The sequence below is a fragment of the Aegilops tauschii genome, chromosome 7 (genome assembly GCF_002575655.3).
Source record: "Aegilops tauschii subsp. strangulata cultivar AL8/78 chromosome 7, Aet v6.0, whole genome shotgun sequence".
NCBI lineage: Eukaryota > Viridiplantae > Streptophyta > Magnoliopsida > Poales > Poaceae > Aegilops > Aegilops tauschii.
In genome coordinates this window covers 7083931-7156019 of record NC_053041.3, presented here as the reverse complement: position 1 = coordinate 7156019, position 72089 = coordinate 7083931, and the positions used below count along the sequence as shown (strand labels likewise).

General features: G+C 41.8%; 3 protein-coding genes across 4 annotated transcripts; all 3 read left to right on the top strand.

Moving 5' to 3' along the window:
- Nucleotides 1–38132: 38132 nt before the first annotated feature.
- LOC109740158 (TSL-kinase interacting protein 1) lies at nt 38133–42000 on the top strand. The gene is given in 9 exon segments (XM_040396540.3): nt 38133–38433; nt 39518–39718; nt 39883–40079; nt 40191–40429; nt 40675–40840; nt 40936–41326; nt 41440–41534; nt 41642–41719; nt 41721–42000. Coding segments are annotated over 8 exon segments (1323 nt in total). The 5' UTR covers nt 38133–38433; nt 39518–39606; the 3' UTR covers nt 41766–42000.
- Nucleotides 42001–42726: 726 nt separating this feature from the next.
- Nucleotides 42727–44701, top strand: LOC109740160 (large ribosomal subunit protein uL6). Its single transcript, XM_020299201.3, has 3 exons — nt 42727–43173; nt 43298–43420; nt 44333–44701. Exons 1-3 carry the CDS (start codon nt 42811–42813, stop codon nt 44414–44416), a joined length of 570 nt encoding a protein of 189 aa, XP_020154790.1. The 5' UTR covers nt 42727–42810; the 3' UTR covers nt 44417–44701.
- A 525-nt stretch (nt 44702–45226) lies between these two features.
- LOC109740162 (F-box/kelch-repeat protein At1g22040) lies at nt 45227–48961 on the top strand. 2 transcript variants are annotated; one of them, XM_040396538.3, is made up of 3 exons: nt 45227–45552; nt 46074–47507; nt 48503–48961. In XM_040396538.3, exon 2 carries the CDS (start codon nt 46102–46104, stop codon nt 47470–47472), a length of 1371 nt encoding a protein of 456 aa, XP_040252472.1. In that variant the 5' UTR covers nt 45227–45552; nt 46074–46101; the 3' UTR covers nt 47473–47507; nt 48503–48961. The 2 variants fall into 2 exon arrangements, with proteins under 2 accessions (XP_040252472.1, XP_020154793.1); XM_020299204.4 differs by lacking the exon at nt 48503–48961 and having other exon boundaries at nt 46074–47734.
- The last annotated feature ends 23128 nt before the right edge of the window (nt 48962–72089 follow it).

Below are 72089 nucleotides of genomic sequence, written 5' to 3'. Positions count from 1 at the left end.
CATGTTGCTCTGTTATGTTCTTGGCATGTATGCAAGCTACACTTGCTCGGTGTTGACTGGCATGGCACTCTTCCCTCTCAGCTCCATCACATCCTGGGAGTGGCTTTGTAAACATAATTTCTTAGTGTCTTGTGCAGAGAACATTGATTTTCTTCGCAAAGACAAACTATTGTTTTATTATTAGAGATTAAAGTAAAATTAGAATTGTACCTGTCTAAGATATGGCTTAAAATAGTGGTTGCCTAATGCTCAACTTTGATTGACGTTTGTAACTCTCGCGCATGTTCTAACATGTTTCTCTTTTATTTTGGAAGCTTCTTTTGCATACTATGGTCATAAACTTGTGTTCTATGCTCGATTCTAGTGAAGCCAGGGCATAGACAAGGTGTAAAGGTAAGCTTTGGTAATGCAACTCCAACTGTTTGTGTGATGAAGCCCACTTCCTGAGATAAAGATGAGTTGAAATGTCTCATATTCTACTGCCATTCTTTTTTCCCCCACACTTGAACAAGCCTAAAGCCTGGAGAAGAACAGCTATAAATATTGGCATACCTCCTAATATGAACATGGAACTTTTACGTGTCTTACTATTTCAACTGATTCTGCACGCATGGGCATTTTTAGCATATCTACAAGTTGAGATAATTTAATATATTGATACTTTTTCTAGGTGAAACATCTTGGGAATCAATTTTCATTTTTCTGATACTTTGAAAATACTTCTTTTGCCCCTGATACCAACACACACACACACACAGTTTGCAACTTGTATTGTTTCCTTTTTTGAAATATCTCAGGCCTCAATTGTATATATGTCTAAAATATTTATTATGACAAGTAGAGAGACAGTGCAAGTAATGTTAGTTCAATCCAAACATGAAGATATATTGTTGAGTTGTTGGTAATGGAAACGAAGGGCTCCATCAATATCTTCAATTTCAATTTCTTTTTCCTTCTATTGTTTGGCGCCTTCTCATACATGATCATTGCAAAGAGCTGACAAGAGAATACACAATATAGCCATTTCCAGATTTGGAATTCTTTATTTCTTGAATTGACTACCATTTTTCTTGCTTTATTTTGATTTTTTTTCCTTTGGGAAAGCAACTGGGTCCATATCATTGACTTTGTTCATCTAGGCAGCAAAGTTACTAGCTGAAAGATTATGGCCTCTTTTGTTTTTGGGGTCGTTTGCATGAATAACATGGTAAGTAGTTAACGATGCAGTGATAACTTTTTAATGCGTATACATTGGCACCAGTGCAACCCGGCATCTGCTCAATGTGAGTATAAGATTGACCTCTCTAAAGATTTTTGGCTGGGTTGATTGGGAATTTTTAAGAAGCCCTTTCAACTAACTGAGTTGCTCACACATTTGGGTTTCTTAAATATGGAGTGTGTTCATCAGTGTGCTATTCAGTTAAACTTAATATGAAGCTTTTGCAACAATTCACTCATTTCCCGTGGATTGCATCAAGGTGGCCCATTATCTCCACTTTTTTTGGATGATGGATGATGCTTTATCTGGTTTGTTCCATTAGATAGTTCTGGACACAGGCATGTACCCCATTAGAGGGTGTCAAAGTGCGATTCACATTTTATGTCGAAGCGATCTTCTATAACTTCATCGAGAGGAGATGGTGATTTTATTGCTTGGTTCCCCAACAAGCACGCCAGATTCTCAGTAAAGAGTGCTTATAACTTGGTCGATTTTTTACCAATTTCTAGCACATAGGAGTGGGGTGTCAAGTTCACGGCCAACTGGTGAATGGTCGTCATGGAATTAGGTGTGGTGTTCATCCGTCCCGGACGAGATGAAGATCGCCGCATGTAAAGTTATTGCGTGAGGTATGGCAGCGAAGGAGAGTCTGAATCACTAGCACCTCGACATTATAGTTACGTGTGATCTTTTTGGATTGGAGAACGAATAAAGCTTCAATGCATTGCTTTCCCACCCTTTACACAAAAATCATGTCTATATTTTTTTAGGTGGAAAAATAAAGCATGTGTGTATTAAGCATACATGAACACACATGAGATCTAAAGTCGCATCTCTCATCTCCCACATCTCACAATAAAAAAGGCGCCTACGTTTCCAGTATAACATTTGGTTGCATCCTGGTGCCAGCAAGTTGCGGGAGGGGGGGGGCTGCTTGGGGTTGGATGCATTGAGACCGCCCTAGTTCCACCGAGGGGTAGCCTAGCTACCTGGATAGTGGTGGCAAGGTGATGGCATCAGTGATGGGGTGGAATAAGATCTCCACATGAAATCCTTGTTCCAGCAATTGGTGAAGGTTGTGTGGACCTTCAATCAGGGCAAGATCTTGGGCCCCATTGTTTTCTATGTTTCATCTAGGTGGTCTTGGACGGCGTTGTTCATCGAAGTGGACGGCGATGGTTCATGTTTCGGTCTTTCGGCTTCTTCTCCATTCGGTGATATGCGACCATTTTCGGCTTCGGCGGAAAGCTAGTTTGGTAAGGCCTACTCAAGTATGTTTAGTCGGATCTGGGATGATTCCCAATCATATTCGTGGCCTTCTTCCTTGACAATGATCTAATACTTAATTCATTATTGTTGGCTTCTTCTAGCTCCGATCAACAACTTCCTAGCCCCTATGTCAACAATGTTACCCTTGTTCTGAGAATGTTCCGGAGATACAGAGGCGGCATCGAGCCATGCTCACGACGCGCCACCGATGGGTGTACAAGGAGGGTGGCATCATTATGCCTAAGAATCGATTTTTTTTATTTTCCTTGTCAGTATAGTTTCTCTTGATCTAGCCTCCTGCAATCTCTTCAGGTTTGCAAAAATAGTTTCAGTACATCGGTGTGATGTCACAGTGTTGTCTGCGGAAAAATGTCATGAAACCAAGTCCTCGGGTTTCTAAAAGTGTTGCTCATTACAGTTATTAAAGTATTGTTTAACAAAGCATTTTATTCCCCTATGAAATCATTCACCATATTCATAGTGTGAAGGAACGAACTCACTGTTTTCATATATACTTGCCAATTTACCAGTTGTTTCAAACAAGCCAACGATTATCTTCGGTGCCGATGTTACTCAACCTAGCGCTCTAGATGATTCTTGCCCTTCAATTGCTTCTATAAAAAAAATTACAGTAAGTAGAAAGTACATACTATAGTTTAATATTTATAACCGTTTTGATTTGTGGGCTTTCCATTTAGGTCGTTGCATCCGAAAACTGGACAAGGGTAAAAAGTATCACAGCAATGTTCGCGCCACTGAATAAAATAGCGCGCTATAGCATGTAGAGAATTGTCTTGCTAAGTAAATCAGTGTACAATGTCTCACTAATAGCATGCTATAGCGCGCTATAGCACGCCTAATAGCGTAATTTAAGGGGTGACGCTATTTTGTATAGTGCGCTATTTTTTCCTTGGTTCGCGCACAAGGTCACTATGAACATCACATTCAAAGCCTTCCATTGTTTACATAAGATCTATTTTCTTTAATAAATAGAAAGTACATATCGAGTTTAATTCTGAATCACTTATATATGTGATTCATGGGGTTTCCTTTCAGATTGTTGCCAACCAAGACTATTCGGAGGTGACAATGTTGATGTTGGCGCACATGGTCAGAGTAGAGAGCTCATTCAAGGCCTTCCGTTGTTTCTGTAAGATTTATTTTCTTCAGTAAATAAGTAAGGTAAATAGAAAGTACATGCTCTAGTTTAGTATATGTAAAAAAATCCATTAGTGGGGTTCCCATATAGATTGAACAGGTCTTTTTTTTGGAAAAGGCGATTGAACAGGTCTGAGGTGGCAAGTATGTTCGTGGACAAGGTCACAATGAAGAGCTCATTCAAGGCCTTGATTGCCCTCTTTAAGATCTATTTAAAAGTCCATCCTCTAGTTTAATTTTGTAACATTTTTACCATTTGTGGGGTTTCCATATATGTTTGTGGACAATGTCATCATGAAGAGCTCATTCAAGGCCTTGCATTCCCTCTTTAAGATTCATTTTAAAGTTCGTACTCTAGTTTATATTTGTAACATTTTTACCATTTGTGGGATTTCCATTTAGCTTCTCGTCTCCCAAAACTGGTATGAGGTGACAAGTATCTTCGCACACAGGGTCACGACGAAGAGCTTAACGCATTACATTGCCTCTGTAAGATTTATTTTCTTTGGTAAATAGAAAGTAGGTGCTCTTGTTTAATTTTTTAACACTTTTGTGATTTGTGGGGTTTCCATTTCATTTTTTGCCTCCCAAGACTTTCCAGAGGTGAAGAGTATCATGGTTATGTTCGCGCACAAGGTCACTATGAAGATCTCATTCAAGGCCTTGAGAACATCGTCAAGTAACGTACTTTCTGCAGTGCACCAAAATTTTAAATGTCCATAGCACATAAGGCATTTGTTAGCTCTTTCACTCTCAGGAAGCTCCTCCTTTGATTACCAGAGCAATCCAAGCAGAGGCCACATCAGCTGATATTATATAGGTTCATAATTCCCACTTGTTCTGATTTGTGCTCTTTTGATGATCATTCCAAAACTCTTATACTTGATTCATTCTGTTGCTAGTGATGGTGTACGCGAGGGTCATTGCAGCAAGGTTTTGGAGAGGTAAATCCCGAAGATAGGAAAGGTTGTACTAATTTGCCGACCAACAATGCTCATTGTCCCCGATCTCTTAGTAATATAATCCATTAATTGTAACTCATTGTTTCAGACATGGAAGATGTTATACATAGAGAAGCCACAAAAATACCTTCATATGGGTGCAGAAGAGGCACCATACAAGACCGTTCGGTCGCAAATACCATGACAAGAGTGGAAATGTTCTACCTGGTCTTTCACAAAGCATATTGGTAAAATGTGTGATTTGGATGTGATGGATTTTCTCACATCGATAGGAAGATCCGCTACACAACAGAGTTTGATTTCTTCCTATGCAACCATGCTGGGATCAAGGTAATATTACTAGAAAATTCATTACATGTAGTTGTATCTTCCCGGCGATAGCATCTACATGAATGGTGAACTTATCAAAAGTGCGGGACAAGCTGTCTGCACATTACCACGTCTTTCAAGATGACTTCATCAGGTTCATTGATGATGCCCTGCAATCTCTTACAAACAACATGTGCTACATGTAAGCACCCTCCGTCCCCCTCCCCCTCCGTCGCCCCCGCGCGGGCGACCGAGGGGACCCAACCCTCCGCCGCTGGCCCCCTCCTCCTTCCTGCTCTCCCATCCGCCACCGCTGGTGCCAGGCTAAGCCCACGCGCGCGATGGCGGCGGCGGAGGCATCGGCCTCTCACTCCGGGCTAGGGATGCGCAGGATTCCCGATCTCGTGGATGAGGCCCCGATCTATGGCAGCGGCGCCGATCTGGCCCACGGCAGTCTCCATGAGCGAGGCGGCATGGCGGCCAGACGGTTCCTTGGGGCGGCCGTGGCGGCAGCCTGGCTATGCTCTGTCTGATCTGGGTCGGAGGGTGCTGGATCCGGGCGGCGGCCCCTAGGCTGGCCTCCTCGTCCGGGCGCGGCGAGGCGGGTGGGCTGCCGAGGATCGAATCGGGTGGCCGGTGATCCTCCGGCAGTTTGGTGTTGTGGCGTCAGATCTGGTGGTTCCCCTCCCTCCTGCTGCCTCTCTCGTCGTTCCGGTGGTTTGCGGCTGCAGGCTCCGGTGATGGTGAGCCCCGGTGGTGTACCTTGGGTCCGGGGGAAACCTTGCCCGGTCTGGCCGGCCCAGCGGCGGCATCGTCCATGGGCATCGCTTTCCTTCATGAAGGCGCAGCTGAGGGCCCAATCTACCCACCCCGATCTCATGCCGAGTGAAAACCTATAATCCTCTTCGGATTTGGCGGCAGTGGCGCTTTCACGTCGTGACCTTCCTGGAGGTGTCGTCGGGGGCCTTGGGGCTCGGTTGGGAGTGCAGAGGAACTGCAGGTGGAGGGGATGCGACCAGTGGCAGCAGGTGGTGTTCGCGAAGGAAATGCGGCGTTGCATCTGACACGTCGACAACGGTGGGTCCCAACGGCATGGAGAAGCGGGGTCTCGTTGTTGGGCATGTGTTGATGGACGAGCGCAGGATGGCGGTGTTGTCTGGCGTCGTGCTGGCGTCGACATCAGCTAGACTGGGCAAGGTTGATGCGTTAGTACAGTTCTGAAGATGGATTGGTACTAGTTGGCGGCGGCGGCCTCTGAGTGTGAGCCGGACCGGTGGGTGCCCCATACCTCGCAGGTGGCTTGGTTGGGGCCTCAGGTCTTAGATGTTAGGTTTGGTTGCGAGGTCTGTTTGGTATTAGGCCCAGACTATCAGCATCTCTTCATCAACTGGATAGGAGTAGCGACAGTTGCCTAGACGGTGGCTTCAGTCTTACTGATGTATTACTTTGTAAAGTCTTTTATGAATAATTAATAAAGCGGCTGTATGCATCGCCCAGGTACAGAGGCCGGGGGTCTTCCTCCTTTTCCAAAAAAAATAGTATGACGCCTTGCTTTGTTATGCTCTTCTCGTGTGTGCAAGTTGCACTCTTACTGTCAGTTGGTATGGCACTCTTTGCTCTCGGCTGTCACATCCTTGGAGAGTCTTTGTAAACATAATTTCATGGTGTCTTGTGTAGAGAACATTGATTCTGTATTTCTTCACAGAGATAAATATGTATTAATTTTTAGAGTTTAAGTGAAATTAGAGTTGTACTTGTCTAACAAAGGGGTTAAATACTAGTCGTGTAGTGCTCAACTTTGGTTGAGGTTGTAACTCCCGTCACATGTTCTGACATGTTTCGCTTGTGTTTTGAAAATTCCTTCTACGTATTATGCTCATAATGGTGTGTTTCGTGCTCGAGTCTACCAAGGCCAAGGCTTAGACGAGGTGTCGGAGGTAAGCTCATGCAGTGCAGCTCCAACAATTGGTGTGATGAAGCCCACTTCCTGAGATAAAAGTTGAGCTAAAAAGGCCAGTCCCTATCCCTCCTCACTTGAACAAGCCTGAAGCCTAGAGAAGAACATCTCTAAAGGTTGCCGTTCCTCCTAATAGGAATGTACATGTCAACATGAAGTTTTTATTCTGTCTCTGTTGGTTTGATGAACATGGCAGTATTCCCAGCGCCTTATCATTTCAAGTGACTGAGAATGGTTGGTTTGTGCAAGGATATGAACGTGGAAGTTTTATGTGTCTCACTATTTCGAGTGATTTGCAATGCTTGGGGTTCATGTTTAGCATATCTTTAAGTTTAGATAATTTGATATCTCAATACATATTCTTGGTGAAACATCCAGGGCATCAACTTTAGTTTTCGAGATAATTTGAAAACCCCTAGTTTTGTCGCTGGTCACACACGTGCACACACACACACACACACACACACACACACACACACACACACACACACACACACACACACACACACACACACACACACACACTTATATTTTTAAAATAGTGTGCAATTTTCGCAACTTATATTGTTCCTTTTTGGTTGAAGTACAGAGTTCAATTGTATAAACATCTAAAACCTTTATTGTGACAAGCAGAGAGGCGGTGCAAGTAAGTTTAGTTTAATCCATACGAAATTACCTTCTGTTGAGTTCTTGGAATGACACTCTTTCTGTTGAACCCGAAGCTGGTTGCACATCATGTTCAATCTGAAACGTGATGACCTTTAGTTGAGTTGTTGGTAATGGATCCTTCATGCCTTCAGTGAGGCATGACCCGAGTCTATTTGGCCAGATATGGGATGCCCAACCCCCTTCGTGCCTTCTTCTCCAGGCTGACAATATGATCCTTAGTTTGTTGTAGATGACTTCTCCTGGCTCTGATCGGTGAGTTCCCTTCCGATGTGTCAACAACATTACCCTGCCTCTAAGGGTGTTCATGACATACAGAGGCGACCGATACGTCTCAAACGTATCCATATTTTTTTATTGTTTCATGCTACTATATTATCCCTTTTGTATAATTTTTATGCTAATATTTTTGCAATTTGTGGTGTTTCCGTTTAGGTTGCTACCTCCAAAATTGGTCTGAGGTGAAAAGTATCATGCTGATATTTGCACACAATTGGTCACTCTGAACATCATTCAAGGCCTTTGATAGTTTTTTTAAGATTTATTTTCTTTAGTAAATAGATGTTCATAATCCAGATTAACTTTATATAATTGTTGTGATTTGTGCGGTATCCATTTAGGTTGACAACCAAGACTAGCTTGAGGTGATAAGTATCATGCTGATGATCACACACAAAGTTGCCTCGGAGAGTTCATTCAAGGCCTTACATTGCTTCTGAAAGATTTATTATCTTCGATAACTAGAAAGTACATACTCTAGCTTAATTCTTGTAACATTTTGTGACTTGTGGGTTTTCCTTATAGATTGTTGTTTCCCAAAACTGGTCTGTGGTAGGATGTGTCATGCTGATGTTCGTGTACAAGTTCACCACTATGAGCCCACTTAAGTCCTTCCATTCCTTCTATATGATTTAGTTTCTTTGGTAAAGAGAAAGTACATAGTCTAGTTCAGTTTTGTAACATTTTATGATTTGTGGGGTTTCCATTTAGGTTGTTGCGCCCCAAATCTGGTGTGAGGTGACAAGTAACATTGTGATGTTCGCACACTAGATCACCGCGAAGAGCTCATTCAAACCATTCCATTGCTTCTGTAAGATTTATTTTCTTCAGTAAATAGATAGTGTGTACTCTTGTTTAATTCTGTAACAAATTTATGATTTTTGGGGTTTCTATTTAGGCTATTTACTCCAAAGACTGACCTGAGGTTAGAAGTGTCATGGTTGTTCTCGCACAAGGTCATCGCGAAGAGTTCATTCAAGGCCTTGAGGAGATGGTTAATTAAAAGAAATATGGGGCATATGAACTTTCAATGTCCATACCACATAAGGCAGTTGTTTATTTTTTTCTATTAGGAAAGTCTTCCTATCATTTCAGGAGCAATCCAAGTAGAGGCCATAGTAGCTGATGGTCTATAGGTTCCTAACTCCCACTTGTTCTGATTTGAGATGTTTTAATAATCATTCCAAGACACTTATACATGATTCATTTTGTTGCTAAGGATGGCGTATTTGAGGGTCAGTTCAGACAGGTTTTGGAGAGGTAAATTCCGAAGATAGAAAAGGTGCTACTTGGTGACCAACGATGCTCTGTGTCCTTAACCTATTAGTAACAGAATACATTAATTTAACTCCTTGTTTTAGGCATGGAAGGCGTTATAAAATAAGAAGCCACCAAGTACCTTCCAAGTGGTGCAAAAGAGTCACCATAAAAGATTGTTCCCAAAGTGATCGCAAATACTAGGACAAGAGGGACATTTTTGGCCAGGTCATGTCACAAAGCACGTTGGTAAAATGTCTGATTTGGAAGGGATGGCTTTTCTCACATCGTTGATTGGCAGATCAGCCACCCAATAAAGTGTGATTTCTTCCTATGCAGGCATGCAGCCATGCTTGGATCAAGGTAATGTTAGTGGAACATTCATTACATGTAGTAGTTTCTTCTTGATGACATTACCTAAACAAATGGTGAACTTATAAAATGTCGGGGATAAACCGTCATGCACATTTACCATAGATGCCCTCCAGTCTCTTACAAACAACATGTGCCACATCTAAACATGCTCTATCGGGCACCCAACATTGTGTGCTTTGCATATTTTTCTGTTCCATAGCATGTTATCTTGCTCTATTATGTTCTTCTCATGTATGCAAGTTGTACCTGCTCGGTGTCGACTGGCATGGCACTCTTTCCTCTCAGCTCTATCAAATCCTGGGAGGGGCTTTCTAAATGTAATTTCATGTGTCTTGTGCAGATAACATTGATTATGTGTTTCTTCACAGAGATAAACTATGATTTTATTATTAGAGATTAAATTGAAATTAGAATTGTGCATGTCTAAGATATGTGTTAAAATACTAGTTGCATAGTGCTCAACTTTGATTGAGGTTTGTAACTCTCATCACATTTCTAACATGATTCGCTTGTATTTTGAAATATCCTTCTATGTACTATGGTCATAAACTTTTGTTCTATACTCGATTCTACTGAAGCTAGGGCATAGATGAGGTGTTAAAAGTAAGCTCTGGTAGTGCAACTCCAACTGTTTGTGTGATGATGCCTACTTCCTGAGATAAAGATGAGCTGAAATGGCTCATGTTCAATTGCCCCGTCTTTATCCCTCCACACTTAAACAAGCCTGGCGCCTGGAGAAAAATATCTCTAAATATTGGTGTTCCTCCTAATAGGAGTATACATGTCAACCTCAAGATTTTACAATGTTTTTGTTTGTTTGATGAACATGGGAGTATCTCTAGTGCCTTCCCATTTTCAGTGACTGACAATGCTAGTTTTTTCAAGTATAGGAACATGGAAGTTTTATGTGTCTTACTATTTCAAGTGATTTGGCATGCTTGGGATTCATTTTTAGCATATCTAGAAGTTGAGATAATTTAATATATCAATACTTTTTCCAGGTGAAACCAATAGGTCGGGCATCAATTTTTGATTTTCTGATAATTTGAAAATCCTCCTTTCATCCCACACACACACACACACAATTTTTTTATAAATAGTTTGCAACTTCTAATTTTTTTAGTTTTTGAAATATATATATAATCTTTAAATAGACAAGCAGAGAGACAGTGCAAGTAAGTTTAGTTCAGTCCGAACGTGAAGATATCTTGTTGAGTTGTTGGTAATGGAAACGAAGGGCTCTATCATTGTCTTCTATTTCACCCTTTTTTCCTTCTATTTCTGGCCCCTTCTCATACAAGATCATTGCAAATAGCAGAGAAGAGAATTAACAACTTAGCAATTTCCAGGTTTGAAATTATTTATTTCTTGAATTGACTACCCTTTTTCTTGTTTTATTTTAGATTTTTGTCTTTGTTTGGGAAAGAAACCGGGTCAATATCATTGACTTTGTTAACCTAGGGTAGCTAACTTACTGGTTGAAAGATTGTGGCCTGTTTGGTTTTTTTGGGTGATTTGCATGAATGACATGGTAAGTAGTTAACGATATAGTGATAAATTTTTAGTGCATATACATCAGCACCACTATAACCCAGTGTGTGCTTAATGTGAGTACAAGATTGACCTCTCTAAAGCTTTTGGTTGGGTTAATTATGAATTTTCTAGAAGGGCTTTCAACTAACTGAGTTTCTCGGAAATTTTGATTTCTTAAATATGGAGTGTGTTACATTAGTGTGATATTCAATTAAACTTAGTGGGAAGCTTTTTCTATAATTCACTCCTTCTCGTGGATTGCATCAAGGTGGCCCATTATCTACAATTCTATTTTTTTGTGGATGGTGCCTTATCTGGTTTGTTCCAATAGTTGGTTTAGGACAGGGGCCTGGACCCCATTAGAGTGTGTCGAAGTGCGACTCACATTTTATATTGGGGCGATCTTGTATAACTTCACCAAGAGGAGATGGTGATTTTATTGCTTGGCTACCGCACGATATATTCTTGGTAAAGAGTGCATGTAAGTTGGTCGCTTTTTACCCCTTTCTAAAACGTAGGAGTGGGTAACAAGTTTACGGCCAACTACTGATTGGTTTTCATGGAATAAGGTGTAGCGTTCATCTATCCCGAAGAAGATGAAGATCGTTGCATGGAAAGTTATTGTGGGAGGCCCAGCAACGAAGGAGAATATGAATCACTAGAACATCGACATTAGGGTTGTGTGTGATATTTGTGGATTGGAGAATGAACCAAGCTTCAATGCACTGCTTGCCTACTCTTCAAACAAAAAAATATGTCTATACTTTTTTAAGTGTAAAAGTAAAGCATGTGTGTGGAGCATACATGAATACACATGAGATCTGAAGTCGCGTCTCTCATCTGCCACCTCCATAAAGAAGGAGGCTAGGGTTCCAGTGTAACAATTTATTGCTCCGATGGTTCAACTTATATTTGGGTTCCTTCTGGGTGCTAGCGAGTAGGGGGGCTCTGATTTGGGGTTGGACGCATTTAGACAGCCCTAGATCTGTCAAGGGGTATCCTAGCTGCCTGGATGGTGGTGGTAAGGTGATGGCATCGAAAGTGGGGTGGAATAAGATTTATTTAACAAAATTTATTTTTCTTCAGCAGTAAATAGAAAGAACACACTCCAGTTTAATTTTGTTTCACTTTTGCGACTTGTGGGCTTTCCATTTGTGATGTAGCCAACAAAGACTGGTATGAGGTGACAAGTATCACGCTAATGTTCACGCATAAAGTCACCACGAAGAGCTCATTCAAGGCATTCCATTGCTTCATTGAGATTCATTTTCTTCAGTAAATAGAAAGTACATACTCTAGATTAATTTTTGTAACATTTTGCCATTTGTGATATTTCCTTATAGGTTGTAGCCTCCCAAAACTGGTCTGAGGTGGCAAGAATAATGGTGATGTTCATGCACAAGGTCACCATGACGAGGTTATTCATGAAGGCCTTCCATTTCTACTATAAGATTTATTTTCTTCATTAAATTGAAAGTGTGTACTCTAGTTTAATTTAATTATGCTCTTCTTAGGTATGCAAGCTGCATTCATTTGGTGTCGACTGGTATTGCACTCTTCCCTGTCAACTCTGTCACATCCTTGAGATGCTTTGTAAACATAATTTCGTTGTGTCTTGTGAAGCAAGCATTCATTATGTATTTCTTCAAAGAAATAAACTATGAGTTTATTATTAGAGATTAAAATAAATCGATGGAACATAAATGAGAGGGTTTGGCAAAATCCTTGAACCAAAGGGAAATTAGAGTTGTACCCGTCTCAGACATTGGCGGAACCAACGTGTAGGTATTGGTGGGTCGTGGCCCACCTAGAATATTGAGTTTTTTACTATGTACTAGTTTAGCAATTTGTCCCCAAAGGACTGTCCCAGGCTCCCATTCTCCTAGACTAGTAGGTATCTTCCTCCAAGTCCAGTACTGGGGCCTGAGAATCAGGGGGAGAGAGAGAGACCCTTGCGCGGTCATGCCATTGCATGTGCCTCTATCCTAATGTTCTGGCCCTCCCCTTGCCACTGGTTGTCAGCCCGTAGCCCCTCCTCTCCTCTTGCTGCTCCCCTGTCCACCTCATCTTCATGAAGGAGCATTGGAAGTCGATCCTTGTCATCTTGGACATCACGATCCCGACCCCTCCCATATCACCATTGTCTGCCCCCGGCAAGCTACCCTTCTAGTTGGACGCCACTCTAGTTGCGTCTCTCTCGCGGCCTCACCCGCCTTGGAGACTTTTACCTTAACTCCAGCTTGCCTAACCTCTAGCTTAGCAAGGTAATGAAACTTTAAGAGTTTGACAATATGTTTGATGAGGTTAACATGGAGTTGATTGTTTGCACGTCTCCTTTGAATCCCTTCAACTCATTTGCTTCTGATGATGCACTCAAGGTAATGAAACATGTTGAATTATATTTCGAGGACAAAGTAAGCATGGATTTCTTCAGCCATTAATTAATTACAACTTTCTACTATTGTAGATGATATGAGACAAGATGTTAGGTATAGATCTATGTGTAATATTGGTGAGCTCTCTATTATGCTTGCTGAAACAAAAGAAAACATATTCTCTATGGTTTGTTCTACTTGCTTGTCAATTTTGTATTTATCTTGCCGGTGGACACGTCCAGTGTTGAAAGAGTATTTTGGCAGTGAATCTAGTGAAGAAGAATTTGAGAAATAGCATGGGTGATGATCTCATGAACTATTATTTGGTGATATTTATTGAGTAAGATATGTTCTCGAAAGTAAGTGAGGATGGCACAATTGATGATTTCATGGCAAAGGAACGTTGTAGAGTTACTTAGTGTTGTAGTTTTCTACTTATGTGTTTATTTCAGGTAAGACTATTTATATTTGCAATTTTGGAATATTTTGTGAAATATAATGTAGTGTGACTTGATTGAACTATTTGTAATTTGTGCCAAATATTGTATGACACTTGTATTATGACAATTTTTTAAAGAATGTGCGCACCTCCATTTTTTTCATGGATCAGCCACTCTCTTGGATATGGGTTACTAGCTATGTATTGTTCAACTTTGACAGAGGTTTGTAACTCCTGCCACATATTCTAACATGTTTTGCTTGTGTTTTGACAATTCCTCCTGTGTACTATGCTCATAAGCATGAGTTATGTTCTTCATTCTATCAGAGCCTCATGAAATCAACAGAAACCTGGAGATTTTTTTATGTTTCTATTGGTGTGATGTACAAGGGTGTAGCTCTAGTGCTCAACTATTTCTAGTGACTGAGAATTGTTGCTTTATGCAAGGATATGAAGAGGGAAATTTTTGTGTCTTACTATTTCAAGTGATTCAGCGATCATGGGTCATGTTTAGCATACCTAATGTTGTGAAAAATTAAAATATCCATACTTTTTTCTAGGTGAAACATCTAGGGCTTCAATTTTAGTTTTTCTGATAATTTTGAAGCCTTACTTTCATCCTAGATACCACAATACACACACAATATAACTCGAAACAGCTTACAGTCACCACAACGTATAGTATTCATATTATTTTTTATAAACATCTAAACATTTATTGTCACAAGCAGAGAGATGGTGCAAGTACATTTAGTTCAATCCGTACATGATGATCTCTTCTTGAGTTGTTGGTAATGGAGGCAGAGGGCTTAGTCAACGTCTTATGTTTTACTTCTATTTTTGGCCCCTTCTTATAAAACAAGGTTGCAAAGAGGAGAGATGAGAATGTGCGGCTTAACCAAAACCTTTTTGTTGTGTTATTTTCAGACTTGTGTCTCTTTTTGGAAAGCAATTGGATCCATATCATCGACTTTGATCGCCTAGGGAAACTAAGTTGTCATCTAGAATTTTATGGTTTATTTGTTTTTTGGGTGATTTGTATGACTACCGATGAAGTTATGGCTTTTGAATGCATACATCATATTCAACATCAGCGCAACCCAGTTTTAGCTCAGTGTGCGTACAAGATTAACCTCTCTAAAGCTTATGACTAGGTTCATTGGGGATTTCCTCGAAGGGGCTTTTATAACCTGTGATGCTCGTTGTCATCGGCCTATTACTAAAAAATAATTAATCATAACTCCAAGTTTCAGGCATGGAAGATGTTGTACAATGAGGACCACCAGTTACCTTCCTACTGGTGCAGAAGAGCCACCATACAAAATTGTTCCTATGTGATCATAAATCACTCAGTAAATCGAAAGTGCATACTCTAATTTAATTTTGTAATTTTTGTGATTTGTGGGGTTTCCATTTAGTTTGTTTCCTCCCAAAATCGTTCTGAGGTGACAGGTATCATGGTGGCGTTGGCGCATAGGGGTCACTGCGAAGAGCTCATTCAAGGCCTTCCACTGCTTCTGTAATATTTATTTTCTTTAGTAAATAGAAATTACAAACTCTAGAAAAAATATATAAATTTTTTGTGATTTGTGGGATTTCCATTCAGGTTGTTGCGCGCCAAAGCTAGTCTGAGGTGACAATAATTAGGGTGATGTTCATAAACAAGGTCCTCGTGGAGAGCTCATTCAAGGCCTTCCATTTCTTTTGTAATACTTATTTTATTCAGTAATAGAAATGACATAATCAAGTTAATTTTATAAAATATTTGTCATTTGTGGGGTTTCATTTAGGTTGTTGCCTTCCAAGACTAGCTTGAGGTGACAAGTATCATGGTGATGTTCACACACGACATCACCGCAATTAGCTCACTCAAGGTCTTGAGGACATTGTTAGGTAAGGTTTTTTATGAGTTCCACCTAAATTTTAAATGTACATTTACATTCTACCCATAACTGAACCCACTACTCAAATTTACCCCAAATTTTTAGACCTACTCAGTTTTGCCCCTATTTCATTGTGTGGTGTTGCAGAAATATCCCTGAGCGATGTTTTTTATGAGTTCCACCTAAATTTTAAATGTACATTTACATTCTACCCATAACTGAACCCACTACTCAAATTTACCCCAAATTTTTAGACCTGCTCAGTTTTGCCCCTATTTCATTGTGCGGTGTTGCAGAAATATCCCTGAGCGATGTTTCTGTCAGGTCTACTCTGCTTTCTAAGCTTCGGGTGTTGCTCTTTAGCTATCATTACTTTACGTTCTTTTGTAGCATACTTGAAAATATTTATTCTCCTTAAAAACATAAACACCAAAGGACAGGAACTACCATCCATGGAGATGCTCGGGGATGCTACAACGGAAAGCACCGGCGGCTAAAGAGGAATGTCGTGAAGCTTCGAAAGTATAGAAGACTTGAAGGAAACATCACTCGGGGGTATTTCTATGATGCCACAAAATAAAATACGGTAGTACTGAGTTGAAAATCAGTGGTAAATGTGAGTGGTCGGTTCGAGTTAGTGGCAGAAATGGAATTGTTCTAATTTTAAATGTCCATGTCATGTAAGGCAGTTGTTTACTATTTTCCCTTTTCTTTGAAAATTATGGGTAAATGTGAGTGGTGGGTTCGAGTTAGGGGCAGAAATGGAATTGTTCTAATTTTAAATGTCCATACCACGTAAGGCAGTTGTTTACTATTTTCTTTGAGGAATCTCCTACTTTCATTCTAAGATGAAGCCCAAGCAAATGATGCAACAACTCATATTCTATAGGTTCATAATTCACATGTGTTCTTATTTATGTTCTCTTGATCGTCATTCCAAAATAGTTATACTTGTTTCATTTAGTCGTGACGGATGGCGTAAGTGAGGGTCAGATCATACATGTTTTCTATAAGGAAATCTACGAGGTAGAAAAGGTCCTACTAATTAATTTTATGACCAACGATGCTCTATGTCCTCGGCCTACTAGTAACAAAATTCATTAATTTTAACTCATGTTAAAGGCATGGAAGGTGTTATACAACGAGAAGCCACAAATATCCTTCATACTGTTGCAGAAGAGGCCCCATACGACACTATTCCCAAGTGATGGCAAATACTAGGAGTAGAAATGTTCTACCAGGTCATTTCAGAAGGCACATTGGCAAAATGTCTAATTCATATATACAAGATGGTTTTTTTCACATCTTTCTATAAAATTGCAAGCACGTTGGTAGATAGCCAGATCTGCCACCCAACAGAATTTGATATCTTCCTATGCTACCATGCTAGGATCAAGGTAATGTTACTGGCACTCACTAAACGTAGTAATTTCTTCTTCATGATATCATCTTAAGAAATGGTGAAGTTATCAAATGTAGGGGACAAGCCATCATGTGTATTACCACGTGTTGGGAGATGGCAACAAGTTCACGACTCATGGCATGCCGTCTCCTATAAACAACATTTGCTGCACATAAGCTCTTACCTAACATTGTGTGTTTTGAATATTGTCTTGTTCAATAGTATGAAGTCTTGATCTATTATGCTATTCCCAGGTAGGCAAGCCGCACTTGGTCGGTGTCGACTAGTTTGGCGCTCTTCTCTCTCTCTCTCTCTCTCTTTCTCTCTCTCTCTCTCTCTCTCTCTCTCTGTGTGTGTGTGTGTGTGTGTGCATTGTCACGTCATGGAGAGGATTTGTAAACAAGATTTCATGGTGTCTTGTGTAGAGAACATTCATTCTGTATATCTTCATGGAAATAAACCGTGAATTATTATTATAGTTCAAACAGAATGTTGAAACAATATAGATTAGATTTGTATCTGTCTCAGTCACTGGCACAACCAACGTAGGCACGGGGGCTTTCGCCCACCCAGAATATCAAGATTTTTTTAACTATATAGTTTAGAGTTTTGGCCCCAAAGGGCTGTCTAGGGCCCCCATTGTCTCAACCGAGTAGGTGTCTTCCTCCCAGTTTTGTCTCGTGCATGAACATCAGGAGAGAGAGAGAGACCCTCGCGTAGTCGCACGACTGCATGCGCCTCTACCCTCTATTTTTCTTAACCTCCCCTTGTCGGTTGTTGCCCCTCTCCTCCTCTCACCGCTCCATCGCCCACCTCACCATCGTTAGGAGAGCGTTGGAAGACGAAAATCATAGTCTTGCCGATCCCAAACCTTCCCACCTTGCCATTGTCAGCTCCTGGCAAGCTACCCATCTGGCTAGATGCCTCTCCATCTATGTCTCCCTTCCGTCCTCACCCGCCTTGTAAACTTCTATCTTGGCTCTAGCTTCCCTACTCAAGTAATGAAACTTACCAAATTCTATCCAAAGGACATATCAAGGCTGGATTTGGTAATGCTTGAATTCCAACTTGCTACTTTTATAGATGATATGTGACAAAATGTTAGGTACAGATCAATGCGCAATATTATTGAGCTCTCTATTATGCTTGTTGAAACAAAAAAGCATCTTCTCTATGGTTTGGTCTACTTTCTTATCAAATTGGTATTAATCTTACCGGTTGCCATGATGAGTATTGAAACATTATTTTTGACAATGAATGTAGTGAACAACAAGTTGAGACATAACATGGGTGATGATCTCATGAACTATTATTTAGTGTCATTTATTGAGTGAGATGTGTTCTTGAAATTAATTGAGGATGACATAATGATGATCATCATTAACGAACATCATAGAGTTACTTAGTGTTATAGTTTTCTACTTATGTGTATCTTTAATGTAAGAATATTTGTATTTGCAATTTTGGAATATTTTGTGAATTATAATGTTGTGTGCCTTGATTAAGATGTTTGTGTTTTTTGCCAAATATTCTATAACACTTGGATTAGGTAGATTTTTTAGGAGTATGCACACAGACATTTCCTTCGTGGATCCGCCACTCTCTCGGATATGGGTTAAAATACTAGCTACATAGTGCTCAACTTTGACTGAGGTTTGTAACTCCCATCACATGTTCTATCATATTTCACATATTTTTTGACAGTTCCTCATGTGTACTATACTCATAAGCACGTGCTATGTGGGATATTCTACTAGAGCCTGAAGTAACCAGCAGAAACTATAAGATTTTGTCATGTTTCTATTGGTTTGATGTACATCGGAGTATCTCTAGTGCCTTACTGTTTCTATTTACTAACATTGGTTTTTATGCAAGGATATGAGATGGAAGTTTTATGTGTTTTACCATTTCAATTTATTCAGGGTGCATGGGGTTCATGTTTAGCATATCTATAACTCAAGAAAATTTAAAATATCAATACTTTCTTTAGGTCAAAGATCTACGGCTTCAATTTTAATTTTTCTGATAAGCTGAAAACCCTGCTTTTATCCTGGATACCACCACACATACACGTGTGCGCGCACGCACACACAAAATAATATTTTCAAATATTATACAGTTACCACAACTTATAGTATTTATACATTTTTTGTATAAACATCAAAAAACATTCATTGTGACAAGCAGGATGATGGTGCAAGTAAGTATAGTTCGATATGAACGTGATGATCTCTTGTTGAGTTGTTGGTAACGGAGACAAAGGGCTCGATCAACATTTTCTCTTTTATGTTTTTTACTTCTATTTTTGGCCCCTTCTCATATAACATGGTTGCAAAGAGGAGAGAAGAGAATGTGCGGCTTAACCATTTCCAATTTTCGAGTCATTTATTCCTTGAATTGACAGCCTTACTTCTTGTGTAGTTTTAGAAGTGTGTCTCTTTTGTGAAAGAAATTGGGTTCATATCATCGACATTGTTCGCATAGGGTAGGTGAGATAACAACTACAATTTTATGGCTTATTTGCTTTTTTGGGTGATTTGCATGAATGGCATGGAATGTAGTCAATGATGCAGTGATGGATTTTGAATGCGTACGTCATATTCAACACCAGCGAGACTCGACGTCAGCTCAATGTGCATGCAAGATTGACCTCCCTAAAGCTTATGACTGGGTTGATCAGGGCTTTTATTGAAGGGGCTTTGATGACCAGCGATGCGCCGTGTCATCGGCCTATTACTCACATAATTCATTAATCATAACTCCTTATTTCAGGCATGGAAGGTGTTAAACAATGAGAATCAGCAATTACCTTCCTAGTGATCAATAAGAGGCACCATACAAGATTATTCCCAAGTGACCACAAATACCATTCGGTAAATAGGAAAAGTACATACTCTAGTTTAATTTTTAACATGATTGCGATTTGTGGGATTTCCATTTGGGTTGTGTTGCCTCCCAAAACAAGTCTAAGGTCACAAGTATCATGGTGATCTTGGTGCACCATATCACCGCGAAGAGGTCATTCAAGGCCTTCCATTTCTTATGTAAGAATTAGTTTCTTCGGTAAATAGAAAGTACACACTCCAGTATAAATTTGTAACATTTTTTAGATTTGCGGGGTTTCCATTTAGGTTATTGCCTACCAAAACTGGTCTAAGGTGACGGGTATCAGAGAAATGTTTGTTGGCAAGTTTACCATGAATACCTCATTCAAATCCTTCCATTTATTTCCTAAAATTTATTTTCTTTAGTAAATGGAAATGACATATTCTAGTTTAAGTATGTAGCATATTTGCGATTGTGGGGGTTCCATTTAGATTGTTGTCTCCCATGACTAGCCTAAGGTAACAAGTATCATGGTGGTATTGACATGCAAGGTCACCGTGAATAGTTCAATCAAGCCCTTAGAAATATTGGTAAGTAAGGTTTTCTATGTGTTGCACCTAAATCTTAACTGTCCATACCACATAAGGCAGATGTTCAATTTTTTTCTTTTTCTTTCAAGAAGCTCATACTTTGATTCCAAGAGAAAATTTAAGTAGAGGACGCAATAGTTGGTATTTTATAGGTACATAATTTACACATGTTCTGATTTGTGTTCTTTTGACCATCATTAAGAAATAGGTATACTTGTTTCGTTGCGTCCCTATGAATGGTGTAAGTGAGGGTCCGATCATACAAGTTTTCAAGAAGGAAATCCCATAGGTAGAAAAGATCCTACCAATTTTATGACTAGCGATGCTCGGTGTCTTCATCCTGTTAGGAACGGGATTGATTAATCATAACTCCTTGTTTCGGGCATGGAAGGCATTATACAACGAGAAGCCAGAAAAGGCACCATACAAGACTAATCACAAGTGATTGCAAATACCAGGAAAAGATTTGAAATGTTCTACCAGGTCATTTCACAAAGCACAATGGTAAAATGACTGATTTGGACAAGATGGGTTTTCTAACCTCTTTCTGTAAAAATTCCAGGCATAGTGGTTGATTGATGGGCAAATCCGCTACCCAACAGAGTTTGATTTCTTCCTATGCAAACATGCTACGATCAACGTAATGTTACTAGAACTAATTACACATAGTAGTTTCTTCTTGATGATATCATCTCAACGAATGGTAGACTTATCAAACACAGGGGACAAGCTGTCCTGCACATTACCACTCCTGAGAGATGACAAGAAGTTCACTATTGATGGCATGCAGCCTCTTATATACGACATGTGCTACACGTAAGCATGCTCTAACCCGACATTGTGTGTTTTGCACATATTTTTTCTGTTCAATAGTATGATGTGTTGATATGCTATGCTCTTCTTAGGTATGCAAGCTGCACTCGTTCGGTGTGCACTGGTATGGCACTCTTCCGTCTCATCTCTGTCACATCCTCGAGATACTTTGTAACCATAACTTCATTATGTGTTTTGTGGAGAGCATTGTTTCTGTATTTCTTCATAGAAATAAACTATCAATTTATTATTAGAGCTTAAACAAAATGATGAAACATACATGACTGAGTTTGGCAAAATCCTTGGTCCAATGTTAAATTAGAGTTGTAGCTGTCTCATATATGGGATAAATTACTAGCAATGTAGTGCTCAAATTTGATTGAGGTTTGTAACTCGTGTCACATGTTCTAACATGTTTCGGTTGTGTTTAGACAGCTCCTCCAACGTACTATGCTCATAAGCATGCGTTATGCGCTTGATTATACAAGATCCTGAAGAAACCAGCAAAAACCTAAAGATTTTGGTATGTTTCTATTGGTTTGTTGAACATGGGAGTATCTCTAGTGCCTTATTATTTCAAGTGGCTAGGAATGGTTGGTTTTTGCAAGGATATGGAGACGGAAGTTTTACGTGTCTTACTATTTCAAGTGATTCAGTGTGGTTGGGGTTCATGTTTAGCATATCTATAAATTGAGATGGTTTAAAATATCAATATGTTTCTTGGTAAAACACCTAGGGCTTTAATTTTAGTGTTTAAGATAATTTGAAACGCTACCTGCATCATTAATACCACCATACACACACATAATTTTACGTGTCTTATTATTCCTTTTACTTTTGTCTAAACATCTCAAACCTTTATTGTGACAAGCAAACAAGTGGTGCAAATAAGTTTAGTCTGATCCAAATGTGACGATCTCTTGGTGAGTTGTTGGTAATATAGACAAAGGGCTATACCTCGCTTGCTGTGAGAGCTACTTCCACATTACCTCAAAGAACGACTCTAGTGGCCTGGCCGAGTAGAAAGCTTCTTCATTTTTTGACTCAGCCCATTTGTCTTCTATCCATTTTTCCTTTTCTTTTTATTTTATACATTTGTTTATATTCTCATTAATATTCTAAATACATATGTTCCAACAATAATTACTTAAATTTCTGAAAAGTATTTATCACATATTTAAAAAATGTTCATGTGGTGCAAAATATATCTTCACACAACTTCAAAAAATGTTTTTAGCATTCATACAATATTCTAGCGCGTCAAAAATATGTTTGTGCCTTTTTAGAAATAGTTTATAATATGTAAAAGAATGTTCACATAATTAAGAAAAAAATTGCACCATACAAAAAAGTTTGCCACATTTAGAAAATATGTTCAAGTGTTTCAAAAATATTTTTAAAAAATTTAAATAAATACTATTACAATTTAAAAATGTTCACGTGCTTTTAAAAAAAAGTTACTACCATGAAAAAAATGTTCAACCTGTATTGTAAATATTTAAAATTTATTGGAAAAATAATTAAACATGTAATTCGAAACTCTTTATATGATGAATCAAACTTTTTTTTATTTTCAAAATTGTTGTGTACCATTAAAAAAGCGTTCAATGAGTATTTTTAAAATGCTTAACATCTACTCATATAAATGTTAAGAATATTTATTTGAAAAAAATCATCAATTATTTAAAAATTATTCATGTTATATCAGGGAAATGTTCCACTTGTATATGAGAAATGTACAACATGTATTGAAAAAAAATTAGACATGTATTGAAGAAAAATGAGAAAATAAAAGGTTGAAAAAAGAAAACCTCGGCAGAGAACATGAAGAAAAAAAACCCGATAGAAAACACAAAGAAACTAATGAAAAATTGAACCAGTCTAGCCAAGAAGTAAAAAAAACTAAAGAACTCAAGGCGAGAACTATAACCGTCTCGCAGTAGGAGAGATAGGCAAATCGTAGTTAACACCTGCAGGCGTCAGCTATACCTATTCGGCGCCTCAGACACCAGTTAGTGTGTGTTTTGCAAAACGGGCGCGTGAAGTGTCATCACGCTGGGCCGGCCCATTTTGGATTTTTTCCAAATGTTTTAGACCGGAAAAAAAAAACACGAGTTGGTCACAATTTCAAACGGCCGACTAGCAGAAATTGTTTGCAAATATGTGAAATTCCTGTCCAAATCGACGAACTTTTTTTGAAATTCGATGAACTTATTCAAATTGGTTGACATCTTTTAAATTTCTGGTCTTTTTTCTAAATCCATGACCTTTTTCTCAATTTTTGATTAATTTCTTTCAAAATTGATTAAAATTCAATGAACTTTTCTCAAATTGGATGAAATGTTGTTTCAAAATCCATGAACTCTTTTTCAAATTTGATGAACTTTTTCCAAATTGATGAATTTTTTAAAATTGATGAACTTTACTTAAAACCAATGAACTCTTTTTCAAAATCGATGAACCTTTTTTTACAATTTGATGAAATTTTTTGCAAAAAATGTGAACTTTTTTTCTAATTCAATGGCTTTTTTTAATTCAGTGAACGTTTTTTAAATCCATGAACTTGTCTTAAAAATTCGTTGAACTTTCTTTGAAATTTGTGAACTTTTCTCAAATTTGATGAACTTTTTTTCAGTTTTTAATGAACTTTAAAAAAGGATGAACTTTTTTCAAGTTTGTAAACTTTTCTTTAAAAATGATGAATGTTTTCAAATTCACAATTATTATTCAAATAAGTCAAAAAAAAACTAAGTGGTGCAGTAGATGGAACTATGCAATAAATAGCACGGGCACATTTCTTATAAGGTTAGAGCTATTATCGGTCACAATAGTCGAGTAGGTGTCGTGGTTAGTCGAACTCCTACCTGAACGTAATGATGTGAGTTTGAATCCTGGGGTTGGCCTTAGTTTTTTGCTATTTTTCACGCTTTTATAGGTTCCCTACGATGTGCATTCCTGGGCCGGCCCATGAGGTGTGTGCGTGGGCGCCGGCTACCTGTTCCGAGCGCTTAAGGCGCCGAACAAGAGCTCCCGCATGCGTAAACTAGCGGATGCCACCCGCACGCAGGCGACCTGGACTGGCCGAGTTTACCATTCACTGCTGCACCTTTAATTCTTTGTCTTTTTTTCTAATGTGTGTTTGTTCCTTCTTTTGGTTTTCTTCCATCTGGTTTCTATTTATTAATTTTTCTTTTTTCTTTTTTCTGATTTGGTATTTATCCTGGTCTTTTTGTTTTAGGTTTATCCATTGGTTTACTTTTTATTTTTTATAATGTTCTATTCTAAAAAAAGTTTGGAAATTTTGTAAAAATTGGAATTTCGAGAAATGTTGAGAAATTTACTTTTTTTGGAATTTTAGAAAAAAATTTGCTTTCAAAAATTTTTCTGAAATTGAAAAAAATGACTCTTCAAAAATTGATTTGAATTTCAAAAAATGTTCCGGTTTAAAATTTTGTTCACAAATTAGAATATTTTTGTCTTTTCCAAAGATGTTTGAAATATTTCAAAAACCTATGAAATTGCTCATGCAGTGCAAGAGAGCATACATATATTAGAGGTCAACATCAATTGTGTCTAACATATATCTTGAAGTGAAGGAAATATGCCTTACAGGCAATAATAAAGTTGTTATTTATATTTCCTTATATCATGATAAATGTTTATTATTCATACTAGAATTGTATTAACCGGAAACTTAGTACATGTGTAAATACATAGACAAACAGAGTGTCCCTAGTATGCCTCTACTTGACTAGCTCGTTAATCAAAGATGGTTAAGTTTCCTAGCCATAGACATGTATTGTCATTTGATCAACGGGATCACATCATTAGAGAATGATGTGATGGACAAGACCCATCCCATTAGCTTAGCACTATGATCGTTTAGTTTATTGCTATTGTTTTCTTCATGACTTATACATGTTCCTCTGACTATGAGATTATGCAACTTCCGAATACCGGAGGAACACTTAGTGTGCTATCAAACGTCACAACGTAACTGGATGATTACAAAGATGCTCTACAGGTGTCTCCGATGGTGTTTGTTGAGTTGGCATAGATTGAGATTAGGATTTGTCATTCCGTGTATCGGAGAGATATCTCTGGGCCCTCTCGGTAATGCACATCACTATAAGCCTTGCAAGCAATGTGACTAATGAGTTAGTTGCGGGATGATGCATTACGGAACGAGTAAAGAGACTTGCCAGTAACGAGATTGAACTAGGTTTGATGATACCGACGATCGAATCTCGGGCAAGTAACATACCGATGACAAAGGGAACAACGTATGTTGTTATGCGGTTTGACCGATAAAGATCTTCGTAGAATATGTAGGAGCCAATATGAGCATCCAGGTTCTGCTATTGGTTATTGACCGGAGATGTGTCTCGGTCATGTCTACATAGTTCTCGAATCCGTAGAGTCCGCACGCTTAACGTTCGATGACGATTTGTATTATGAGTTTATGTGATTTGTTGACCGAAGTTTGTTCAGAGTCCCGAATGAAATCACAGACGTGATGAGGAGTCTCGAAATGGTCTAGACATAAAGATTGATATATTGGACCATGTTATTCGGACACCTGGAAGTGTTCCGGACAGTTTCGGGTAAAAACGGAGTGCCGGAGGGGTTACCGGAACCCCCCGGGGAAACTAATGGGCCAATATGGGCCTTATTGGAGAGAGAGGAGGGCAGCCAGGGCAGGCTGCGCCCCCCCCCCCCTAGCAGTCCGAATTGGATAAGGGAAGGGGGCGGCGCCCCCTTTCCTACTCTCTCTCCCTCTCCTTCCTTCCCCCTCTCTCCTTTTTGGTGGAATCCTACTAGGACTAGGAGTCCTAGTAGGACTCCCCTCTTAGGCGTGCCCTAGGGGCCGGCCGGCCCTCCCCTCCTCCCTCCTTTATATACGTGGGGAGGGGGGCACCCTAGAACACACAAGTTGATCTTTTAGCCGTGTGTGGTGCCCCCCTCCACAGTTACACACCTCGGTCATATCGTCGTAGTGCTTAGGCGAAGCCCTGCGCCGGTAACTTCATCATCACCGTCACCACGCCGTCGTGCTGACGGAACTCTCCATCTGCCTCAACTGGATCAAGAGTTCGAGGGACGTCATCGAGCTGAACGTGTGCTGATCGCGGAGGTGCCGTACGTTCGGTACTTGGATCGGTTGGATCGTGAAGACGTTCGACTACATCAACCGCGTTACTAAACGCTTCCGCTTTCGGTCTACGAGGGTACGTAGACATACTCTCCCCGCTCGTTGCTATGCTTCTTCTAGATAGATCTTGCGTGATCGTAGGCAATTTTTTTGAAATACTACGTTCCCCAACAGTGGCATCCAAGCCAGGTCTATGCGTAGATGTTATATGCACGAGTAGAACAGAAAGAGTTGTGGGCGATAATAGTCATACTGCTTACCAGCAACGTCTTACTTTGATTCGGCGGTATTGTTGGATGAAGCGGCCCAGACCGACATTACATGACCGTGTTCATGAGACTGGTTCTACCGCCATGCTTCGCACACAGGTGGCTAGTGGGTGTCTGTTTCTCCAACTTTAGTTGAATCGAGTTTGACTACGTCCGGTCCTTGTTGAAGGTTAAAACAGCACACTTGACGAAAAATCGTTGTGGTTTTGATGCGTAGGTAAGAACGGTTCTTGCTAGAAGCTCGTAGCAGCCACGTAAAACTTGCAACAACAAAGTAGAGGACGTCTAACTTGTTTTTGCAGGGCTTGTTGTGATGTGATACAGTCAAGACGTGATGATATATAAATTGTTGTATAAGATGATCATGTTTTGTAACAATTATCGACAACTGGCAGGAGCCATATGGTTGTCGCTTTATTGTATGAAATGCAATCGCCATGTAATTGCTTTACTTTATCACTAAGCGGTAGCGATAGTCGTAGAAGCAATAGTTGGCAAGACGACAACGATGTTTCGATGGAGATCAAGATGTCAAGCCGGTGACGATGGTGATCATGACGGTGCTTTGGAGATGGAGACCAAAGGCACAAGATGATGATGGCCATATCATATCACTTATTTTGATTGCATGTGATATTTATCTTTTATGCATCTTATTTTGCTTAGTACGATCTCACTAAATTTCAAGGTATAAGTGTTCTCCCTGAGTATGCACCGTTGCTATAGTTCGTCGTGCCGAGACACCACGTGATGATCGGGTGTGATAAGCTCTACGTTCACATACAACGGGTGCAAGCCAGTTTTGCACACACAGAATACTCGGGTTAAACTTTGCGAGCCTAGCATATGCAGATATGGCCTCAGAACACTGAGACCGAAAGGTCGAGCGTGAATCATATAGTAGATATGATCAACATAGTGATGTTCACCATTGAAAGCTGCTCCATCTCACGTGATGATCGGACATGGTTTAGTTGATATGGATCACGTGATCACTTAGATGACTAGAGGGATGTCTATCTAAGTGGGAGTTCTTAAGTAATATGATTAATTGAACTTTAATTTATCATGAACTTAGTACCTGATAGTATTTTGCATGTCTATGTTGTTGTAGATCAATGGCCCGTGCTACTGTTCCTTTGAATTTTAATGCGTTCCTAGAGAAAGCTAAGTTGAAAGATGATGGTAGCAACTACACGGACTGGGTCCGTAAGTTGAGGATTATCCTCATTGCCGCACAGAAGAATTGCGTCCTGGAAGCACCGCTAGGTGCAAGACCCACTGCAAGAGCAACGCTGGACGTTATGAACGCCTGGCAGAGCAAAGCTGATGACTACTCGATAGTTCAGTGTGCCATGCTTTACGGCTTAGAACCAGGACTTCAACGACGTTTTGAACGTCATGGAACATATGAGATGTTCCAGGAGTTGAAGTTAATATTTCAAGCAAATGCCCGGTCTGAGAGATATGAAGTCTCCAATAAGTTCTACAGCTGCAGAATGGAGGAGAATAGTTTTGTCAGTGAACATATACTCAGAATGTCTGGGTACCACAATCACTTGACTCAACTGGGAGTTAATCTTCCTGTTGATAGTGTCAATGACAGAGTTCTTCAAACACTGCCACCAAGCTACAAAAGCTTTGTGATGAACTATAATATGCAAGGGATGGATAAGACGATTCCCGAGCTCTTCGCGATGCTAAAGGCTGCGGAGGTAGAAATCAAGAAGGAGCATCAAGTGTTGATGGTCAACAAGACCACTAGTTTCAAGAAAATGGGCAAAGGGAAGAAGGGGAACTTCAAGAAGAACGGCAAGCAAGTTGCTGCTCAAGTGAAGAAGCCCAAGTCTGGACCTAAGCCTGAGACTGAGTGCTTCTACTGCAAGGGGACTGGACACTGGAAGCGGAACTGGCCCAAGTATTTGGCGGATAAGAAGGATGGCAAAGTGAAAGGTATATTTGATATACATGTTATTGATGTGTACCTTACTAATGCTCGTAGTAGCGCCTGGGTATTTGATACTGGTTCTGTTGCTCATATTTGCAACTCAAACAGGGGCTACGGATTAAGCGAAAATTGGCTAAGGACGAGGTGACGATGCGCGTGGAAAATGGTTCCAAAGTCAATGTGATCGCCGTCGGCATGCTACCTCTACATCTACCTTCGAGGTTAGTTTTAGACCTGAATAATTGTTATTTGGTGCCAGCGTTAAGCATGAACATTATGTCTGGATCTTGTTTGATGCGAGACGGTTATTCATTTAAATTAGAGAATAATGGTTGTTCTATTTATATGAGTAATATCTTTTATGGTCATGCACCCTTGATGAGTGGTCTATTTTTGTTGAATCTCAATAGTAGTGACACACATATTCATAGTATTGAAGCCAAAATATATAAGTTTAACAATGATAGTGCAACTTATTTGTGGCACTGCCGTTTAGGTCATATTGGTGTAAAACGCATGAAGAAACTCCATGCCGATGGGCTTTTGGAATCACTTGATTATGAATCACTTGATACTTGTGAACCATGCCTCATGGGTAAGATGACTAAGACTCCATTCTCCGGAACAATGGAGCGAGCAACAGACTTGTTGGAAATAATACATACTGATGTATGCGGTCCGATGAGTGTTGAGGCTCGCGGCAGGGTATCGTTATTTTCTGACCTTTACAGATGATTTGAGCAGATATGGGTATATCTACTTGATGAAACATAAGTCTGAAACATTTGAAAAGTTCAAAGAATTTCCGAGTGAAGTAGAAAATCATCGTAACAAGAAAATAAATTTTCTACGATCTGATCGTGGAGGAGAATATTTGAGTTACGAGTTTGGTCTTCATTTGAAACAATGCGGAATAGTTTCGTAACTCACGCCACCCGGAACACCACAGCGTAATGGTGTGTCCGAACGTCGTAACCACACTTTATTAGATATGGTGTGATCTATGATGTCTCTTACTGATTTACCGCTATCGTTTTGGGGTTATGCTTTAGAGACGGCTGCATTCACGTTAAATAGGGCACCATCTAAATCCATTGAGACGACACCATATGAACTGTGGTTTGGCAAGAAACCCAAATTGTCGTTTCTTAAAGTTTGGGGCTGCAATGCTTATGTGAAAAAGCTTCAACCTGATAAGCTCGAACCCAAATCGGAGAAATGTGTCTTCATAGGATACCCAAAGGAGACTGTTGGGTACACCTTCTATCACAGATCCGAATGCAAGATATTTGTTGCTAAAAATGGATCCTTTCTAGAGAAGGAGTTTCTCTCGAAAGAAGTGAGTGGGAGGAAGGTAGAACTTGATGAGGTAATTGTACCTGCTCCCTTATTGGAAAGTAGTTCATCACAGAGATCAGTTCCAGTGATTCCTACACCAATTAGTGAGGAAGCTAATGATGATGATCATGAAACTTCAGATCAAGTTACTACTGAACCTCGTAGGTCAACCAGAGTAAGATCTGCACCAGAGTGGTACGACAATCCTGTTCTGGAGGTCATGTTACTTGGCCATGACGAACCTACGAACTATGAGGAAGCGATGATGAGCCCAGATTCCGCGAAATGGCTTGAGGCCATGAAATCTGAGATGGGATCCATGTATGAGAACAAAGTGTGGACTTTGGTTGACTTGCCCGATGATCAGCAAGCCATAGAGAATAAATGGATTTTCAAGAAGAAGACTGACGCTGACGGTAATGTTACTGTCTAAAAAGCTTGACTTGTTGCGAAAGGTTTTCGACAAGTTCAAGGAGTTGACTACGACGAGACCTTCTCACCCGTAGCGATGCTTAAGTCTGTCCGAATCATGTTAGCAATTGCCGCATTTTATGATTATGAAATTTGGCAAATGGATGTCAAAACTGCATTCCTTAATGGATATCTTAAAGAAGAGTTGTATATGATGCAACCAGAAGGTTTTGTCGATCCAAAAGGTGCTAACAAAGTGTGCAAGCTCCAGCGATCCATTTATGGACTGGTGCAAGCATCTCGGAGTTGGAATATACGCTTTGTAGTGTGATTAAAGCATATGGTTTTATACAGACTTTTGGAGAAGCCTGTATTTACAAGAAAGTAAGTGGGAGTTCTGTAGCATTTCTGATATTATATGTGGATGACATATTGTTGATCGAAAATGATGCTGAATTTCTGGATAGCATAAAAGGAAACTTGAATAGGATTTTTCAATGAAAGACCTCGGTGAAGCTGCTTATATATTGGTCATCAAGATCTATAGAGATAGATCAAGACGCTTAATTGGACTTTCACAAAGCACATACCTTGATAAAGTTTTTGAAGAAATTCAAAATGGATCAAGCAAAGAAAGGGTTCTTGCCTGTGTTGCAAGGTGTGAAGTTGAGTCAGACTCAATGCCCAACCACTGTAGAAGATAGAGAGAAAATGAAAGTCATTCCCTATGCTTCAGCCATAGGTTCTATCATGTATGCAATGCTGTGTACCAGACCTGATGTGTGCCTTGCTATTAGTTTAGCAGGGAGGTACCAAAGTAATCAAGGAGTGGATCACTGGACAACGGTCAAGAACATCCTGAAATACCTGAAAAGGACTAAGGATATGTTTCTCGTTTATGGAGGTGACAAAGAGCTCGTCGTAAATGGTTACGTTGATGCAAGCTTTGACACTGATCCGGATGACTCTAAGTCACAAACCGGATACGTATTTATATTGAACGGTGGAGCTGTCAGTTGGTGTAGTTCTAAGCAAAGCGTCGTGGCGGGATCTACGTGTGAAGCGGAGTACATAGCTGCTTCGGAAGCAGCAAATGAAGGAGTCTGGATGAAGGAGTTCATATCTGATCTAGGTGTCATACCTAGTGCATCGGGTCCAATGAAAATCTTTTGTGACAATACTGGAGCAATAGCCTTGGCGAAGGAATCCAAATTTCACAAAAGAACCAAACACATCAAGAGACGCTTCAATTCCATCCGCGATCAAGTCAAGGAGGGAGACAGAGATTTGCAAGATACATACGGATCTGAATATTGCAGACCCGTTGACTAAGCCTCTCTCACGAGCAAAACATGATCAGCACCAAGACTCCATGGGTGTTAGAATCATTACTATGTAATCTAGATTATTGACTCTAGTGCAAGTGGGAGATTGAAGGAAATATGCCCTAGAGGCAATAATAAAGTTATTATTTATATTTCCTTATATCATGGTAAATGTTTATTATTCATGCTAGAATTGTATTAACCGAAAACTTAGTACATGTGTGAATACATAGACAAACAGAGTGTCCCTAGTATGCCTCTACTTGACTAGCTCGTTAATCAAAGATGGTTAAGTTTCCTAGCCATAGACATGTGTTGTCATTTGATCAACGGGATCACATCATTAGAGAATGATGTGATGGACAAGACCCGTCCAATTAGCTTAGCACTATGATCATTTAGTTTATTGCTATTGCTTTCTTCATGACTTATACATGTTCCTCTGATTATGAGATTAGTGTGCTATCAAACGTCACAACGTAACTAGGTGATTATAAAGATGCTCTACAGGTGTCTCTGATGGTGTTTGTTGAGTTGGCATAGATCGAGATTAGGATTTGTCACTCCGTGTATCGGAGAGGTATCCCTCTCTCTCTCTCTCTCCCTCTCTCTCTCCCGCAAACACATATCAAAACACATGATTATAAAAAATTATGTTAATTGATAAACATATTTTGCTTGCTTTTCAGTTAAGGGCCTTCCATTTTCTCATGCCACCACACATGTAACACAAATCCGAATGACTAAAATATCGTTCAAGGGAATAAATTCTTCATAAGTTTCATGACAGAAGTACCACTAATGTAAAATATTTGAAAGCCCAATGGGCACTAAGCCATAAAAAGAATTAAAATCAACACGCATGTATTCTTGGTATACACGATGGCATGTGAACAGCCGACGAGGTTATTAGAAGTGATAAAAAAATATAAATGTATCTCCCTCTTGCCTCTCTCTCTCCCTCTCTCTCTCTCTCTCCCGCAAACATAGATCAAAAACATGATTTACTCGCACCATATGACTTGTAGATAGTAACTAGTGACAAAATATGTTCAAAAAAGCTTATGTCAATTCATTGTTTGAAATAGTAAAATACTAACCAAATGCAACATTTCTATAGAAAAGGGAGTGACCAAAATGCTACATTGGTAGCTTTCGGCTATATTCCGTGAAGAAAAGTGCGAATGATTGATGTACCAGAATAAATGAATCCAAAAATCATTGCTCAGATACCAGAATTATTGGATTCCAAAAATGTGGACACCAAATCCAAAGGAAGCGTAGAGTATATCATAGCAATTTGGGCATTTTGTTAATTGATAAATATATTTTGCTCACTTTCAGTTACGGGCCTTCCATTTTCTCATTCCACCACACATGTAACATAAATCCAACTGAAATATTGTTCAAGGGAATACATTCTTCATAAGTTTCATGACAGAAGTACCACTAATGTAAAATATTTGAAAGCCTAACGGGCACGACGTCATAAAATAAATTAAAATCAACACTCGTGTATTTTTGGTATACACGATGGCATGTAAACAGTCAATGAGGTTATTAGAAGTGATAACAATATACTTGTAGATATAATCAAGTTTTTCTATATTTGTGGGGTGCACGTGTAGTTTATTTATCTTAACAGAAATTAAAAGGTGATTATATTGACCTTGTAAGCAAGATCTGACCTTGAATTAATATTGTAAGCAAGGACATGTTTATACAAGAGCATCTGGTATTGCTATGCTCCGGGGAGCAAACACACCTACATGTGATAGATAGTTTCTTGTTGGCAAATAAATGTGTATTCAGAAGTACAATAGTTGGTATTTTATCTTGGATTCCTTGCTTACTTGACCAAATATTTCAAACGAAGTGATGAATGTGTTTTCTTTCTGAATAGTATGCTATCTGATTTAGCATCTCGTCTGTTTGGAACCTGTTGTTACCCATAACAATAAAGGAATATATGAATTTCCATCTCCTTTCAATCTTTACATTTTATCTATCAAAAGGTTAGTGCTTTCTTATTGTGAAAGTCTGTTGTGCCCATCAGATTCCAAAATATAATTAGCTATGGAATAATAAGATAGAATGAGGAAAATTTTAGAAATAAATTAGCAACCACACATTTGATCAAGCCAAGGGCACATGAATTTTTGACCGATGCAATCCTTCTAATAAGTCGAGAAAGTGAACATTTAAAACTGGACAAAGTACTACAGAAACAAGCCAACTATCCTACTAAAGCGTTGGACAAGCAATCAAGCAGTTGTTCTCATGCAAACTGAAGTAGTATATAGATCCACTTCACTAGCTACTATTACGAGATGGCCAAGTCCTTGTTAATCAGATAACATGATCAATGCTAGGAGGACATTAGCTAAGAAACGTAGTATATCAAAGAAAACGGGGATAATCTTACCTGAACCTCTTGCGACGACAACGCCTTGACAGATATGGAGAATCTTTGTTGGGGTGGGGAAGCCCATGTATTCCTCGATGGGGTGTTGTCTGGAGCCGATGGCATGCGCGGTAGCCACTGAGCCTCACCTAGCGTCGTGGGTGTCACCACCGTAGGCGTCACGGATCGGCGCACATGAGTGGAGGCCGTTAAACGCGCTGGCATCATGCACGAGACGTGGGATGACGACTTACAATAATGTGAGGCAGGCAGGGGCTTCCAGGCATGCAAGACGGGGTGTGCGATCGAAGGAGCGGAGGAGACGACGTGGGATGGTTAGTGTGTGATTTTAGTGGCTAAAGGAAACCGGGGAGGCAGAAGAAAGGTAAAAAAACAAAACGATTCAAAAAACACATGGGAGAGAAAAATCAGTGTGGGGAAGGAGGGTGGGAGGCGGGGCCATACCTAGGTGGAGATCTGACATTAAGATGAAGTGATACAGGAACACTATGGGATAGTAAGTAGGTCTAGAGGGGGTGATTAGAGTACTTGACAATTAAAAACCTAGCCTTTCCCAATTTTAGTTCTTGGCAGATTTTAGCAGTTCTATCAAGTCTACAAACACCCTACACGTGCAAGTCTAATAGAGTAGCAGTGGAAAGTAAAGGCTTTGCATATGAAAGTAGGTAGAGGAAGGGTTTGGATATATTCAAACGCAATGGAGACACAATTTTTTTTCCATGGTTCCGGTAGGTGGTGCTATCATATATCCACGTTGATGTAGGCTTCAATCCAAGAAGGATAATGGTTGTGAGAGTCCATGAAGGGTGCACGAAGAAGCAACCTTGCCTATTCCACCATGGCTTGCGCCCACGAAGGATAAGCCTCACTTGGGTAGATCTTCATGAAGTAGGCGATCTCCTTGCCCTTACAAACTCTTGGTTTACTCCACAAGATTTGGAGGCTCCCAAGTGACACCTACCAATCTAGGAGACACCACTCTCTAAAAGGTAATAGATGTTGTTGTTGACGATTAACTCCTTGCTCTTGTGCTTCAAAAGATAGTCTCCTTAACACTCAAACACTCTCTCGCAGATTTTGGCTATGTGGTAGGAGAGGGGTTTGGGTGGAAACCAATTGGGAAGCTCGAGATCAAGGTTCTATGGTTGGGGTGGAATCCCTTTGATCTCAACACAAGACTAGGTGGTTCTCTCTCAGGAAATGAATGGGAAGTGTAAGCTTTGAACTAGTTGCTCTATGAGAGTTGGTGGATGGGTGGGGGAGGGGGTATATATAGCCATCACCAAAAAATCCAACTATTACACACCTTTATGCACACTTCGGTGGGCCCGGGTGAAACCACTCGGTGAGACCTACCTGTGGAAAAGGTTTGAACTTTAGGCTTTTCGGTGAGGCCGGATAAAACCTCACGGTGGGACCGATCAAGCTGACCTGAGCACTTTCCACACTTCAGTGTCACTGATTGAAACCGGTCGAAAATTCCGAGTCAATTTGAATTTGCAACAGAGGGTTGACACGTGCTCTTCGGTGGGACCATAGGGCCAACTCAGTGAAACCGAGATGCTAGGGTTTAGGCAGTGCCTATGTCAAGTGTATCTCGGTAAGTCTGGTTGTAAGAATTTGAGCAGTTAGACCATCATCGAAACATCATCCCCTTTTATTAGTATTGGTTTTCCTATGGTCTCAATGTGATCTTGGATCACTTAAATGGAAATGTAGATTGTGGAGCTTTGTCAATGCTTGTCCTTAGCATTTTGAGGGGTCCACATTCACATCCAATTGTTGTACCTAGATTGAACTTTCCCGAAATATTCTTTGAGTAGGCATTAGCTCAATGATGTATATGTTGTGATGAATTACCAAAACCACCTAGGGATTAGATGCACTCTCAAACACTACTCTTTTTTAGATAGGAGAGAAAGCTCTTGATGACCAAAGTAGCACTAATGTAAAATATGTGTCAGCCTAATTGGGCTATGACAGAAAAAAATCACCACTCATGTATGCTTGGTATAAATGATGGCATGTAAACAATCAATGAGGTTACTACAAGTGATAAAAATATACCTGTAGATCTAATCAAGTTGTCCTACTTGCGTGGGGTGCATGTGCAGTTTATTAGTCTTGACAACAATATTGACATTGTAAGCGAGATCTGGCCTTGGATGAACATTTTGAATTAACATTTAAGCAAGATCATGTTTATATAAGAGCATCTCATATTGATATGCTCCGGGGAGCGGGAGCAAACACACCTGCATGTGATAGATAGTTTCTTGTTGGCAAATAAATGTGTATTCAGAAGTACAATAGTTTGTATTCTGTCTTGGATTCCAAAATTTTCTTACTTGACTGAATATGTCAAATGAAGTGATGAATGTGTTTTCTTGCTGAACCATATGCTCTCTGATTTAGCAATGTCCATCTGTTTGGAACATATTGTTGCCCGGAACACTAAAGAATCTCGGAATTGCAATTTCCTTTTAGTTTTAATATTTTTCCCGTGAAAAGGTTAGCACCTTCTTATTGGGAAAGTCCTTTGCACCCATAAGATTCCAAATATAATTAGCCACGGAGTAATAAGATAAAACAAGGAAAACTTTAAATATAAATTAGCAAACACACATTTAATCAAGCCAAGGGTGCATGATTTCTTTGATTGGTGCAAACCTTCTAATAATAAGTTGATAAAGTGAACATTTAAAACTAGACAAAGTACTATAGAAAGACATGGACAGACAATCAAGTGGTTGTTCTCATGCAAACTGATGTAGTATATATATCAGCTACTATTACGAGATGGTCAAGTCTTTGTTAACCCGACGATCATGATCCATACTAGGAGGACATTAGCTAAGAAACGTAGTATATCAAAGAAAATGGGGATGATCTTACCGGGACCTCTTGCGGTGATGATACCCTGACACAGATGATACGAAGAATCCCGCAGGGGTGGGGAAGCCCATGCATTCCTTGATAAGGGCATCGTTTGGTGCTGTCGGCGTGCGCGGTTGCAGCCGATAGTGACCTAACGCCATGGGCATCGCCATCGCAGACGTCACAGTTTGGCGTGCGTGAGTGGAGGCCGACAAACATGCTGGTGTCGTGTACAAGACGTGGGATGGTGACTTTACAAGCACGTGAGGCGGGCGGGCGTCCAGGCACCGGAGAGATGGCGTCGGATGGGTGCTGGGTGATTTTAGGGACGAAAGGAAATCGGGAAGGCAGAAGCAGAAAGAAGGAAATCAGAAAAGCAAATAATCAAAACAAGTTAAGAAAAGAATCAGGTGGGAGGGAAAAAATAGGTGCGGGGGAAGAATGGTGGGAGGAGGGGAGTACCAAGGTGGAGGTCAGACAAAAGACGAAGCAACATGGGAACACTACCCTATTTTTTTTCAAGATAGGGGAGAGGAGATGTTCATGTTTTAAAAAACTATCCTATTTTTTCTTAAATCTGATTTTTTTCATTTTAAAAAAAATTTTAATACAAGGCAAACAATTCTTTAATGAACGATGACATTTTCAATATACGTTGAACATGCTGTTAACACACAATGGACTTTTGCGTAATATATAATGAGCTTTTTTTAATATACGACCAACATATTTTTCTGTACACACCGAACGTCTGTTTTCAAATTCATAAGCATATTGCGAAATTCGTAACATTTTTTAAAATGTGAAACACTTTTTCAAATTTCTGAACATTTTTGTTAATTCTGGAACAAATTTTCGAAATCCAGGATTATTTTTTAAATTCATGATCGTTTTTTTGTTTGAAATCCCGAACATCTTCTGAAATTCGGAACATCTTTCAAAAATGGAAAAAGAAAAGAAAAAAAGATGAATTGAACTCGCGTCAGAGTTGGGCCGGGCCATTGGCGCTCGCTTCAGCGTCGCCTGCGCTGTCGAACAGAAGATAGGACCTCTCCTCGCCACTGGTAACGGGCTAACCAAAAGCCAGGCCCCACGACCTTCACCCTCCCCCGCCTGCCCTCTCTCCCGGCGACCAGCACCGCCGCCGGACGCCGCCGCCTCCTCCTCCTCCCCGTCTCCCCCGCCACCCAGCTCTGCCCCGCCCCAGCGCGTCGCCACCCGGCGCCGCCCCAAACCTCACCCAGGCGGGAAGGGAGCGGCACATCGAGCCGCATCTCCCCCCAAACCGCGCCCGCGACGAGAGGAGCTCCTGCATCCCGCCGGTGCCGCCTCACCCTCCCCCGGTCGCCGCCCTCCGGTGCCGCGCCAAGGAAAGGGTAAACCTCCCCCCATCCCGCGATCCCGCCTTGATTTCTAAGGGTACTTGGTCTAAGCGTGGAAACCCTAGGTTAATCAATTAGTTGACGGAGGGGGATTGGCTTGAGGGTTTTGATGCGTGGATGAATCTCGAATAGGAATGATGCGGTGCTGGCGTGTGAGTCTAGCAAATCGAGGGTAGCATGGTAACCAAGTTCGCAATCAGATTTTGTTGATTCGGACAGTCTTGTTACTGAACAAGAGAATGATGCTCCTGTTCATGTGGTGGATGAGAGGGCGATGTATGCTTTGTTAGGCATCCTTAATTCTCCCCTAGTCCCAGCGTGAACGAATTTGTCGGTTTAGATCCACCGCCACCTGGGTGGGGCTTGCGCATATCTTGTTGTTGCGTAACTGTGTGGTTGGTAGCAACCACAATTAGGGATCAGTTGCGTGGTTCATTGCCAATGCGATTCTGGACTTGAGAATGGTGACCTGAAATTCTCTGGAACAAAATATTTTTTTAAACCCTAACTGGAACAAATATTATCCTTTTGCTGGTGTATACGTACATTAAAAAAAAGAGTCAGTGTTTCACTTCTGCTGGCAAGTTTGTGCCAATGCATTATAAATTGACTATCAAGTGCAATAGAAATAATTCTCGCTAAATCAAATTAAAACATGCTTATTTCACCCTCCGTAAAGAAATATAAGAGCGTTTAGATCACTTCTTTCATCGGGTAAGTAAGGGGAATAAGCAAGAACGGTGGAAAGCTTAAGGAAGTGCTAGCTCCTTTGCTGCGAATGGGTGGAATCGGTATCCCCAAAAGGTTGTTCTCTTAAAACCTCTGGCAAGGGGGTGTGGAAGAGTTCAAGTCTATCCCTTTGGTTAAGCTACTGTTGTTATACATCTCTACTATTATGGGCCACCACTACTTTAGTGATCTAAACACTCTTATATTTCTGTACAGAGGGAATACCATTTGGATTATGTCCGATACTCACCAATTTCCTTATCTGAAACACATCTTGTATTTTCCCTTTATCAAATTGAAAAGAGTTATTGTAAATTAAATTCTATGGATTCGATAACCGGTTCCACAGTTTATTACCTGCAGGAAAGGTGGAAGTTTCCTAGGGCTGGATCAATATTGAACCTCGTAGCTGCTAGTGCTGACGAATATCAGAGAATCATGAAAGCTCCTCAGCCGAACTGTAAACCAACTGATACAGAAGCAAAGGTCAAACTTGGTGGTAATAAGATGCATTGCCTGAAGCCAGGCAAATATACCCACAAATCACCAGGTGACGCCTTAGTGCCCTATTCTTAATTTCGTTCTACATTTGTACTGAACTTCATGCCAGGCTAATCAACAAACTGAAGCAGAAAAATAAGTGCTTGTTAGCAGTACATTTGAACTGTAACGAGCATTTGTCCCTGTCAGGTTCATAACCATATTACTTTTCAGGCAATGTTGGGGCTAAATGTAGAAAAGGAGATGGTCAATCGTTTACAGGCAGTAAGGTTGCATTGGAGGGTGGTAGCTTTATGGAAGTACCATTTATCAATTTAACAAACTTGTCTGCTCAACCACCAAATTATTCTGGAAAGATGAAGCTTCAGTTTTTCCCAATAGATGAGGCGACTCAAAAGGTTCTACAGCAGGTGATTATCTCATTTTTTGCAAGAGAGATTCATATAAGTACTGCATCTGATGGTTCTTTCAAGCTCACATTTCTTGTCTTCTTTTGGTTTATCCCACCACTTATGTAACAGGAGAAGCACAATCCTTACCTGGAGTTGACTTTGGCTCCGCGAAAGAAGGTGTCCTCTATTGTGCAACATCTGAACACAAAATGGGGTCGTTCTAGTTGTGCAAAAGGCGATCTCATGCTCTTCCCATACAGTGCTACACCAGATAGCATAGCCAGCAGTAAAAAATGGACTCTTCATGATTCTTGCACTGCTGCTGATGTTTATGTTGCTGTTGGCAGCCCTTCAACATTCCGTTTAAGGTTCAATTTCTTACCCAGAAATGGTCACCTTTATTGTGATATACATATATAAATGGCTTTTTTTAATACCCACTAGATTAATTTAAGGTACTTTCAGATTATCATGATTTTGTATTTATTAACAGCATTTCATAGAAGAAATTAGCAATGATGGTTCAGCTTTGGAAGACTTGTCGTGCCAAACAGCATGCTATGAAAATCAAGGGAATACAAAAAAAAAACTAATTATCTTTTGCTTACTTTAGGTATGGTTGGTTCAAGCCTAATTTGAAGCAACAAATCAGCGAATTATCCTTGGCACCAGTGCACTCTGCAGAAAAGACTTTGGGCGACAAACCTTCAGATCCTTTTGAGTTTCCAAGTAAATTTACCAGTCCATCCGTTGAGTGTAACACAGAACAGGCTGTGGTGGTGAGTATGCAATTTCATGTATTTTCTGGCAACAATGATGTCATTTGTACTTGAGAAGACTTTGACCCTCTTTGTATGTTTCCAAATTTATATAGGATAACCAAAGCAAAGTGACACCGCTTTCATGGATTGACAGCATATCCAATATCAGTTTTGGAGCACTGCTATCGCAAGCTGTGCCCTCTCAAGACAGCAAACAACCGCCTTTGCAAAATAGCTCGATTTTCCAGCAGCAGATTCCTGCCACGTGCGATTCATTCGATGCTGCTATTGCTTCCTTGATTGCTCGCCAGCAAACAAGTAGCCAGCCGAAGGTGTCAAATCCATCCCCTTGGGAAGCAGATGAAACCTGTCATGCATTCCCTCCTCCCCGGAATCAAAATTTGGCCAGGATGCCCTCTTCTGCTCCTGGCAGCAGTAGTGCTATTACCTCAACTATCCTTGGTGCAATTGCTGAATCCGGTACAGATGGCGACCACCAACACTGGCTACCAGGTAGCTGCTGATGTTCCCTTTGCTCTACTAGTGCTGTGTTTTCCACCCAACACGGAGGGTATGTGTTGCACTGTCGCTTATCAGCAGCCTTTTCCTTGTGCAGCGCTCTACCGAAGGCAGGAGAGAGGAACCAAGGCCCCCTCAGATACTACCAGGCTTGGGAAATAATGATAATGTGAATCCTGATGTGTCGTCGATGGTACCATTTAGATTTAGGGCCTTATAACAGACAAACATCGATATCTTTGAGATGCTTTGCTTTGCTTTCTCTTCCACGTAATTGTTGATAGGGTTCTTATATTTCAGCCTGAATCCACCGGCGATGGGGCATTTTACGACGCTAGGCTGTTGAGTGGAACTGACAGTTTAGGGCTAAGCGGCTTGCTTAGCAAACAGCTTGGATGCGGTCCCGAAGTTATGTGTTTCGTAAGGCTCGGAAATTTTACATGGAAGACCTGAAGCTATATATAGATCCTGTAAAGATAGATCATCATTTGGGTTTCCTGCTGCTTCGGTCGGAATTGATTACTTTGGGCTTACTGAAGCCCATTGTGTAGATAGATAATCAGTTAACGACACGTGTTAGTCGCATAAACTACTTTTTTCTTTCTTACTGGCCGCCACTTGTGATTTTCGAACTTGTCTATGATCTGCTTGGCTACTCACCATTTTCTCTGCATCCTGTATGCATTCCACCGAATGTTTGGCAAATGTTTGAAACTTCGGCTTCAATATTTGTATGTAAAACTGAGTCATCGCAATTTTGCAGAGGACGGGCTAACGCCATCCCTGCGCCCAACTTTTCTTATACTGTAGCTGTGGCAATCCAGATTTAATACCGATCACGAGAGTATGTTATTTTTTTTATTTTTCTAGCTAAATACTGTAGTAACTAATGTAGTAAAAATCATCTTATACCAGAGCATTCTAGCATCTCTACTTGGGGATGACAAACCGATCGAAGTGAAGGGGGGAATAAACCATGAGATGAAATAAACCAAAACTCGCACCGGAAAATATAACGAAAACCAGCTTTAAATCTGTAAATTTTTTGGCGGGCAGAGCTCCTATCCCATACTTTTTTTTTCATCACATTATCCTTTTTGATTCCCAAACTTTTCAATTCTAACTCATCTTCACAATTGTAACTGAATGTGAACTTTTATTCTTTTTTGTGTTTGCACCATATGTATTTTTTTTAAACACAAGCTTTGGGTCAAGGAATGTTTTTTTTTTACCAACTTGCGAGAGATGATGGATGGGGAGCAAGGTTTCTTTGAGAGAAAAGGCCGTGATGTTGCCGTGTGGTGTGGAGCCCAGAGAAGCCCGGCCCAACAACCCAACCGAGAGCCCAGCCTATAAACACGCAACCCTCAGTCCCCACCCCTCCTCTCTCCCCAAACCCTCGCCCCCTCCCCCTCCTCCCACCGCCGCCGCCGCCACCCCCCTCGCCCCAACCCCCATCACCGGCGAAGATGAAGACGATCCTGGCGTCGGAGACGATGGAGATCCCGGAGGAGGTGACGGTGAAGGTGTCCGCCAAGATGATCTCGGTGACGGGGCCGCGGGGCACGCTGACCCGCAACTTCAAGCACCTCAACCTCGACTTCCAGCTGCAGGAGGGCGGGCGCAAGCTCAAGGTGGACGCCTGGTTCGGCACCCGCAAGACCATGGCCGCCATCCGCACCGCCATCTCCCACGTCCAGAACCTCATCACGGGGGTCACCAAGGGCTTCCGCTACAAGATGCGCTTCGTGTACGCCCACTTCCCCATCAACGCCTCCATCACCGCCGCCAACCGCGGCATCGAGATCAGGAACTTCCTCGGCGAGAAGAAGGTAGCCGCTTTGTTTGACCTCTCTTGTTGTTGTTGCCGCCGCCCGCCGCGGTTGATGTGCGGATTTGGTTTGTGGATCTGCTTGCGTGTGGTTGATGGATTTGGCGGCTGTGGTTTGGTTGCAGGTGAGGAAGGTGGACATGCTCGACGGGGTCACCATCCTGCGGTCCGAGAAGGTCAAGGATGAGATCGTCCTCGACGGCAACGACATCGAGCTCGTCTCCCGCTCCGCCGCCCTCATCAACCAGGTGAATCTAACAAACAGGATCCAGACCCTTCCTTTTTGCTCATGTGCATAATGATTTTGCCTGAATAATTTGGTTGATGTGATGCAAATGACCATGGATCATGTTTGCTTATGCTCCTTGGCGAAACTAGTATGATAGATGTGCGTTGAAATCATTGCAGTGTCTTTAGATGTTGGATGTTGAGTGTTCTTTGTTTGCGATGCATATATGTCTGCTTGTGCTGTTCAGCTTGATGCAAACAGGGCTAGTTTTGCTGCTTGTTGGGCCTTTATTCTGCATGTTTAGGTGCTAATGCCCAACCCATTATGGATCATCTCTACTCGCAGAAGCCATCTTGTGGAGTTTCAACTGTTAATTAGGATGTTCGTAGTTAAATCATGCAAGCTCATGTGTTTTTAATGAAGAATGATAATCTTCCCAAATGCTATGCATCCAGTAGTAGCAGTTGAAAATGCCTAGTCAGAAGGTTTCATCTGTTTGATTTTGGTATAAACATGGTGGAAATGGACTAACCTGAGTCTGACATGTGCTTAATGGCCCAGTTCATTAGTTAGGGTTTCTTTTGTAGTGCATGGATTGTACCGATTGTTTCATGGTATCATAATAACCAAAATGATGTTTGCTGTGTGCAAGGTGATTGTATGTCTTGTTAACAGTTTCTATGTGCAACAAGGGCTTTCCCGTCCATTTTGGTTCCTGTAGCAGTGCATTTGTTCTGTTTCGCTCGAATTATTCAAGTTACTATGATTATTGGATGGATGCTGAGACATGCACTGCTATTCCACAGTTATTTGCACTGATCTATTCATCTGACTTGAACAACACATATGCCGTGCATCGCAGTTTCCTGTTGATTTCAGTCCTCTACTCAGGCCACTAACGCAAGTCTTCCTTTCCTTTGCTGTCATGCAGAAATGCCACGTCAAGAACAAGGATATCAGGAAGTTCTTGGACGGTATCTACGTCAGCGACAAGGGCGCCATCAAGGAGGAGTAGAGTGCGAAAAACCGTCCCACCAGAAGCCGTGTTTCTGCCTGCCGTGTTTCATCGTCTTTGTGTCGTCGTTGTCGTGATTTTGAACTTTCTCTAGACTGAATTTTGTAGTGGGGTTAATTATTAGGGATGTGCCATGGAACATGTTATCTTTATTATCCTGTATTGTCGCCGCGAGAATGGGTCCGACGCTTATCTACCCCTATAAAGGCTGAAGACTCGGAAGTATTTGAGGTTAAAACAGGACATGAATGGGCTCTACCGTTAAATGATTTGGTTATGCATCTACATTGCATGCCTCGTCTTCTTTAGCTGTTCTAAGAGTTGTTTGCTGCCCAAGGCAGGAATCAGCTGGATGAGTTTGTTCGAGAATGCCATTTTATCCAAAATGTGTTGCATTCGTTATATGCCCAGACTACATCCAAGTCTGGAGGCTGTTTTTCAACGATTCCTGATCCACGAGTTGATGGGCAAATGGAATAATGCACGGCATCTTGAGAGGCTGGTTGAATATTTCCGTTTTTTTCTTTTTGGAGTCTGAACACCTTAAGATGCCTGCCACTACTAGTATTTCACATTGACATAGTAGGCAATGGCTGTTGCACCGAACAAGTAGACAAAATTCGTAGGTGTGCTTTACGCGTCACGGTAATTTGCCGTATAGAATTTATATATATGGTTACCATTTCGCTTAACATGGAAAAAGGATAATAATAATAATAAAGAAAGAAAGAGAAAGGGAGAAAAAACTCCCAAAATATAATATAATAGTAATAGTAAATAAATAAATAAGTGGACGGTTACTTGGTCACCATCGAGCTCGAAGCAGAGCCACGCAACTCCACACGACTCCCCCCTCCTCCGCGCTCGCGCCGTCGCGCCGCCATGCTCCAGCCCCGAAGCCGCGCCCCCGCACGCCTCCTCCTCTCTTCTCCCGCGGCCTCCCCCCTGCCTGCTCCTCCCCACCGCCCCGTCCCCGCAGCGGCGACCGCCGTCTCCCCGAACCCTAGCCTCGCCGCCGCGGAGGAGTACCGCCTCGTCGACCTCGCCAGGCCGCAAGACCTCAAGGCCCACGCCGTCCTCTCCACCGGCGGCGCCCCTTCCTCCGCCCCTGCAGCGCGGCAGCAGTAGACAGCCAGGTAAAACCGTATGCGCGGGGCGGGATCAGTGTATTTTCATTCAGTCTTTCTGTCGCATGGCATGAATTTGAGGCCGTTTTGCTTGTTCGAATGACTAATCTCTTGTGTATTAATCTTGTTGTTAAGAGCAAGAAATTTGCCGTGGCCAATTCGTCGTTAAGACAAGATTTTCTTGCAGTTAGGATTTGGCTGTATCCTTAATCAACTCTTGGCTAGCTGCGAATGTGATAGAACAATAGTCGCTCTGCTTACCGACTATCACTAGCCACTCTCAAGATCCTCATGGTCTCTCACATGCTAAGATGGTTGAAACCTGGATCTAGTCAAGTAGTACGGACACATTAGTTAGCTCAGTCTGCACTGTGACTTTATATGAGATGCCAGCCCCCTTTGCAAGTTTGATTGAATTGTTGTCCACCATCACAGTTCAGAGATGGAGTGCAGATTTACAGGTAGCTGTGGAGTGCCTATAAGTGAACGCCATGCTGACATTCAGCTTTTTCTTTTGGGCCTTTTTGTAGGTACAAGAAGTGGGAAACAAGTGCTCAAATGGGGGCATCTCTCAGCTTCCCCAGCAACGGGAAGCAAACTTTGGAGCACAAGGAAGCGTCGAAATCAGGTTCCTCGAAGAAGCTTCGCCCTGGTCATTACCACCCGAGGCTGATTCCTGACCTCCCGGATGAGATCTCCCTGCAAATCCTCGCGAGGATGCCAAGGGTGTGGTATCTTAGCAGCAAGAGGGTTTCACGGAGCTGGAAGGCCACCATCACTGGCATGGAGTTGTATCGCGTGAGGAAGGAGCTTGGTGTGGATGAAGAATGGATTTACATACTGACCAAGGCGGCCAATGGCAAGCTGTCATGGCACGCTTTTGATCCGCTTTGCAGCCGATGGCAGAGACTGCCGCTCATGCCTGTGGTTGCTCGTGGGGGAAGCCGTTTAGGGGGTTTGGTGAGTGCTGGGATTAGGATCTCTGGTGTCATTAGAGGCTTGCTTGGCCAAGAGGATTGGTTAGACAAGATTCCCTTCTGTGCTTGCGCTGTTGGAACGGTCGATGGATGCCTCTATGTTCTGGGTGGGTTCTATAGAGCCACAGCAATCAAAAGCGTGTGGAAGTATGATCCAGCTGTAAATCTGTGGCAGGAAGTAAACTCGATGAGCACCGCGCGAGCGTTTGGCAGGACTGGCCTGTTGAACAACAAGCTGTACGTTGTTGGCGGTGTCATCAGGGAAGAAACTGGATTGGCTCCGCTTCAATCTGCTGAAGTGTTTGACCCAGCCACAGGAATCTGGGCAGATGTGCCAAGCATGCCCTTCTCTAAAGCACAAACTCTGCCGACTGCATTCCTGGCAGACTTACTGAAGCCGGTTGCTACAGGAATAGTCTCATTTGGAGGCAAGCTGTATGTGCCTCAGAGCCTATATTCCTGGCCATTCTTTGTTGATGTTGGCGGGGAGGTGTTCGATCCTGCGACGGACTCATGGTCAGACATGCCTGTAGGCCTGAGCGAGGGTTGGCCTGGGAGGCAAGCCGGGACAAAATTAAGTGCTGTTGTGGATGGGGACCTATATGCTTTGGAGCCCCCAACTTGTTCTGATAGTGGCAAGATAAAGATGTACGATCCCAACGAGGATACATGGAAGGCTGTTGTTAGCCAGGTGCCTGTTGGTGACTTTGCAGAGTCAAAGTGTCCGTACTTGCTTGCGGGGCTTCTTGGGAAGCTCCATTTGGTCATCAAGGATGCAAATAGCATGATCAGCATCCTGCAAACGGACGCTCTAAAGCCTATGGATGCAACTGGCTCGACATGCCAAAACCCAGATGTCTCTTGGGAGCAAGACATCGATATTTGGAGAATGGTTGGCTCAAAGAAATTTGCGGCTGCCGAACTTGTTAGCTGCCAGGCGCTCAGCATATGAAGTTTGGAGAAACCATACATACATTCTGCTCTGCTGTACGTACCCTGTGAATCATTGTGCCTTTTGTAAAGTAGACTTTCTATCATACATCTGATGAAGCCATGATGAACTTGTTGGGTTCACCTCAACAGCACATGTGAATGTGGATTAGAATGTAATCTTGCCAGCAGTGTACACACGATCTGTGTTTAAACCATATATGTAAGTAAATGTTTAGTTCTGTCTACACCTATATATAATAATTTCACATTAGAGGGAGAAAGTCATTGCTTTGACCATCTGAACATCATGCAGCCTGCTGCTATTTTGGCATATTTTTTGTTCTGGTCTCTTGATGGAAAGTAATCTGTTCTGGTTCTGAAATCATCATTATGAGCTGCATGCATATGTATCTGTTTTCTGAACTTGTTGGGCTCACCTTAACAGCACATCTGACTGAATGATATGGATTGGAAATGTAATCTTGCCAGCAATGTACACACGCAATCTGTGTGTGTTTACTCCAAATATGTAAGCAAATGTTTGGTTCTACTCCGTATATAACTTGGCATAAGATTGAAAAATCATTGCTTTGGTTCAATATATCACCATGAAAGATAGTTTGTTACAGGTTTTGACTATGCATGTCTTGACACATTTGGGTCTGAATTCCTGAATTTGTTGGACTTTACTTGGTTGGGTGGTGGTAGGACGGAACTTAATTCCATACTATGCTTCCAGTTCTCTGTTCGACCAGATTTGTGCAAGATTTATTTGTGCTGATTGGCAGTTAGTGTTTGCAGATTTCTTTGGTCCAGCAGTAGGCCTTCATGTTCTATCTTCCACTGAGATAATTAATTTTTTGGTCATGTTTAGGAATGTTTGTAAATAGCATGATTGCTGCTTAACTGCTATGTGTTTGTTTTCTCTGAACTTGAGACAGGTTTGAGTTGACGCTGACTGAGTTACAGTACCCGGTAAATAATTTCTGAGGCAAAAGAATGCGCTTTTGTCAATAATAACGCTTACAATTATTTGGGAACGTTTGCAGGTCTTGAGGCATGTGTGTTTGGTTGGAAGATACACTGAAGAAATTGGACCGTATACTTGCTGTGACATCACACTGGCAGGACTTTCTGAACGGAGTATGTACGAACATGATCTATATGCAGAACAGGAAGCTTAAGCTGTAGACTGGCAATTTCGACCAGTATGGCCCAACACTATCTGAACTGGAAGAGAAGCAACAAATGAAGCAGTACAGTTGGGAACTTGGGGTTCCTCTGGTCCCCCAAGCCGGCACGGCAGGCTTAGAGCAAAGAGAAAACGCTTGCCTTGCCAAGATGGAGCGAGGCGGTCTCACAGAGAAGGTCGCAAGGTACTGACATTCCGCTTCAGCAACGTCGGCAACCTCCCGCCGCCTGTACTATTTTACACACTGATATATGCAGTACATTATAATGTCACGTATTTTATCTATCTATCTTTAAAGTGGGACCATATTATATGAGATGGTAGAAATCAATCAGTAGGGGAAAGTGTAGAACCATATTTAGGAGGCTAAAATTGAAAACAGTAACCAGTAACTAGAAGTGGTACTAAATTGAAAACAAACAGAATGAATCAAAGCTAGAATAAACCAGTAACCCTGCATTCCTGGGTCATGGATATGGCAGGAGATGTATGGGTGGGATGATAAATGTCTCACCTGATCATGTCACTCATACATGAAGAAGATGAAGAAGGCCGGCAATGCCAAGGCCAAGGCGCTTGTGTGCGGACGCAGCATCATCAAGATTCTCATGCACATCTATATTGTATCCAACGCGTTGTCGATCGTTTCGTTTTGGAAACGAACCGAAGGATGCCTGGATGGGATGGATGTGAATCTTGATGGTGCCGCGCCCGCAAACACCCGCCATCAAGTAACCTAACCTACCCCATGCTACACTGTAATTAGTAACACTAGAGCAGCAGACCAGGGTGATGATCCAAACAATCTTGGGAGTCGGAGCAAGCACTAGCTAGCTAGGTAGCTAGTCCCTGTCCATCAGGAATGGGTTATGATGAAATCTAGTATTGCTAATCTCTCCCTCGGCTCTATATATACCACAGCATCAGCATAGGAGTAGTAATTAGTGAGCTGGATTACTGGTATGTGGTCGGGGTTGCAAACCGACCAGGTGACGTGGATGGGACCCACCAAGCGAGCATGGCACCTGGCCTGTCTGCCTATTCTGTCTGCTATTAGTTTATTTTTTTTTATAAGAAGAGGAATACAAGTCTTTTCAGAGATTTCAGTAAGGACTATATAGACGTATTTTAGAGTGTAGATTCACTCATTTTGCTCCGTATGTAGTCCACATTGAAATCTCTAAAAAGACTTACATTTAATAATGGAGGGAGTATTAGTTCATTTTTTATAAGAAGGGGAATATATTGATGTTGATAAGATTTTAGTAACACCTGGCCTCCGCACCATGATCCCAAGTGCTCCTCAAGACATCAAAGATGCACATAGCCAAATTATTATGTTAGTAAAAAGAAAACCATCCATAATACAGCTGCAGCAAACAATAGCAAAAACCATCAATGTTGGCAACCCCAAGTAACAGGATAGGTGCTCCAACAATGACGCCTCTAGGAAGGAATGACGCACGAGCACAGCCCTCGCCAGACGCAACCGCGATTAGGTAAGATTATGGGTTTTCACCTAGAGAGGAGTCTAAATAAATCCGTGCAGTGCCTTCAACGAGGAGGTGTTGCATGAACGACACCATTGTCTGGTTCAACTAATAAAGGTTGAGCCTGAAGTTTTCGCCCATGAACCTCAGAGCCCCTGGACAAAGAGCATTCTAAGAGTTTTCGCCCTGAAACTCTGTCGATTGCACTACAGGCTGAAGCCGATCCATGATCGACGACATGTACTCCGGTGTTGCTAAAATAACCATACTGAATATGCATCTAGTTATGTCGGCAGACGCTGGCTACAGTAACCGTAGTGAGTACTTGAAACGCCGTGCCTTTTTTATTTACATATACATGCATACACACACTTCTGGTACAACATTTGGCGCTGCCCCAAAAATTGGGGTCTGCAACTGCACGTCGTCCTAATAGGATGCCGTTTTGGGGCTGCCACCGAACCTCTCACCCGCCTGAGCTTAGCTTAATTTGGAAATGTACGTCCATGACTCCGTGCAGCGAGAGAATACATTGAAACCTTCAATACCACCACCACGCACCGCAAACTGTCCCCTAGCCCAGCTACCTTGCCTTGGTGTTGCAAATAAACTCATTTACAAATTGATTGTTGTACTGCTAGCTTTTACATGTCTGGAAGACAACTATACTGTATACGACTTGCAGTGGCGGCGCGCCACGGTAGGAACAAATGGTAGGGCAGGAAGTGGTATGAAAATAGGAACAAATGGAATGAATCGAAGCTAGAGCAGACTAGTAACCATGCATTATATTCCTGGCTCATGCGTACATATCGCAGGAGATGTATGGATGGAACTAGTAACTGGGACGCGCCCTGGGCGCGTCTCTTGAGGCGGAACTGTGCGCACTAATCATGCTGCCGTACTTTTTAGCGTCTCTGTATGACATCACACATAGTTTAGTAAAAATACTTGAGAAACATATATAAATCTTCTCCTCTTGTAGCATATCAAATTGTAGGAGAATACTCATAAGACATATAAGCAACCTGAAGCAATGAATACAATTAAGAATACTCTCAACAAGGCTCTCGGAATAACTATAACCCCACTATTATGTAAAAAAATATATAATAAAAAGCATAGATGAACTAAAACATTCAAACACATGTGTATGCATGTAAAGTTTAAACGGAATCTTCATTAGTAGCATTCCATGGTTGCCAACCCTTTAGCTATAGTCATTTCTCCCACAACAGGTTCCCCAATCAAAATTGGACTATTCTTTGTCCCCGAAACAACATCCGAATGCACCAACAAACTGAGCTAGGAAAAAGAAAGGAAGAATCTGTAACATGAAAAGCCGGTCGTCGATTTGCACCTCTGATCGTTGCCTTGTATACCTATGCTTAAATTGTTGTTGACCCACCTGCACACGGACCACCCAATAATGAACTTCAAGACTGAGGTAGCGAATCTGAAATTATGAAAAAGCTATACCCTATGGCCTGATGGCGTGTATTTCAGAAAAATTGACAATATAACTATACAAGACAATATGGCAGGATGGTCTTAAGTTGTACCAAGAACAAACAGATCAAGATGCAAAAAAGGAGTACATAAAAAAGAATCGCTAGGAGAGTGACCAATATACAGATATCTAAGAATGAGAATATGAATAATCCCAAGTGACCACAGCATAAATACGCCAACATGTGAATCAGAAATACAATCACTAGTAGGAAAAGGGGCTTTTACCCCGGTTTGTAAGGGCCTTTTGTCCCGGTTTTCGAACCGGGACTAAAGGGTCGTTACTAAAGCCCTAACCCTTTAGTCCCGGTTCTTACACGAACCGGGACAGAAGGTCCTCCACGTGGCCGCTGCTGCCAGCCCAGGCAGGGGGGCCTTTGGTCCCGGTTGGTGCCACCAACCGGGACCAATAGGCAGGGCCTTTTGTCCCGGTTGGTGTCACCAACCAGGACCAATAGGCATCCACGCATCAGCATTTCAGGGGCTGGAGTTTTTGTTTTTTTTTGAAAGGGGGGGGGGGGTTTGGGGGGTTAATTTAGGTGTTTCATATGTTATGTTAGCTAGCTAATTAATAGAGAGAAGTGTCCTCTCTTATCTCCGTGCTTGGTCGACGCTACGTACTATATACGTATGGAGAGGACTAGACACGCTAGCTAGTAATCAAATGAAGGAAACAGAAGATCGTCATGAATATATGCATACAGCGAGAAGTGATATCGACCACCTCTCCTTCTCCGAGAGATTGGTCGAACAACAAGTTCTCGTATATCTAAACGACACTACCGGCTACATATATACAATAATTATCTCTTACAATACAATCTCCTAATTAAATTGTAAGAACACAGGGTCCACATAGTATTCTCCGTTTTCAGCGATCACGTGGTCAAGGAAGAATGTCGCCAATTCCTCTTGAATTGCTCGCATACGATCTGGTGCTAGGAGTTCATCCCGCTTCCGAAACATCTAATTTGAAGAAGGGGGTCAATACATATATATATGAATAAATGAAACTCAACACAAATGATGGTAATAAAATAAAATTGTGAATATTATTGTTTACGCACTTCATATTGTTCGTCAGAGTAGCCCCGCTCACAGGTCGTGTAGCGGATGGACTCGCAAACGTAGTATCCACAGTAATTATTCCCGGGTTCCTGCCACAACCACTTTACAAGAAATAGAGGTCAATCAGACTGATAAGCAAGCATGCTAAATGGTATTGATGAAACTAGCGCTTGAATCACTAGGAGATGCGCGGAACATGCTACTATAGTACTTACTTTCGGGTGTTTAAATTGCAGCTTCTTCGGCAGTCCCGGAGCTTTTGTGGTGAATTTTCTCCAAACACTGCCAGACAAAGAAAACAATTACTTGATATCAGGAAATGAACAAAGTTGCTGATATGGTGGATAATGATCGATTTAACTTACTTCTCGAGCATTTGAGTCATGTTCGCATAGTCCTGGGGATCTTTTCGTCTCGAGTCTAAGACGATTACTACTCCCTGCTCAAGCTTAATCTCTAGGAGAATAAAGTGGAAGCTGCGCATGCATGCATAAGTCATCAATTACATTACCATAACCTGGACTAATAAGGGAAACCGAATATGCACAAGACAGTAACACTCACTTGAAGTTGTAAGGAAAGAGTATTATATCTTTGTTTTGATTTAATACCAACGATCGTAGCAAGTTGGCCTCGGCTTCTTTGGGATGTTTTTCAACCGTATATGCATCTATGAGATTTGTGTTAATGAACCCAATATCACCGATTTGTCTTTTCTTCAATTCGGCGATCTTCAATCTGCATAATATAGTGAGGATAATTATAAATACATGCAATGAAAGAGTTGACCTATATAGAGAGACTTAATGACAGAAGTAGTACTACTTACAGACAGTAGCAAGTGATCGTTGTTTTATCGAGGGCCTTTTGATTGTAAAACTGGAAGAAATCCTCAAATGGAACATTCAGCAGTTCAATTCCAACGAGGTCATGCTCCGGTTTAACTCTCAGCGTCAAAGTACTCATCCCATCAGACTCTCTGTAGGTTTTCATGTACCAATCATGTAATCTTCGCATCATCGTTGTTAGAGATCTTTCATCTTTGACGAGAGGCTTCCCGTAATGGTATTTGTGTTCGTCCACCTCCATGATTTCATAATGTACATCGTCGGGCAGGTAATCTCCAAGATTGCTATAACCGGGCACCATCCTCGGATCATTAGCGACGATGTCTTTTGACACCTTGAGCGGGGGGCACGATTGGTTCGCTTGTTCGCCGAGCTGGGCAATTTTTTTCCCAGCTCGTCGTTCTTTTAACCTTTGATCACTGACAGTACTTCCCGACCGCTCCGCTTCGGCATATGTCTTTGCAAGAATGCGCTCATAGTTGCCTCTCGGCGGAGACTTTGGTGGTTTTGTCAGGGCAGCGAGAGTGCGCTTTGCTTTCACCGGATCTACCTTCTCCTCCGGAGGTGGATGTTTCTTTGCTTTCACCCCTTCAAAGAAGTTTGTCACTTCGGCTCGCACGATCTTCCTGGTTTCCTCCTCGGTCCTCTCGTATGGTAACTTCTCTGGAGTCTTCAGAGAAGGACCGAATCTGTATTGCCTCCCGCCTCTGGCAGCTGTACTGCTAGACGCCGACAGAGCAGACGGAGCGGCTGCGGCTGTCTTCTTTCCTTGCTTACGAGGCGGAGGAGAAGGACTATGACGTGCCGGAGCAGCCGCAGCGGCCGCGGGTCTCTTCCGCCCTTGCTGACGAGGCGGAGAAGGAGGCTGGCTGCTCTGGCGCGCCGGCGCAGGCGGAGAAGGAGGCGGAGTGCCGCCACGCGCCGGAGAAGGAGGCTGAGTGCCCTGATCACTCGCCGGAGGAGGAGGCGGAGTGCCGCCACGCGCCGGAGAAGGAGGTTGAGTGCCCTGATCACTCGCCGGAGGAGGAGGCGGACTGCCCTTACTCGCCGGAGCCGTGCAGTTCGGAAGGTTGATGAGCTCCTTCCGCCATAGGCACGGAGTCTTCAGAGCTAAACCCAGCCGAGTCTCCCCTTCACCGGTAGGGTGGTCAAGCTGGAGGTCCTCAAATCCCTCCGTTCATGCACCATCACCCTAGCATATCCTTCTGGAATCGGCCGGCAATGGTAGGTTGCGCCGGGTTCAGGAGGTAAAACAGAGCCAACAGCCGCCTTGACTTTGAAGTTCTGCCATTGCGCCATAAGGTGGCAATGTTGAGACTCCGTGATAGCATCCACGGGGTAGCTAGCAGGAGCTGTCAAGACATGCTCCAGCTGAAGCAGCTCGGTGGAAGCCACGCTGCTTCTCCGCTGAGATGGCGGGGTAGCTTCGGGGGTAGTTTCGGCATGTCGATTGCTGTCTCGTTCCTCTAGCGCTTGAACCCTTTCGTGCAGCTTCTGAATTTGGGTCTGCTCCATTTTTTCCTCCTCTCCTGGCTTTTGTAACCGCCTGCGTCCGGAAAACCAGCCTTCCACGGAACGGAGCCTGGCGTGCCTCGTGTCCGTCCAGGGTGCTCAGGATTCCCGAGGGCCATTGTGAGCTCGTCGTTCTCTCTGTCTGGAACGAACGTCCCTTCCTGCGCTGCATCGATATATTGCTGAATCTTCTTGACTGGTATTCTCAAAAGCTCGTTCGTCCAAACGCATCTCCCTGATACAGGGTCCAAGGTTGCGCCAGCCCTGAAGAACCAAGTCCGGCAACGGTCTGTCCAGTTCATTGTCTGTGGTTCGATCCCTTTTTCAAGAAGATCATTCTCAGCCTTGGCCCACTTAGGCCGGGCTTTGAGGTAGCCACCTGACCCCGTGCGATGGTGAAGCTTCTTCTTCGCAGCATTCTTATTGTTTGTCGTTGACATCTTCTTACTCTTTTCCGATGTCTTGTGGGCCACAAATGCGGGCCAGTGATCCTGATCTTCTCATACCGGCCGATGAATTCTGGTGTCTCTTCTTTGTCGACAAACGTTTTCAGCTCATTCTTCCACCTCCTGAATAGGTCTGCCATCTTCTTAAGAGCATGAGACTTGATTAATTGCTCTTTAACTGGCTTCTCCGGATCCTCCTCTGGCGGTAGGGTGAAATTTGCCTTCAGCTCAGTCCAAAGATCATCTTTCTGCATATCATTGACATAAGACACCTCAGGGTCTTCCTTCTTAGGCTTATACCATTGGTGGATGCTGATCGGGATCTTGTCCCTAACTAGAACCCCGCACTGAGCAGCAAATGCATCCTTTGTCCGGATGGGTTCAATCGGTTGGCCGTCGCGCGCGATTGCTGTGATCTCAAACCTTTCATCCGAGCGCAACTTTCTCTTCGGGCCTCGTCTCTTTACCGCAGTTGTGCTCGATCCGGAGGGCTAGAAAAAAGAAGAAAGACGAGTGTTAATTAATATGTGTACATACCAAAACAATGAATGCATCAATTAGCTAGTCAGCACAGGCTTAACTAATATATTTACCTGGCTGGACTCTGTTCGGTCACCGGAGCCGTCACCATGGGCTCCTTCTTGCACCAGCATTGGGTCACCGGAGCCATCATAATCATGTCTTTCCTCCTTCACTCTTCGATAACCGTAGCCTGCTTCTTCACCCTGTTCTTCCAGACCATCATTGTCGTTAAGATACGACAAGATATCACCTCCGGCTAAGATTATGTCCCCCAACACCTCTTCTGCTTGCTCGTCTCGTCCGTGCTCTATTGTTTCTGCAAATATTACAACATGGCAATTATTACACAAACATGACAGCAGGTGGTTAGTGCAAACGTAGACCTAGCTTATTCCGGGTTTGGGGTGGCCTCAGCAACGCTTCAAGGGTAGGGGCGCGGCGGGAGGGGGTAGGAGACCGACATCTTTTTTTCTATGGTTTGGGTGTCCTCGAGAGTTTTGGTCGAGTGAGAGGGCCGGGGGGTGCTCCCGTAGTATAAGTTATCACAGTCGAGAGGGGGTATAAATATCGACCGTCCATCATGTCGAAGTTATCTGGGAGGGAGTTATATATATCGACAACGACGACATACATACATGGGAAAATAATGTTATCGGGGAGGGGGTATATCGACCCCCCCCCCCACGTGTTGAAGTTATCGGGAGGGGGTTATATCGACAACGACAATGAACGCACATGGGAAAATAATATTATCGGGGAGGGGGTATATCGACCCCCCCTCGTGTTGAAGTTATCGGGAGAGGGGTATATCGACGACGACAGACCCGATAAAACATAAGAAAACGAAGAAGAAACAAAAAGAGGAGAAGAAGAAAAGGAATAGAGGAGAAGATCGAAGAAAAAAAAGAAGAAAAAAAAGAGGAGAAGAAGAAAAAATAGAATTTTTTCTATTTTTTCTTCTTCTCTTCTATTCCTTTCTTCTTCTCCTCTTCTTTTTCTTCTTTTTTCCTCTTCTTATTTATTTCTCCTCTTCTTCCTCTCCTCTTCTTCTCCTTTCTTCCTCTTCTTATTTTCTTTTTCCTCTCATTCATAAAAAAATGTTCAAATAGAAAATTTCAAAAAACGTAAAGGTTTTGCCTAATGCATTGTTCATATGAATATACAAACATTTGCATATTCTACAATAATTAATATCACCAAAAAAAATCTATGAACAGAAAAAATCCTAACTTTTCTAAAAATCTATCTTTTGCATATATACATGAACATATATATACACAGAGAACATATATACATACATATACACAGAGAAAATGCAAAAAAAAGATGTAAAAAAAGGACATATAAACAGATATACACACATACATATACTCATACATATACATATAAGCATATAAATGTGCAGAAAAAACAGGGAGGAAGGGGGCAGTGCCGGCCCTTATTTTATTTTATTTTGTTTCTAATTACTTATTTATTTTATTTTATGATAATTCTTTTTGCTATTAAAGTTTCTATCAAAAAAAGTTCTTTATGAAAATTCTTTTTGCTGTATTTAGTTTTTTGTTTTCTTTTTTGCTTTATTTATTTTGTTTTGTTTCTACTTACAACAAAAACTTATTTATTTTATTTTAATTTGTTTCTAATTACTTATTTATTTTACTTTATGATAATTCTTTTTGCTATTAAAGTTTCTATCAAAAAAAGTTCTTTATGAAAATTCTTTTTGCTGTATTTAGTTTTTTTGTTTTCTTTTTTGCTTTATTTATTTTGTTTTGTTTCTACTTACAACAAAAAACTTATTTATTTTATTTTATTTCTAATTACTTATTTATTTTACTTTATGATAATTCTTTTTGCTATTAAAGTTTCTATCAAAAAAAGTTCTTTATGAAAATTCTTTTTGCTTTTAATGATTTTGAACAGAAAATACTTCGATAATTTTAGTTGCATCAATTTTATATGATTTTAGTTTCAATAATAATAGAGGTTTCTTATAATGTTTTGAATAGAAAATACTTTGTTAATTTTAGTTTCATAAATTTTACTAAAGTTTATTTTATTTTGTCGGAACACAAGAAGTCCGGAGTTGTAATAAGTTATTAAAAATAAAAAAGAGGCGCAATGCTCGTTGATTTGCTTCAAGCCTTTCGGAATAGGGTAGACTGCACTGCACATAGCTCCATGAAGTCTACCTTATTCCTCAAGGCTTGAAGCTAAGCAACGTGAGCATTGCGCCTCTTCTTCATCGTCTCTGCACTCAGGGCTTATAAACCACTCCTAGTGCCTCTCAGCTAGCGAGGTGGGACTAAAAAACTGCTTATTAAGAAACTCTAGTACCGGTTCGTGCCACGAACCGGTACTAAAGGTGCTCGTGGGGCCACAGCCTCATTAGTATCGGTTCGTGGCACCAACCGGGACCAAAGGGTGGAATTGGTCCCGGTTCGTGCCACCAACCGGGACCAATGGCCTTGCACAGCGGCGTGGTGGTGGGAGTTTAGTCCCACCTTGCTAGCTGAGAGAGAGCCGCACCTGTTTATAAGGTGCGGTGCGCCTGAGCTGTCGAGCTCCTCTCTAAAGCAGGCTTACGGGCCTAACATCTCTGTACATGCCTGTGGGCCTACTGGGCCTTCTGCGGGCCTGAATCCTGGCCCATGGATGGGTTTCTAATTGTATTCAGACCGTGGTGGCCGAGTAGGTGGCATAATTTTTAATTTTTGGCCTGTTATTTTTCATGCATTTACTAATTATTTTGAGCTATAAGACCCTAAAATTGAAAAGCATTTCAAATGAACTCTGAAAAGGTTGAAAGTTGGCATGGTATCATCATTTCATCCACATAGCATGTGCAAGAAAGTTGAGAGGGTTACGGCAAAAACTAGATGCACTTCGTGTACAAAACGGACTATGGTATCATACTCGTCTGTTACAAAGTTGGCATGGTATCATCATAATAGTAGCGGGAGAAAGTCTTCACTTTTTCTTTGCTTGCGTTATTTGCTTATTGCGCCGTAACCATGGATAATCTTCATCGTTTATCATGATGCTTGGGTCAGCCTTGACTTTGAAGGGAGGAATTTCATGAAACTTTTCATAATCTTCAGACATGTCTGTCTTGCCCTCCACTCCCACAATGTCCCTTTTTCCTAAAAGAACTATGTGGCGCTTTGGCTCATCGTATGATGTATTCGCTTCCTTATCTTTTCTTTTTCTCGGTCTGGTAGACATGTCCTTCACATAGATAACCTGTGCCACATCATTGGCTAGGACGAACGGTTCGTCAGTGTACCCAAGATTGTTCAGATCCACTGTTGTCATTCCGTACTGTGGGTCTACCTGTACCCCGCCTCCTGACAGATTGACCCATTTGCACTTAAACAAAGGGACCTTAAAATCATGTCCGTAGTCAAGTTCCCATATGTCCATTATGTAACCATAATATGTGTCCTTTCCCCTCTCGGTTGCTGCATCAAAGCGGGCACCGCTGTTTTGGTTGGTGCTCTTTTGATCTTGGGCGATCGTGTAAAATGTATTCCCATTTATCTCGTATCCTTTGTAAGTCAATACAGTGGAAGATGGTCCGCTGGACAACGAGTACAACTCATCACAAACAGTGGTGCCACCTCTGAGACGTGTTTCCAACCAACTGCTGAAAGTCCTGATGTGTTCACATGTAATCCAGTCGTCACACTGCTCCGGGTGTTTGGAGCGCAGACTGTTCTTGTGTTCATCGACATACGGGGTCACCAAGGTAGAGTTCTGTAGAACTGTGTAGTGTGCTTGAGACCAAGAATACCCGTCCCTGCATATTATTGAGTCCCCTCCAAGCGTGCCTTTTCCAATCAGTCTTCCCTCATACCGCGATTTAGGGAGACCTATCTTCTTAAGGCCAGGAATGAAGTCAACACAAAACCCAATGACATCCTCTGTTTGATGGCCCATGGAGATGCTTCCTTCTGGCCTAGCGCGGTTACGGACATATTTCTTTAGGACTCCCATGAACCTCTCAAAGGGGAACATATTGTGTAGAAATACGGGCCCCAGAATGACAATCTCGTCGACTAGATGAACTAGGACGTGCGTCATGATATTGAAGAAGGATGGTGGGAACACCAGCTCGAAACTGACAAGACATTGCGCCACATCACTCCTTAGCCTTGGTATGATTTCTGGATCGATCACCTTCTGAGAGATTGCATTGAGGAATGCACATAGCTTCACAATGGCTAATCGGACGTTTTCCAGTAGAAGCCCCCTCAATGCAACCGGAAGCAGTTGCGTCATAATCATGTGGCAGTCATGAGACTTTAGGTTCTGGAACTTTTTCTCTGGCATGTTTATTATTCCCTTTATATTCGACGAGAAGCCAGTCGGGACCTTCATACTGAGCAGGCATTCAAAGAAGATTTCTTTCTCTTCTTTCGTAAGAGCGTAGCTGGCAGGACCATCATACTGCTTCGGAGGCATGCCGTCTTTTTCGTGCAAACGTTGCAGGTCCTCCCGTGCCTCAGGTGTATCTTTTGTCTTCCCATACACGCCCAAGAAGCCTAGCAGGTTCACGCAAAGGTTCTTCGTCACGTGCATCACGTCGATTGAAGAGCGGACCTCTAGCTCTTTCCAGTAGGGTAGGTCCCAAAATATAGATTTCTTCTTCCACATGGGTGCGTGTCCCTCAGCGTCATTCGGAACAGCTAGTCCGCCGGGACCCTTTTCAAAGATTACGTGTAAATCATTGACCATAGCAAGTACGTGATCACCGGTACGCATGGCGGGCTTTTTTCGGTGATCTGCCTCGTCTTTGAAATGCTTGCCTTTCTTTCGACATTGATGGTTGGTCGGAAGAAATCGACGATGGCCCAGGTACACATTCTTCCTGCATTTGTCCAGGTATATACTTTCAGTGTCATCTAAACAGTGCGTGCATGCGTGGTATCCCTTGTTTGTCTGTCCTGAAAGGTTACTGAGAGCGGGCCAATCGTTGATGGTTACAAACAGCAACGCGTGCAGGTTAAATTCCTCCTGTTTGTGCTCATCCCACGTACGTACACCGTTTCCATTCCACAGCTGTAAAAGTTCTTCAACTAATGGCCTTAGGTACACATCAATGTCGTTGCCGGGTTGCTTAGGGCCTTGGATGAGAACTGGCATCATAATGAACTTCCGCTTCATGCACATCCAAGGAGGAAGGTTATACATACATAGAGTCACGGGCCAGGTGCTGTGATTGCTGCTATGCTCCCCGAAAGGATTAATGCCATCCGCGCTTAAACCAAACCATACGTTCCTTGGGTCAGCTGCAAACTCAGCCCAGTACTTTCTCTCGATTTTTCTCCATTGCGACCCGTCAGCGGGTGCTCTCAACTTCCCGTCTTTCTTACGGTCCTCACTGTGCCATCGCATCAACTTGGCATGCTCTTCGTTTCTGAACAGACGTTTCAACCGTGGTATTATAGGAGCATACCACATCACCTTCGCAGGAACCCTCTTCCTGGGGGGCTGGCTGTCAACATCACCAGGGTCATCTCGTCTGATCTTATACCGCAATGCACCGCATACCGGGCATGCGTTCAGATCCTTGTACGCACCGCGGTAGAGGATGCAGTCATTAGGGCATGCATGTATCTTCTGCACCTCCAATCCTAGAGGGCATACGACCTTCTTTGCTGCGTATGTACTGTCGGGCAATTCGTTATCCTTTGGAAGCTTCTTCTTCAATATTTTCAATAGCTTCTCAAATCCTTTGTCAGGCACATCATTCTCTGCCTTCCACTGCAGCAATTCCAGTACGGTACCGAGCTTTGTGTTGCCATCTTCGCAATTGGGGTGCAACCCTTTTTTGTGATCCTCTAACATGCGATCGAACTTCAGCTTCTCCTTTTGACTTTTGCATTGCGTCCTTGCATCGACAATGACCCGGCGGAGATCATCATCATCGGGCACTAGTTCCTCTTGATCTTCAGCAGCTTCCCCCCTTGCAGCATCATTGGGCACATCGTCTGGTTCCTCTTGATCTTCAGCAGCTTCCCCCGTTGCAGCATCACCGTATTCAGGGGGCACATAGTTGTCATCGTCCTCTTCTTCTTCGCCGTCTTCCATCATAACCCCTATTTCTCTGTGCCTCGTCCAAACATTATAGTGTGGCATGAAACCCTTGTAAAGCAGGTGGGTGTGAAGGATTTTCCGGTCAGAGTAAGACTTCGTATTCCCACATATAGGGCATGGACAACACATAAAACCATTCTGCTTGTTTGCCTCAGCCACTTCGAGAAAATCATGCACGCCCTTAATGTACTCGGAGGTGTGTCTGTCACCGTACATCCATTGCCGGTTCATCTGCGTGCATTATATATAATTAAGTGTGTCAAAAACCATTACAGAACATCATGGATAGATAATTAAGTGACCAAATTAATAGAAGTTCATCATCACATTAAAACCAAAGTACATACATAGTTCTCATCTAACAACATATATATAGCTCTCCAGAGCATCTAATTAATTAAACCATACATTGAAACTATGTAAAACATTTCAATGCGAAAACAAATGCGATCATAATCGCAACCAAGGTAACAATTGATCCAACGGCATAATGATACCAAGCCTCGGTATGAATGGCATATTTTCTAATCTTTCTAATCTTCAAGCGCATTGCATCCATCTTGATCTTGTGATCATCGACGACATCCGCAACATGCAACTCCAATATCATCTTCTCCTCCTCAATTTTTTTTATTTTTTCCTTCAAGTAATTGTTTTCTTCTTCAACTAAATTTAACCTCTCGACAATAGGGTCGGTTAGAATTTCCGGTTCAACCACCTCCTAGATAAATAAAATCTATGTCACGTTGGTCGGTATATTTGTCATAAACAATAAATGAACCAAATAGTTATAAAAAGATAATATATACCACATCCGAATCATAGATAGGACGAGGGCCGACGGGGGCGGATACCAAAACCATCGCACTATGTAATAAGAAGGAATAATAAAAGTAACAAAATTAGACAAGTAACTATCTAAAGTAAGAATTTTTTCCTTTCAGAAAGAAGATAAGAACAAGAGGCTCACCACGGTGGTGCTGGCGACGAGATTGGCGCGGGCGATCGACGGCGGTGAAGACGGGGACGGGACGTGACGGACCGCTAAACCTAGACAAATCTCGGGGAAAATGGAGCTCGGAGGTCGCGTTTCGAGAGGAGAAAGATTAACTAGTGTGGCTCAGACATTTCATCAAACACCTCATGTGCATAGGAGGTGAGCTAGAGCACCCAAATGCCCTCCCCTCGCCGGCCAGAAAAAACAGAGCACTGTGGAGTGCTTTGCTGTGGCGATGGGGTATATATAGGGAACTCTTTGGTCCCGGTTCGTGGCACCAACCGGGACTAAAGGCCTTTGGTCCCGGTTGGTGCCACGAACTGGGACCAATGCCCCCTTTAGTCCCGGTTGGTGGCATCAACCGGGACCAAAGGCCTTGTGCTGCCCCGCGTCAAAAGTTTAGTCCCACCTCGCTAGTTGAGAGGGCTTGAGAGTGGTTTATAAGCGCTGCTGCGCCCACCCTCTCGAGCTTCTCTCAACTGCAGGCTTTCGGGCCTAACCGTTCTCTTTGCCTGTGGGGCCTACTGGGCCTTCTGCGGGCCTGAATCTTGGCCCACGGATGGGTTTCAAGTCGTATTCAGGCCGTGGTGGCCCAGTAGGTGGCATACTTTTTTTTCTCTGTTTTTTGTTTTCTCTTTTGTTTTATTTGTTTTGTTTTGTTTCTACTTACAACAAAAAACTTATTTATTTTATTTCTAATTACTTATTTATTTACTTTAATTATTTTATTTTTATTTATTTTACTGCTGCTATTTTTATTTAATTTATTAAGGTTTATTTATTTTAGTTACTATAGTTTATTTTATTTTATTTTATTAAGGTTTATTTATTTTTATTTACTATAAAAAAATGAACATAGATGCGCCTATAGAGGAAATTCAACCTAAATTCATAATAAATTTCTATGAAATTCAAAGAAATTTACTGTGAATTTAGGTCAAATTCCCTATATAAGGGCATCTATTTTCACTTTGAGAGGAGCTCAACAAGGCAGAGAGGGACGGTCTTATAAACTGGTGTGAGCGCCCTTCGGTTGGCGAGGTGGGACTAAACACTGGCCGCAACTAGGACCAGCCCTTTAGTCCCGGTTTGTGGTATGAACCGGGACTAAAGGGTGGTGGGCCAGGAGCGTGGCCCATTGGTCCCGGTTTGTCCCACCAACCGGGACCAAAGGGTCCGGACGAACCGGGACCAATGCCCCCACGAGGCCCGGCAGGTCCCTGGCCGCAGGAACCGGGACCAATGCTCACATTAGTTCCGGTTCGTGACTGAACCGGGACTAATGTGAATATTGCCCTGTGACCAAAGCCCAGTTTTCTACTAGTGAATGTTTCAAATTATTTGATGCTATTTGTCAAATGCATTTTTAATTTTCAGTTGTGGTCACGTTCAATGACTTGAATTTTACACATTAGTATGATGACCTTGTATGGAATATATGCAAAATAGATTTGCAAGGCAGATACCTCATTCATACAATTGCTGATGAAAGAACAGGTAGCAAATCATATAACAGGAGAGCTTACATCTTTTTCGAAGCCCTGGTTGTTGTTGGCTTTGAGCTCCTGAACCCTCTTTCACAAACAGTCCAGCTTAAGTCTCAGCTTCTTGATCTCCTCACAGTAGTTTATCTCCCCTGAAATAAACCAGGAATACTACTTAGATGCCATCTACTCTAAACGTCCACCGCCCAAATCGTCCTCGTCCTCGATGGTGTAGGTCAGCCGCTCGTACCGCACAAAATCCATGAGGATGTCGATCCTGCCCTTCTGATCGCCTTGAAAAAGGGGGCGATGGATATTAATTATTCCGGTGACCGGCGTGAAGGTTTAGTTTGCGTCTGCTCAACTCCCTTGGCTACTACATATTAGTTACATAAATCAGAAAGAAAGGTAATTGATACATTCTATTAGTAATGTGTCAACTGAGAATATGTATTGGCGATTGCTTTAATTGATGGTTCATTTAATAGCATGCCTAATCTGATTAAAAAGTTTGCAGCTAAATTATGCAAGGAAATGGTAAATCTGTATATATTAAACCTGCCGGTGGACGGTAAGGTGGAAGGGGGGCCTTCATCCTGTTGGTTGGAGCTTTTGGATGCATGAATCCAGAGAAGCCATGGCAATGGAGCCAGCGACTACTTTGATGCTGCAACATGAATTCAAGTTCAACATTGTCTTAAGTTTCTTCGTCTATCTATTATTAGGAAAAGACAAGCATTATGTACTCTGTACTTTATGTATGGACAGTAAGCTTTTATGTTTTGGAACGACAATGTACCATAGATGCATGGAAACTATCTGTACTTTCAATCGGCTAGTGCAAACTAAAGAATTTGCAAACATAATGTCAGGGAGTCCTGTGTATTTATGGCAGGTGTATGTTTGAGACAGTATTCTTATTCAATGCAAGGACTTCCCCGGTTCCACCTAATTCCAGAAACAGAATAAATGTGAATCTCAGGTGCTAATTTTTCATGCAAAAAACAACAAGAATAATCTACTTATCTAGTACGATAGCTCAAACTTAAGGTATAGTGAGGGCCATTTGACAGTATTAACCACTAGAGATATATTGACAAGAGAATGAACAATGAAAGAAATTGACAAGAGAAATTTATCCTGATCTTAACAAAGCTAATACTGATATCTTAAGTCAATTCTCCCCATGAAACAAAATCGGAGTCATCTTTCTTTCTTCCTTCCTTGCCTGGTTAGGTGCAGACATGAGGAGAATGGAGTTGATTGACTTCAGAAATCAACATTGCTGGCCAACTTTCGATAGGTTGCCACATCACATCATTCACACTGACGATTTATACGCAGTTTCTACTACCACAGCGGTGCTGAGAAATTCAGTCGTCATTTCAAAAAAATATCATCATGTTAACAGATTCTGTTCACTGAATTCATTTGGCTGATTCTCTACACTGAATTTATATGCCTATCACAAATTCACAAACCAATGAACTGTTCACAAAGTGCCCATTCAGTCCCAGAATGTATATGCCTATCACAAATGAAGTACCAACAGTCCTAAAATTAAGTGGGCAAATGCGGCTCTGAGAGAGAACATGGTATTTGTTATCCAATGAAGTGTCAAACGAGTGACAGTGGGGCAACAGCACTGAAGAATTATTATTGCCTCCTCTATTTCTAGATGTGTCGGGAATTGTAATTCCCATCAATTAGTTGTTCCAAACCGGAGAATTTGTAAACATTAGGGCAGGGAATCCCGTATGTTTATGGCATGCAATCTTTATAGTGGAAATCTCAAAATGAAATACACCTGAAGCCAAGTTGCAAATACTGCAGATAGCAATGTTACTTGACGCTCTTATTCAGTGTAAACTACATGAGTAGAAGCACATCTTATTGGGCCAACTGATTCCCAAATCGATTGGCATGTAAAATTTACATTTTATGTGGTAATGGGTGCAGCTTCCCTTTGTCTGTACGGGTCCAAAAGGACACAAACATACAAATGTTTTTATTATTATTTCTTGGCATTCACAAAATTATCTTTTACATGAAGGACCATATTCTGCTGGGATCCGTTTTGAATATCCGACAAAAAACATGCTTCTCTTTTCATCAGTGGTTCCAATTTCGTACAGCAAAGCAACAATAACCCTGTGCCTAATCTCCTCGCCTCATAGGAAAAAAAGAGAAACGGATGACAAGAGAGTTAGAGTGAGAATCGAGAGCGGCAAACTACTTACGCAAGCGTACAAGCGATGTCTGGGGTTGATGGGGAAGAAACCAGAGGCAGCACCCTGACCTGTGGACGCGGTGCACCAGCAGTGTCGTCACGATCCTTCATCTCTATTCCATCACACACACGGATCGAGACCAATTGGATCAAACAAACAAAAGAGCAGGATACCCAAAAGGTCAACATGGTTCCATGGCAGCAACCTAAAACTCACAACAATATATGGTTATACACCTGGAACACCATGAGAAAACAAATGTAAATCCAGATCTGCCTCCTCTTGAACACCAAACCAAATCACCAGGAAGATTTGTTGTTCCACTTTCAAACAGAGAGAGAGAGATGGACCTGCCAGTCAGAGGTGAAGGGGAGGTTGGCCTCGCTGGCGTCCGTGGCGAGGTCGGGCACGCAGCTGACGACGCCTCCTTCCTCTCGCTCATGGCCTCCTGCAGCGGAGGACGCGCCGATGACCGCATCGACCTCGTCCTCCTGTGGCTTCCACGGGGCGAGAGCTTGCAGCGCCGGGCCGCCTTCTCGCTCTTGCCGCCGCCTTGCTGACACGGCCGTGTGGAGGAGCAGCGCCGCACCTTGCTACGAGGGAGCATGGCCAGCGCCGGAGGAGCGATGGGGCGGTAGCAGCGGCGGCAGCAACCCTAGAAGGGAGGAATGTGAAGCCAAACGAGAGATGAGCCTGCGTGTGAGAGATGAAAAGGAGGCCCAACCCATGCGTTTTCTCCTTCTCCACCGAGCAACTGCTCCAAGCGCCACGTGGATGCAGCGAGGGAGCGCCCATGCCGCGACTGTTAATGGGTTTTATGATAGATGTCTCACCTGGTCATGTCATGTATGAAGATGATGAAGAAGGCAATGCCAAGGGCCAAGGCCAAGGCGCCTGTGTGCGGATGCATCATCAACGCATTGTGGATCGTTTCATTTCTTGGAAACGAACCGAAGGATGCCTGGATGGGATGGACGTGAATCTTGATGGCGCCACGCCCGCAAACACCCACCATCAAGTAACCCAACCTACCCCACACTACACTGTAAGTAGTAACACTAGAGTATACCAGGGTGATGATCTAAACAATCTTGGGAGTACTCCCTCCGGTCCTTTTTATTCCGTGTATTACATTTGTGTCAAGTCAAACTTTACAAAGTTTGACCAAATTTATATTAAAAGATATCAACATCCATAATACCAAACCAAATATATATACTACAAAACTACATTTCATAATGAATCTAACAATATTGATTTAGCATTATGAATGTTGATACATTTTTATATAAGTTTGATCAAAGCACAAATATTTAGACTTTAGATAAAACTTATATGCAGACTAAAAACGGCTAAAGAGAGTACAAACAAGCACTGATACAAGTAGCTAGCTAGCTGCCAGTCCCCATCCATCAGGAATGCAACTAGCTAGCACCCATTCGTCAGGAATGGATGCAACCATCTCAACGGATTATCATAGCTATTGCTAATCGCTCCCTCGGCTCTAGCTAAGTATATACAGGAGTAGTGATTAGCTAAGTATGGTATGTGGTCGGTGTTGCACCGAGATTGGCAAACCGACCAGGTGACGTGGATGGGACCCGCAAAGCGAGTGTGGCACCTGGCCCTGTCCACCAACATACATACTCTGTCTATTAGTTTATTTTTGATAAAAAATATTACTTTCTCCGTTACATACACTTATTATGGAACACGGAGGGAGTATTAGTTACGCCTGACTAGTCTCTGCAATGACTTCAACAAAAGAACGTCGTATGAATGACGCCATTATCTGGTTCATCAACTAATAAAAGCCAAACCTAGAGTTTTCAACCCTGAAACTCGAAGAACCCCCGGACTAAAAGAGTTTGCACCTTGGAACTCGTCGGTTATGATCAACTGAGACGTACTCTGCTGTTGCTGCAATAGCCATAGTGAATACGTAGTACCTAGTTATGCCGGCAGGCGTTACAATAACTGTAGTGAGTACTTGAAATTTCGTGCCTTTTATTTATTTATTTAATACATATATACACTTCTAGTACAACATTTGGTGTTGTCCCAAAAATTCGGGCACGGCATCCTAACGGCATGCCGTTTTGGGGCTACTTGCGTGAGCTTAGCTTAATTTGGAAATGTCGGTGCAGCGAGAGAATACATTGAAATCTTGGATACCACCACCGCAAACTGTCCCCTGGCCCAGCTAGCTTTTCTTGTCACCACCTCTACCTTGCCTTGGTGTTCTAAATAAACCCATTTACAAATCGGTTACAGCCCATCAATCCATGCAGCAGGAGCAGCATGATTTGTACTGCTAGCTTTTACATGTATTAGAGACAATATACTGTATATGACTTGTACTACTCCCTCCGACCCATATTAAAACATGTTTAGATACATCTATATTGAGACAAATCTAAGTCAAGTACTCCAACTTCTTACGCGATGGCCATCCAACTTACTTCTTAGGGGAACCGGATGAAGATGCGGCATGGTTGCTAGTTAGAACAAATTAATATAGAGTCATCTTTAAATTACAGAGACCAAAGGGACAATAGCTAGTTAGAAAAATTTGCCACGGCAAATTTTATTACGATATCATTGCAAGATAAGATACATTTTTCCCATGGCAATGTCTCTCTCAATTATTCCATGTGGCTAGAAACAATTTTGCCATACTTGTTTTGAAATTTACCATGATTTTTTTCATGGCAGTTCTTATACTATACTTCAACAAACAAACTACATGGACCATGGTAAACTTTTTTATGGACCACGGCAAGTTTAATTCAAGTCCCATGGTAACTTAACTACGATATAGTTCACAAAACTCGATGTGTTTTTGTCATGGCAACTTAAAAAGTCATGAGATGGTAAATTCTGGGACAATTAACACATGACAAATGTACTTTTTGTTCTTTATCTAGAACATGTTTTTGATCATTTTTGTGTTTTTCCGCATGCACGGCAATTCAACTACACAAAAGATGGCAAGTTTAGGTAAAATACTATGGCAAATTTGAACATGCTTTTTGCCATGGAAAATTTTGATCATTTTTTGTATTATTTTACATTCATGGCAATTTCATTATATATAAGCATGGCAAACTTGATAAAATCCACGCGGCAAATTAGAATATGCATTTTCCACGTCTATCTTTTGATATTTTTTTGTGTTGTTTCGCATACACAGCAATTCAATTACACAAAAATGGCAAGTTTTGGTAAAATACCATGGCAAATTTGAACATGCTTTTACCATGGCAATTTTTGATCAATTTTTGTATTATTTTGCAGTCATGGCAATTCATTATATATAAGCATGGCAAATTTGATAAAATGCCATGTCAAATATTTTGTCATTTTTGTGTTATTTTCCCCATACATGGTAAATATCATAAAAGCATGAATTTTTTTGGTTAAATACTATGGAAACAAAATTAATATGCATGTGCCATGGCAACTTCGGTCATATTACTGTTACTTTTACATAAATGCCAAATTTCTTTTAACAAAGCATGGGAATTTTAATTAAAATATCATGGCAAATTTTAATCCATATGCCTTACAAACTTTAGTTGACATTTTGTTCTTGCCATCATGTATGTACAGATGGTCATTGCAAATTGCAAAAAAGAAAAAAAATCTTTTTTACCTATGGCATTTTTTCTGCTTTTTTATTATAGATGATGGCATTTTTTTAGTAGCACAACACAAACTGGGCTTTTATTAGTCATAGAAAAAAACCAAAAACTGGGCTTTTCCTTTTGTTTTGATACTTGGCTTTTTTTGTTTTGTTTTTTACAGGGCTATAGGGGGCGATGGAAGAATGCGTTCGGGCTGTGTTTTTCTCCTATCGAACGAGAGCGTTCGTTCTAGTCGATCCCTCGTACGGAACTAATCGTTCGGTCGGGGGGTTCCCAGACCGCACGTGTGGCCAATATTTTTGTTAAAATCCATAAAAAAAATTGAACACCACCTCATATTAATTAATCAACGAGATCATTACAATCGTTCGATACAAAATTCACCATACAGGACGGAACATGCAATTAAATGAGCCACCACATTGGCCGACCGACAAATCTTAGACATTTGAAAGCTATTTATCAACTTAGAAAAGCTCAACGCTTCCTTTTTAAAATCAAGCAATGCTGACCTGTCAGAATTCTCTGTTGCAAGAGTCGCCACGACAAAGATCAATCTTTAAAATAATAGGATTGTGAAGGGGTATACCTACGTAGAGACAGGCAATGCACGTCCTTACCTCCGCTTCCTCCACGCTCTGGCACGACCCAATGAAGTCCCAAGAAGAAACAATGACTTCCCCAGCCGCCGCGTCGCGGGCTACCACACCCACACTTGCTTCTCTAATGCTCTCCACAAAGCTTGCGTCTACATTAATCTTTATATAACCTGCAAGAGGGGGAGTCCAAGCCGTCTTAGCTTCCGAATTATTAAGAGCCCATCTTAATCCATCCATTGGACCTTTTCCTTTATTTTTTGAGTCCTTCGGTGGCACAGAATAACACGCGACAAAGGACGCCCAATAATTCTCCACAAAGCTAGCAGAGGCTGAGACTGATTCCTTTCCTTTACCAAATATCAAATCATTTCTCAAGTGCCACACTATAAAAAAAAGAATATAATTTGGTCGCGCATAAAGGGTTGAATTGACTTAGAAGAACAATAAACCAATCATACCCACTATATCTGAAGACCTCCTCTGCAGGTAAATTCCATGTGTCCCTCATGGCCATACGCAACGCAAACACCTTCGGGCACATGACAAGCGCATGAAATGTACTTTCATCCTCCATTCCACAAATAGTGCATGTACTAACAGAAGCTTGGTGATGCACCACTCTATTAACCTGGACAACCAAGTTATTGGAAGCAACTCTCCATGTAAAAATGCGAACCTTGTGAGGAACATTGGCCTTCCAGATGACATCCCAAATTTTCCTTTCCTGCAACATAACGTCACTATATTTCCCCTCATCCGCTTTTTTATCCTTCAGCGTAAGCGCAAGCTTGTACGCACTTTTAACTGAGAACATCCCCATTTTTTTCAAGATGCCAAGCAATAAAATCACCATACCCATTTTACTAAGATTTGTTTTCCTTCCTAAAATCATGTATTACTTCCCTTAAATCACATGATCTATGCACAGTTATTAGTATCGTCAAATCACATGGTTATTAGCTTGGCAAACACTTCCTGTCCAACAAACCATG

What these genes read in the sequence shown, in the direction of transcription:
- LOC109740160 (XM_020299201.3), top strand. Translation starts at nt 42,811, where the DNA reads ATGAAGACGATCCTGGCGTCGGAGACGATGGAGATCCCGGAGGAGGTG. An exon ending in ACTTCCTCGGCGAGAAGAAG is followed by an intron (nt 43,174 to 43,297) that starts GTAGCCGCTTTG and finishes GTTTGGTTGCAG; the next exon opens with GTGAGGAAGGTGGACATGCT. An exon ending in CCGCCGCCCTCATCAACCAG is followed by an intron (nt 43,421 to 44,332) that starts GTGAATCTAACA and finishes GCTGTCATGCAG; the next exon opens with AAATGCCACGTCAAGAACAA.
- LOC109740162 (XM_040396538.3), top strand. Translation starts at nt 46,102, where the DNA reads ATGGGGGCATCTCTCAGCTTCCCCAGCAACGGGAAGCAAACTTTGGAG.